Here is a 72,089-nt window from a genome sequence, read left to right as displayed (position 1 = left end):
GGGTTATTTTAGAGAATTCAGAGAGGATCTAGGAGTGTGGTATTATGCAATATTTAAGTAGGTATGAAATGGTTATTTATATGATTGTTTCTTTAAGGCTTATGTATATTGTCCATTATATGCTACAAAATATTTTGAAAGTAAATTTAAGGTATGTTTTACATAGTTTATTTTTTGGAAAAAAATATTGAAATGACTTATGAAATTCAGTATACTCTCAGCATATGTTTTTCTGAAATTTACCTATTGTGTCTTGAACCTATTATATGGCAGATATTACTTCAGACTACACTGGTAAATGAAATACTTGGCTTTGTAGAACGTTTATTTTAATGGGTGAGACAATTAAAAGCTATAAAACTTAATAAAAATTGCATAGTGCATTCAAAAATGATGAGTACAATGGGGAAAAAGAAAAATTAGATCAGGGTGAGAAATATCAAGGTTGCTAGGCAGGGGATGGGGAGTTAAGAATTTTAATAGGAAGATCAGGGTAGTTACAATGAAGCTGACAATTGAACAAAGGTATGGAATGGTGATGAATTTGCCCAGAACTATCAGCAATAAGGTCACTCCAGACAAAGGAATTGGCTATCTTGAAGGCCATAAGGTTGGATCGTGCCTGGCATATCTGAGGAATAGCAAGGAGGCCACTGTGAGGGACTGAAGAGTAGCAGGGAAAGAGGTCACAGAGGTTAAATGAGTGGCTAGATCATGTAAAAGCTTAGAAGTCATTGTAAAACTCTGGCTTTTATATTTGGAAATTTACTGTATGATAGAATTTCTGCTAATAACTGAGAGTACAAATGTCCATAAAATTTCAAAGATTCTTTTACTTGTAAGACAGAATAAAGAAAAAGAGTTCATATTTTCACATGGTGTAACAAATGCTCGGAGATCCAAGTGTAGGAAGCTATGGGAGCACAGAAGAAGGCACTAAAATCACACCAATATATTTGATGACTGTGACTATATATAAATTTGTCTTTTCTAGATTTTTTATAGTCATGGAATCACACAGTATATACTATTCATTGCCTGGCTTTTCTTTTCTCAGCATGATTACTTTGAGAATCTCCAATTGTAAATAGTTCATTTTGATGTTGAACAGTAATCTCTTTAATGAGAGATCATAATTTGTCTTTGCTCTATTGATGGACATTGATGAACATTTCCACAGTTTTCAATTCTTAAAAATAAAGCTGCTATGAAATTCATATACAAGTCTTGTATGAACATAGGGTTTGTTTCTCTTGGTTAAAAGCCTAGAAGTAAAATGGCTATTTGTGTAACTGCAACATATTTTGCATTTAAAAAAATTTTCAAACTATTTTCCAAAGTGGTGGTATCATGATATATGCCAACAACAGTTGAGATTTTTTGTTGCTTCTCAATCTAGCTCAGACGAAGTAAATTAGCCTTGATAATTTTAGCCATTCTAATAGATATGTAAACATGTCTCATTATGATTTTAATTTGTATTTCTTTAATGTCTAAATGTTGAGAAATTTGTCATGTGCTTATAAGCCATCCATATCCTTTTGGTGACATGTCTCTTCAATAAATTTCTTCACATGTAAAATTGGTTACTCTGTTTGGTTATTAGTAAGGTTTTTTATTTTTATTCATTTTTTAATAATCAGAGGAGATGTCCATTATCAGATATATAATTTGCAAATCCCTTTTCCATCTTTACGGTTTCTCAATGGAGCTTTGATAGCTGTGTCTTTCAAGAAATATGCTACTTCTTTCCTGGTACACGGAGGTATGACTAGAACATTATCAATGCTGACCTTTGCAAAGAAAATCATGGCTTAAGATATATGTAGTCTGCGGTTGTTGGGAGTGTTCTGTAATATCAAGCATATCTAATTAGTTGATAATTTTGTTCAAGTCTTACATATCTTACCAATTTGATGACTATTTGTCTATATAATCTTAAAATAAAGGTATTGAAACTTTTTTCCGTTTCTCTTCTAAGGTAGAAGTTATGATTTTTGTTCTTAGTTTTTCCCTATATATATCCCCAAATCTGTTATTAAGTATTAAAAGTCAAGAATTATTATACTCCCTGATAAATTCATCGTTTTAGTCTTCTGTAATTTTGACTTGATCATTATGTCTGATAATGAAATTTGCTTTAAAATCACTTTTCATTATCTTGATATAACCACCAAAGTTATAGTGTGATTAGTGTTAATATAGCATAGTTTTTCTTTTACTTTATAAAGCACTTCTATATTTAATCCTGAAAAAAAAAAAACAGATTTTTAGCTCTGGAAGCATCTTTCTAAATTATCTTTTTTTTTTTTAAATGAAGCAGTAGCAATTTTTGTTAAGGGACCTATTTAGTAAAAGATTTTATTTTGTTTATTGACAGCAAGAGAGAGAGAGAGAGAGAGAGAGAGAGGAAGCGCACAAGCGGGAGGAATCACGTGCAAAGGGAGAGGAAGAAGCAAGCTCCTTGGGGTGCAAGTAGTCCCATGCAGGGCTGGATCCCTGTACACTGGAATCATGACCTCAGCCAAAGGCAAATATCTGCTTAAACAACTGAGTCATCCAGTCACCCCTAGGGAAAAAAAAAAAAAAGACCTTTTAAAAACATTTTGTTTCTTTTTTTTTAATATTTTATTTATTTGACAGACAGAGAGACAGGAAGAGGAAGTATAAGCAGGGCAGAGGGAAAAGGAGAAGCAGGTTTCCCAGTGAGCAGAGAGCCTGATGTGGGGCTCCATCCCAGGACCCTGGGATCATGACCTGAAAGGAAGGGACACTTATGGAGGAAGCCACCCAGACACCTCTTTTCTTTGTTTTTAATATATGGCAACTGATGCTTCCCAGCCACGAGGAGCATATTACCCATTGATTAAATCTTTGATAACAACCTATTTAAAGAGGTGTGTAAATATATACTTACTCAGATTTATACACTTTGTGTTTTCTTCATAGTTTGGGGCTGGACCCCATGGTCACAACACTGCTTCCAGTCTTTGCCTTCCCATCTTTTGATACCAGGTATTTGGTCAGCAAAGCAAATTAGTATCAAAATTAATAAGCCCTTGGCACCATATCTCTGGAGCAGGGGTTGCTCTTAGCCAAGGCCCAGAGCAGTGGACCTCCCCTCTCTAGTGCTATAGCCCCAAGGACTAGGTCCCTGCCACCAGAACTCAGTCTTACATGTTATGCTAAGCAGACAAAACCAAAACAGGAAAGCTCCCACACCTTTCACTGGCATGCCTCATCTCCCACTACCTCGACGTCCAGTCAGTACCAGATGCCAGGGAGGGGTCTTGGTCCAACATATGGGAGGGAAGGAAGTAGCCACGAGCAAGTACCTGCCTCTCTGTGCCTTTCTTTCATGAGCAGGTTGTAAGGAGGAGTAAGAGGAAGGGGAAGAGAGGTGAACTTCAAGGGGTGAAGGCCTCAGGTAGGCAGCTGGCTCCTGCCAGTAGGAAAGGGACAAAGGAGAAGGCAGTGAGTCTTGCAGGGAGGGTGGGGGGTAAGGGTTACAGCTTATGACGGAATCTGGACAGGAGTAATAGGTATACTAGTCATTTGAGTCCACCATTGGCAAGCTGGGCTGGGTGTCAGGGCAGATAGGCCTCCCTGGGCAACGGCACATGAGAGAAGGTGGAATTCTTCTCTGAGGAGCAGGTGGAGCTTTGGGTGTTGGGAAAGCATAGACAGTATTGTTCCAGGGCCAAGGACAGGTCCGGGTACTCGTGGTTGGAGGTCAAGGCCACAGTATGATCCCGGTCTTCTACCAGCAGCTTGAAGGTACCACATGCCAGCCACCCCTCATTATTGTGTAGAACTCTCTGGTGCACTTATTGGCTTATCCATCAAATGACTCCTTCAGCAACTTGAAAACCACCTCCACAGGCACTCCAGGATATGGGAGGCTTCCAGAGTGAAGATTTTGCACAGGATCACCCCAAAAGACCAGAAGTCACTCTGGTGGATGTAGATCTGGTCAAACATGGCCTTAGGGACCATCCACTTCACAGGCAGTCCACTGTTGGTTGTCTTTTTATAGTAACTGATGTGGTGATATCTCTGGCAAGGCTGAAGTCTGAGATCTTCATCATGTTGTCCTTTGTCACCAGCAATTCCCTGGTGGCCAGGTCTTGGTGTATGCAGTTCTTGGAGGCAAGGTACTCCATGCCTCAGGCTACCTGATAGGCACAGGATACCAGGTCCTTGGAGGAGAGTTGCTCTGCTGCATTGTGGCTGATATTGTAACAGTACTCCAGGTCAGGAGGCCTCTGGGCCTGCAGGTACTCCTGTATGTTGTCTTTGGAGGCATATTCCATGAGAGTGTACAAAGGACCGTCCTGTGTGCAGGACCCAGCAGGTTGATGGTGTCCTTGTGCTGTCCAATCATCTTCATCATCTCCATTTCTGAGATTAGGTTTGACAGGTCTTTCTCTGTTGCATCTGACTTTAACATCTTCACAGACACTTTAGTCAAATGGTTGGATTTGTCTTTGTCCAGCCCAATGGCCTCCTCCAACACCACCTGCCCAAAGTAGGCCTGTCTTAGGGGTCTGCCTAAACTGCCTGCAACTAGCCTGTCTCCAGGCAGTTATGAACTCTAGATTATCCTCAAAAAACATTAAACCACAAGCTAAAAGTTCTCTTCTCTAGGTCTCTGTCACAGGTCTAATTTTCTTATCTTTCATCATTTATCTTTTTCCTAATTCTTATTTTCAGTATAGTTTATTTTGCTTCCAGGTGTTTCCCCTGGTTTCTGTATGCTGTTTCATAGGGAAGAATTATCCTGTCATAAAATTATTTCTTGAGCATTCATTACACCTCTCAGTTAAAATGGGTTCTTTTATGGTATTGATTCATTTGGGTTTTCTCAAAATGGGAAGAATTTTCAAAATGGTGTTTTCCTCAAGGTTCAGAGTATGTCTTAGCCTCATCTTTACTCTTTTTGAAATTCACTTTTCAAATTCTTGTCCCTCTTTTTATCTTTTTAAATTAAAATGTTTTATTTTTACTATTCTTTTATTTGAGTATAGTTGATATTCAGTGTTACATTGGTTTCAGGTTTTCAATATCTCCATACATTATTCTATGATCACTACAAATATAGCCACCATCTGTCACCATATAAAACTATTATAATATCATTGACTATATTCTCTACACTGTCCCATATCTCTTTTTAAAATCTCTGATTTTTATGTTTTCTGTTTTTCCAATTTTCCGCCATCATTTTACTTGGTTACTTTAATAAAATATGCCTGATTACACACTCTTTGCTGAAAACCATAGCATTTGATTTATAGTAGTCTTCTTCTTCTTTTTTTTTTTAATTAACATATAATGTATTATTAGCCCCAGGGGTACAGGTCTGTGAATCGCCAGGTTTACACACTTCACAGCACTCACCACAGCACAGACCCTCCCCAATGTTCATAACCCCACCACCCTCTCCCTACCCTCCCCACCCCCCCCGGCAACTCTCAGTTTGTTTTGTGAGATTAACAGTCTCTTATGGTTTGTCTCCCTCCCGATCCCATCTTGTTTCATTTACTCTTTTCCTATTCCCCCAAACCCCCCATATTGCACCTCCATTTCCTCATATCAGGGAGATCATATGATAGTGTCTTTCTCTGGTTGACTTATTTTGCTAAGCATAATACCCTCTAGTTCCATCCATGTCATCGCAAATGGCAAGATTTCATTTCTTTTGATGGCTGCATAGTATTCTATCGTATATATATATATATATACCATTCATTTGTTGATGGACATCTAGGTTCTTTCCATAGTTTGGCTATTGTGGATATTGCTGCTATAAACATTTGGTGCACGTGCCCCTTTGGATCATATAGTAGTCTTCTTTACCTCTATCAGAACCCCAGGAAGCTTTATTTATTTATTTACTCACATAAACAGATGATCCAACACAACGTTTTTTGATGTTCAAATGTATTATAACGTCTTACCGCTTAACATTATGCTTACTGCTCTCTTTCACTGTCTGACTAAATCCTCATCATCACTATGCCATTTAATCAGAAAGAACATTTGAACTCAGAGTTCTCTCCATATCAGGGAATGAAGACTCCACACTTCTGTTTGTGCAGGTAAAATAAATGTTGATATTGTCTGTCCTGCACATACTCCATCCTGTTCACCAGAATATTCACCATCAAAATATATACAAAATAAATACCATACCTCACCACTTCTATTACCACCCAGCATGCTAAAAACACCATCATATGTTCCTGAATTATTGACTTGATTGATAACCCCACTTCCACACATACTGCACTCCTTTCTCCCTGCAAATTTATTTTGGTACAGCAATTTAACCTAAAAATCAAGTCAGATGATTTTATTTTGCTGTCGAAAGTCTTTTGGTATCTTCCCCTTTCATATTAAACAAAAACTGAAGGCGTTTCAATGTACTAGAAGGTCACGCATCAATACGTTCTTCCTCTCTCCACCACTATGAACTCCTCATTGGCCTCCTTGCTTTTCCTCAAAAGTAACAGACCAGCTGTTCACACAAAGTCTATATACTTACTTGCTCTGCCTAGAGCAGTCTTTTCCTTTAATATGTGTATAACACCCTCCTTCACTTCCTGGGTCTTTGTGCAAATAACATCTCATAAATGAGATATAACCACCCAACACAAAATAAAATTAACTTTCCTCCCAGCATTCTCCAATGGCTTTTACCTTTCTTGTATTTCTTTGTAACACTTATCACCATCAACCATCAATCATTATTCTAATACTGGTTATTTTCTTATTGGAGACAGAGAGAGAGAGAATTGGGAGGGGGTGCAGAGGAAGAAGAAAACACCCCACTGCCTAGAAAGCCTGCTGGGGAGTTACATCCCAGGACCCTGAGATCATGACCCAAGCCAAAGGCAGTCACTCAATGGACTGAGCCACCGAGGTGCCCCTCTATTATTGCTGTATTTCACTATTATATTTCAAAAGAATGTAAGCTCTTTGTGGTCAGGTATTTTATATGTTTTATTAATTGAAGTATTCTCAGAAAGGTAGCTGGCAGATTGTAAGGGCTCACTAAACTCTATTTTGTTGTTATTATTGGGCTCCTTTATGGGCTTTACCTCTTACGCTAGAAGTCTATCCTTCAGATGTAAGCAATAAGAATAGAGCCCTGCTGCCTGTTCAAATGAGTAAAAAGCCTGTATTAAGTGGATATTTTAAAAGCTAAATGAATGGCTTAATAGTTGTATATAGTGGGAAAGGGAACATATTTTCCACGGTTTAGAAGTGGAGTTCTTTTATAGAGTTCTTGTACAAGCCGACACTATTGAACGATAATGGGCAGTTGTACATTACAATTATACAAACACTTTGGTAATTTATATCCTTTTTTTGTAATTCATGACTGGATCATTTAATTCCTTAGGAGCATTATAGCATTTCAACATTTCCTGTTCAATAAACTTATTGGGGTTGCTACCTTTTTTATTCAAATGGAGAAATAGTCATGATGTCATCTAAATAATGTGTTATTGACTGTGTTGTTTTCTAGGAATGAGTCGCACATGCTAGTTTAAAAGTTTTGTTAAATTCCCAAGTCTGTCACCGATAAAAGCCTTTTGTAGATTAGTAACTTGATCAAAACAGAAAAGTTATGTAACACTCAATTGTTATACTATCTTTGTTTCCATCTTGCATTGTAATAACACCCATCTTAACTCTATTTAAGACAAGTCATCGCCAGATGGCTTTCTGGCATTGATTGCATGATATGAAATCTAATATAACTAAAAGTTTTTGGTTTTAGTAGCATATAAATCAATTTAGAAAAATATATGTATTTGATATAAGATAAAGTTTTAAATTATTTGGCAATAGTAAACTAAACTTTTTTTTGTAAATTTTTATTTTCTATAATTTCATTGAGCTCTATTGCAATAAGAAACAAGTTACAAAAAATTAAGGTTTATTTACCCCAATTCAAAATTATTAGGAATATAATCATAGAGGTTGAAGTATTTAAAATATTGAACCCAAAACATTTTATTACTGAAATTCATGAATGCTGAGCATTCACTGTTAAAATATACTAACACTATTGATAGACTGGTAGAAGCCTAAAATCATATATTTATTAAATATTTATATCCATATCTTTTCATGGTGTGGAAATTCATTTCTCTAGCATTAAATAATATTCCATTGTTTGCATGTACTACACTTTATTTGACCTTTCACCTATGGAAGGATATCTTGGTTGCTTCCAAGCTTTTGTCAGTTATGAATAAAACTGCTATAGACATCTTTGTGGGTATAGATTTCATCTTCTTTGGATAAATACCAGGAACTGCTACTGCTGAATCATCTGGAAGAATATGTTTAGTTTTGTAAGAAACTGCCAAGTTGTTTTCCATTCTTTATTCTCAATAGACATGGAAGAACATTCCTGTTGCTCCACATCCTCACCAACATTTCATGTTCTGTTGTCAGTGTTCTGGATTCTGGGTATGTACTGGTGTCTCTTTTTTGTTTTAATTTGCATCTTCCTGATGACATATGATGTGAAGCATCTTTTTATATGCTTATTTGCCATCTGTAATATTTTCTTTTGTGAGGTATCTGCTAATGTCTTTGGCTCATTTTTAATCAGGTTTTCCCCCATTGTTGAGTTTTAAGGGGTCTTTGTGTATTTTTGATTAACAGTCCTTTGCCAGATGTGTATTTTGCAAATTTTTTCTTAGTCTGTGCTTTGCCTTTTCATTCTCTTGGCATTGTTTCACAGAGTAGACATTTTTAAATTCAGTGCTTGTGCTTTTGTAGCTAAAGTTATTTCCAAAACCAAGGTCATTTAAATTTTCTTCTATATTACCTTCTACATGTTTCATGTTTAGGTTTATAATCCAATCTGAGTTAATTTTTGTGAGGAGTGTCTGATATCTGCCTGGATTTATTTTATTTTATTATTTTATTTTATTTTTATTTTATATTTTTACATTTAGCTTCACCATTACTCCAGAACCATTTGTTTAAAAGATTGTATTTTGCTCTCTTGTATTGCTTTTGCTTTTATATTAAATATAAAATATAATTGATAATATATATTCTGTTCCTTTATTCTAGTCTTTCTGTGATATTACAATATCTTGTTTACAATTATCGTTATGGTATACTTTTTTTAAAAGATTTTATTTATTTATTTGACAGAGAGAGAGATCACAAATAGGCAGAGAGACAGACAGAGAGAGAGATGAGGAGAAGCAGGCTCTCTGCTGAGCAGAGAGCCCTATGCGGGACTCAATCCCAGGCCCCTGGGATCATGACCTGAGCCAAAGGTAGAGGCTTAGCCCACTGAGCCACCCAGGCGCCCTATCGTTATGGTAAACTTTGAAGTCAGTCCTCAGTCTTTGTTCTCCTTCAACACTATGTTGAATATTGTGAGTCTTTGCCTCTCCATATAAACTTTAAAATAAGTTTGTTAATATTAAGCAAAATGAGACCTCAAGGATCTGAGAGATGTCTAAGAAGTACTTGATACATCCCTTGGGTATGGTTTATTGAAGTGTCCACCTGTCTGAAAGCTGGGGAATCTAGATAAGGGAGGGAAAATTAGTTATGATAAAACATATCAACAAACATGAATAAATTTTGTAAAACTTATTGTCATGGCTCATATACAATATGACCAACAGAGGGACTATCAAAAGGAAAGCATTAGTTATGTTTATTGTGAAATTTTTTATTCAAAATAAAGCAATGAGAGGGGAAGACACAATGAGAAAATTACCATTTTTTAAACGGTAAACTTCTTACCAACTGGAATAGGTTTTATATTCTAAGTAGTATATTGAAAAGTAAAACATTGGGGCGCCTGGGTGGCTCAGTGGTTTGGGCTGCTGCCTTTGGCTCGGGTCATGATCTCAGGGTCCTGGGATCGAGCCCTGAATCGGGCTCCCTGCTCCGCAGGAAGCCTGCTTCCCTCTCTCTCTCTCTCTCTCTCTCTCTCTGCCTGCCTCTCTGTTTACTTGTGATCTCTGTCTGTCAAATAAATAAATAAAACCTTTAAAAAAAAGAAAAGAAAAGTAAAACATTAAAAAATAAAATTTTAATTTAAAAAAGTTATGTAATTTTTTAAAAAGGTTAAAAATAGCAGAACCAATTTTCTTATAACTGGAATATACATTGTATATATATCTATCAAAAATAACTTGTCATGGGGGCGCAGGGTGGCTCAGTGGGTTAAAGCCTCTGCCTTCGGCTCAGGTCATGATCCCAGGATCCTTGTATCAAGTCCCACATCGGGCTCTCAGCTCAACAGGGAGCCTGATTCCTCCTCTCTCTCTGCCTGACTCTGCCTACTTGTGATCTCTGTCAAATAAATAAATAAAATCTTTTATAACAAAAATTTTAAAAAATAACTTTCATGTCTGGAATCAGGAGCATATGGAAAAAAATAATATCTGAGGACAGTACTTCTGCCATGTTTTGTGCCTTGTTAATATTTTTAAACAGTCAGGCAACTTTTAGCTTTATTGAAATACCTGCGAAGATACTAGCAGTGCCTTTTCGAGCCCTATGACTATAAAAATTAATTGCAAATATTCAAAATGTTTACTATGGTGTCACTATTTAGGGCAACCACCAAGTATGTTTCAGAAGTAAGCATAACTGTTCCTCTTCCATAAGGCAAAAGGGCATATTTTCAGGAGTTCCATTTGCTGTACCAGGAGGTGAATCAAGTAATGATTTTTGTCTATAAAATAATTCACTTTTCAACCTAACATTCCTCATTCTACATTAAAATAATAAAAACTAGGAGGAGACTAAAACAAACAAACAACTACAACTACAACAACCAGCTTTTCCTTCAGTGGAAAAGTAAATATAACCTTATGAGTACCCAGAAATTTATTTTTAAATATTTTTAAGATAAGCGTTTTTGTTAGAAAACCATATATTTTATATTGCTAAGAAATAACAGGCAAAGTTTTATTAACTTCTAAAAAGTCTAGTTACTTTTATTTATCTATTAACTCATCTCTTTATGAAGTAGAACATGATCACACCTATTGTATCTACCCAAGTTTGTATGCTTTGGTTATTTCATGTTTGCTACTTCCTTGCTTAATTTTTACAATATTTGATACATAATAGTATCTTTAAGTCCATCTACGGTTTCACAGAATTTGTTTGAACTTCATAAAAATGTACCATACTTTTTGCACTGTCCTTGTTTAAATTCTCTATTAACTTTCCAAGATTTATTCACTTTAGAGGGTGTAGCTATCATTTATTTTTATTCCTCCATAATGCTATGTTTACAAATTTGTATTTATCTGTACCTTTAAAAATATCTTAATTATATACCATTTCTCATCTCACGTAACACTCATGTTACTTCTACACTTATCAGATATTATGTAACTGAAAACCACAACTCAGCAACAATATAGAACCATTTTTCAAAATTCAATGGCTTACCAGAATTCTTTAATTCTATCCTTTATTTGTATTAGATGACCCTTTATTCTGGTATTTGGCATTGTTCATATGGAGGAAAGCTTATAAGTTGATATTTCATAAATAGAAGGATTTATTATGATTGATTAATTATTTTCATTTAGAATGCATAGAATATGGTTGATTTAATATTTGTTTCTTACTCTCTGCCTGGAACATAGTGCTATCTATGTAATAGCCACTAAAATATTAAGTTAATTACCTAGACTTTAAACTTCATATGAATAGGAATAACATACAGAACTCTTCACAGATTGGGACACCTGGGTGGCTCAGTCAGTTAAACGCCTGAGCCTTTAGCTCTGGTCATGTTCTTAGGGTCCTGGGACTCAGTTCTGCAACAGATTCCCTGCTTAGCCGGGAGTTTGCTTCTCCCTCCCCCTGCTGCTCCCCATGCTTGTGCTCTCTCTCACTCTCTCTATTACAAATAAATAAAATTTAAAAAATGAATTCTTCTCAGATAGCTAATATAGAATATCATCTTTGTATTCATCAAAGGGAAAGTGCCATATAATAATGAAATTCAGACTACTTCAAATTCATTTTTTAACCAGTAAGAAAGTACTGGAAACAAGCCAAAAATGTCTTTAATGAATTAAAGAAATAGATTGATTTTCAATATCCTAATGTTTCTAAAATAAATTGCAAGATTTTTATACTAGATATCAGTGTAAATATTCATTATACAAGGATATTCTAAAAATAAACCTGAGAAAACTATTTGACATACATGATGACAAAAACGAGTTTGACAAAAGTCAGTTTGGGTAAAACTTACAACACCTACCACCTGAAACTCTTGTTCTATAATTTAATTATTTTAATTTACAAAAATACAAAAATAATATATCAGAGTAAGTATATTGATAGCTTTGAAGGTATGCTCTGGTTGTGCACTCTTTACTATTGAAAGGGGAATCAAATATGTGATGCTTATGGTGTGACTATATTAAAATTCAACAAGTTCAGAAGCATACAAGGAATAGAATAAAGATAAAAGATGACCCTTACTTATCCTAAAGATAGACAATGGTATATATGTGCTAGTTGGGGAGACAATCCAGTCAGTAGATGGAGGATGTAGTGTTGGAAAAAAAAAGACACAACGTTTTGGTTAAACGTTTAGCACTATATTTAACAAAGTGAAATTGTGTGTTAATAGCCTTGAATAAAATCCAAAAAATATTTTCAATTCATTGAAGATTATTTAGGAAAAACTTGAAAAATACAACTTGATAAGGATTCCAATAAAAGATTCATAAGCAATACAAGTTTCAGAATTTTTAGTATATTTTCCCTAAAAAGCCATTTGATTTAATTAAAAAGAATTCTATTTACCTGCCACTTAAATAAGAGGAAATTATTTGGTTTTGTAAAAAGTCAATAAAATAAATTAACATATCTTCAGAAAACAGGTATGCACACTAATTTTAAAATAATAGTGCTTAAGCTGTTCAGCAAACTTTTGCAAAATTCCTTGCCATCAGCTGGCTCTGGAGTTCTGCTAGGTGAGTAAGGCCATGTATGTTACTGCTCAGAGTACTGACGCAAAGCAATTGTCCCCTTCACCTCCATTTTTTGCCGTTGATATGTCATGCTATGTTGTTTAGAGATCCATAGATGGCCCTACATGAAAGCCTTTTTTTGTGTGTATAAGGGTGACTGTGATTTAACTTTCAAATCAGATGGCTCCTGATTTACAATGATTCAACTTATGATATATTTGGCAATGATGTGAAAGTGAAAGTGATTCAGTAGAAACTGTACTTTGAATTTTGAATTTGGGTCTTTATAAAAAGGGCCAGTGACATATGGTATGGTGCCGTCTTGTGATGCTGGGCAGGGGCAGTGAGCCACAGCTCCCAGTCAGCAAGAAGATTACAGGGGTGAACACCTGATATTCTTACAACCATTCTATATATAAACATTCTTCTTTTTTTTAGTGTAATATTTAATAAATTGCATGTGATATTTGATACTTTGTTATAAAATAGGCTTTGCTTAAGATGATTTTGCCCAAATGCAGGCAAATGTAAGTGTTCTGAGTATGTTTAAATAAGCTTAAGGTAAGCTATGATATTTGATAGTTTAGGGGTATTAAATGCATTTTCAATTTTTTATGTGTTTCTCTGTACATAGCCCCCTTGTAAGCTGAGGAACATCTCTATATGTATATGTAGCCTTGGTATGGCTTACATATTATTGGCATGAAACATCTAGAACAGTACGTGTGCCATATAATTGTCTACAACATCAAACAAGTTTCTTGAAAACTTGTGCCAAAGGGGTTATGTCTTTAAGGATTCTTATTTCAGAAGGGTTCTCTCAAATGTAAGATTTTTAGAAGTTAAGTGAAAATCTGACCAAACTAAACATTTTTCCATTTTCCCTAGTGAGCAAAGATAGCTAAAATCTATCTGCCATTTTCAACACTGTACTCAACGACTGTAATTCTAATTTAAGAACAGATTATTTATATCAAAACCACATGTTGGCCTAATCTTACACAATATTCATAAATCTCACTCAGAGCCTTGGACACTTTTATTTGTTGAGTCTATATGTTACTATGGACATTCATCTTTTTTGACCTCATAGCTTCGTGTATGTCTATACTTTTGAAAATACATGCATCATAGTTCCATTGTAAAATGTCTGGGTTATAAAATGTGCTATGCTAGCAAAATGGTAATAAGAACATACAAATGACCTGATGTAATGAACTGGACCAGATTGCCAGATATCACTTTTCATACCAGAAAGATTCAGTGGTAAGTTTTAAAATGGCCAGCTATACTTCGACTGAATTATAACTCATTTAACTTCTTTCTTTGTGTACAGTATTATACATTACTCAGTACTATAGTAAATAAGTACTTTGGACAGATGTAAGTATGCTGTAATAAAAAATGTTTTTCTTCTTTCTTTTAGTCCTTTTTACTTGTAAGACTAGCCACAAATACCATGCCTCTCCCAAAATAATTTGCAATCCAAATTTATCTCTAAATGACTTTATTGCACAGAAAAAAAAAAATATATATACACTTACAGTAGACATGTTCAAAAATAGTTACACAACAGCAGGGCCCTAAATGTAAGCAGTATACTTGTTTTGTTTTGTTTAGTTTTGTTTTTTTCTTTAAAAAAAAGAGGTTATGTGAAATATTGGAATTTTATTTCGAGGCGTAGTATTTCAAGACAGTTAACTACACTTATGGTGTCAACAGCCTCTTGTTGGCAGTATGATTTTATTGGCTCCATGGAATAACAGCAAGAATTTACTATTGATTCTTTCTTTTATGACACACACAGAAAAAAAAAAATTGACACATTTGCACAAGACCAACCAGAATCATTTTAACCTATCAAAATTGATGGGAGGCCTTCACTGCCAAAGTCACTGCTGGGTTTTCACAATTCATTGCAGACAATCTGCTACTCCCATTATGATAAAGGAGAGAAGAGTCATAATCAGGGAAGAAAGCTAGATTAATACTTGTAATTATCATTGAATTATTTAGCCTGCTATAGGATTATTATTAGTAGTGTCATTTGATAATTTTCTCTCATTTTAGTAAACACAACTGTGAGTAATTACCCTACCTAATATTTCTCTGTATTGGCTGACTAGCTAGCAAACATTCATGAAAATATCCATTAGCCACACATATAAAATGCTTCATTATGATGCTGTTGAATCAGAACATACCACTACCTGATCCTGTAGCTCTTTGAGGATTTGCAAATCAATTAATTCTATGTTTATTGGATTCTTCCCATACAATTAGAAAATTTATAATAGAGTCCATGAACATTATTAGTTTTACCATTTTAAACCAGCAATCACACTTTGATTTTTACAACAAAAGCAGAAATATAAACACACACATTTGGATCAGTTTTCTGTTAGTCTGTCTGGACTTCAAAATCCTATTCCTCAAGATAATGCACACCAAAGTTCTGGATTAAACAAGAAATTAGATGGCACCTGAACACTTGGTTTAATATTCTCCAAAGGACTATGCAACTTATTTCTTACATTATGACATTGTTTTACAAAGATGCACACTTTTATAATGTTAGTATTTGTAATAATCAGTAAAGTCAATTAATCATGATTAAAAACCAAACATAAAAATTTCTACTTTTTGCTTTTGCCCCCTCCATTTAGAACTTATTTATAGCCTGATAATTCAAAGGTCCCTATGTTTATGAAAATCTGGACAGAAATAGCTCTAAGATCCCATTCAGAACTTGATATTAATCTAAGTCTTTTGGCTCCATTTATCCTGAGGGCAAAGAGTAGGACAAAGGATTTGAGTACTGTTAGTTTATCTGGGAGATTATCCAAGGTAGAAAAGAATGGGAAAGTGATACAGTGAAGAAGCAAATTTGTCAAAGAGGTACGTTGTTGATATAATTGTTGTTGAAAGAAAATGAAGGCTTGCTTTTACTGAAAGGTCCTGAGAAACTTCTTTAATTGTCCTCATGAAGAATTGAAAACTGACAATTTTATCTATGGTTCTTATTTCCACTTCACTGAGAGCTGTCCTCAGAGGACATTTACTCTCCTACACTTTGGGGTTGTGTTGGACAGACACATTCTAAAATGAGAGAGAGAACATGAGATGCTATCAGTGTTAAGTAACTGCAATTTCCCATGGAACTATCCACCACAGGTTTGGCTATAATCAGGTGTTGGGCCTTGATATCAGAGGGATTTGAGGCAGAATCATTAGGTTAATCATTATATCTGAAATTTCCAAAAACTTCAACTGATGAAACTTTGATTATAAATCTATAAATATATCATTAAATCTACAGTATTCAAATTATTTTCATAGAAATACACAGACAACGCATCAATTGATTAATATTTAAATGTTACAAAATACTGAACTGAAAGAATTTGGTCATATAACAACGTGTAAGAAGTAGAACTTAGGTTTAGGTTAAAACTCAGGATGCATTGGAGACTCAGTTAAGAAATTGAATGGAGGGACGCCTGGGTGGCTCAGTGGGTTAAGCCACTGTCTTTGGCTCAGGTCATGATCCCAGGGTCCTGGGAATGAGCCCCAAATCGGGCTCTCTGCTCAGCAGGGAGCCTGCTTCCTCCTCTCTCTCTGCCTGCCTCTCTGCCTGCTTGTCATCTCTCTCTGTCAAATAAATAAATAAAATCTTAAAAAAAAAGAAATTGAATGGATGTCTGACAATCTTATAGGTTTGCTAAAACTCAGTGACTTTGAGTTCACGTGTGGCTATGCAGGAATTTTTAACTTTCTCTAATAAGTTATTAGATTTGATTATCTAATGGCAGTAAACGATGGGCAAAAGCAAAGTACAAACCCCATAAAGACAAAGACACTCAGTATGAGAAAAGAGTAATAGATAAGAAGAATCAATGCATTTGAGGAAAGTGGGAATTGAAATACACAATGATTGTTGATTTTGTTTAGATGGAGAAAACAAAACTAGCTTGCAAGAAGGAAATAACAGAAGACATGTTGTGATGTGAGACAGAATCCTGGAAAAGGCAGTAACGTGGAATAAAGGAGTAGGGAGAGCATATCAGGTAATTTGGATAGGAAGGAGTTAGGAGATAATTGCTTGATAAATTTTATATGGCCCACGTAAATGCACAGATTTCTCTTCTTTAATTTATATGGAGAACAGGGTGTCCTTTCTCTTCCCTTTCAGAGCACCAGAGGTGTACTCTTTCAGACTGAAAACCTGAAAAGCTCAGGACTCAATTGCTTAAGCACAGCTGAGAGGACATATTTCAATTAAGATTCACATTTTGCTGTATGTAGTAGACTTTCAAAAGTGGTTTAACCATATTTTTTTCATTTAACAAGAAGATTACAGAGAGTGTTTTCTGGTGTTGGTTCAGAGTCTTAAGAAAGTCAAGTGAACTATCTTAGAGGTTTTCATGGCTTTTTATTCACAGTTGCAAAAACTGCTGTTGGAGTTCTCACTATTAAGCCCACATTTCTGGCAGAAAGATAGAGGTAAAAGAGCATGATAGCTTGTACGACTGATACTTTGTCATATGGTTACAATATCACTAGAAAAGAGACAATAAAATATTTGATGTTGTTTTAAGTTTCCTTGTTGTCAATCCCTCAGTGCTTTCTGATATTAAAGGAAAAAGTAGATGGATATTGACCTGGCAACTATCAACACCTGTCAGTCTCTCTTGGATAACCAATATCTCTATAATCTCTTCTTCCCAGTAAAAAAAAATATATATATATTCATAACCCACACTGTGCGATCTCAAGTTACTGCACCAAGATAAAATTACAATGATTTTCAGTTGTTCCAAATGGACAGAATACGCTTCCTTATGATATCATGTCTTATAAGATAGATAATTGGCTTGCTACCAATATACCCAGATGTGACTGTGGAAGAGACAGGAAAAAAATAATAATATTTATTTATTCCTTGGGTTGACCCTGTTTACACAGATGCATTACTATTAGAAAAGGTTGGTTTGGGACATTGGAATGAATTTACTTAATGGGTCTGTATGTAATTGGGTGGGAGGAAATTTTTAATTTCTACAAAAATTATTAGAATTCTATCTTATTCTCTTTTGTTAATTTTCACATGTTAACAAAGCCAACGTTTTTTTCTAGCAGACAAGATCTTAAATCCTAACGAAACTCAATTATTTCCTTTTTTTTTTTTTTTAAAAAAAAAAGCCTCATCTTCTCTCATGCTGCTTTAAATACAACTCAAAAAAAAAGGAGCTAAGTGGGGCAGTAAGACCAGACTTTTTATTTTATTTAATTTATCTTATTTTTAATTAAAAAATTAAAGATTGTATTTATTTATTTGAGAGAGAGAGCATGAGTGGGGAAGGGGGAGGTAGCTGCAGAGAGAGACTGTGATGTATACTCCCTAATGAGCAGGAAGCCCGATATGGAGCTCGATCCCAGGGTCCTGACTGAGATCATGACCAGAGACAAAGGCAGATACATGTGCAAAATCCCTTTCTTTCTGGGAAACAATACTTTACAAGAGACGTTTGAAAAAGTACTGGGGAATCAACTTTAATAGGAGGCACAAAAATTTAATTGACTTTTGTAAAGCTACAGGGATTCAAATGATGGGAATCCCAGCCCGTTTAGGTTGTGGACCACAGAGTATTCTTCTCTGTAATATTTTATTTTCTTCCATGTCTACTAACTCCAGTCCAAGTTCACTGATCTCTTTTTAGATAGTGCAAAACATGGCAAAGAATACCAAACGAGTGCCCAATATTCTACATTTATTACATCATTTCTAACATATAGAAGTGTGTTATCAAGGCTGGTTCTGTGAAAGAACATAGTTATGCTAAAGTGTGTTTTGTTCTCCAAGAAATTAAATGCATGATTATCACGCAATTATAAAATACTTGTGTCAAGAATTTTTATTCAAAAATTAATAAAAGAAGCAGATATTAAAACTAGTTCACATGGTTATTTGGGATATAAGCAGAGTTGTGCAGCAGAAGTGCTCTGGGCCCATAATTTGGGATATAGCATTTATGTTTTCTAATGAAATATCACTAATTTGCATTATTGTTAACAAGAATCTTGTGCATTACCATCAGTTTTCTACATTATAACATTATAACTTCTTGCTCTACTGTTTGTAAATAACTTTGTCAATAGCAAGCTAATAAACGGGGTGACTCCAATGGATTGAGATCATCTCCAGAGTTTCTGCTACAAAATGCCCAGGACTCCATTGAAAGGACACCTAAGAATTTATTTTGCCCAAAAATTTGATCATTTTTTTCACTGTCCTTACCTATTATCCAAACCTAGTCCTTTTGCTTCACCTTTCAGTCTATGGACAACCCTGTATCTGAGTGAAAGGGGAGACTGATCACCTCCCATTAGCCAGAGATGCCCAGAAGGGGAGGGTATCCAAACTGTTTGAATCTGAAGAGTGCCTGACTGTGTGAATGTGTCTGTATGGCTCCACCACTTCTGCTACGGAGTCTGAGTGGGCTGCACCTTGAGTCTCGCAGGGCGTCATATGGCATAACGGTCATCTACTCCACGGAGTAGCCTGGTCCGGGGTTTATACGGACAGGCCTTAGCTAAGACGCTCCTAAATTCCCATGAGGGATGGGAACAGGACAGCAGGGGAAAGATCCCCCTCCTTTGTCTGCGACATCATTCATGATGGGAGGGAAACCCAGGAAACTCCTATCTTAAGACTGCACACTTAGAAATAAAATAAAAAAGGGAAAGACACTGGTATAAAAAGCTGGTTTTCTTTCTGTTTAAAAGGGGCAAAGTTTTCTTAGCTAATTGATCTGTTAAAGAGTGTAAATGGTTTTCTCTTTGCCTGCCTGGAAAATTCAGTTCCTATGTTTTGTTTTATCAGGTGTTAAACATCCCTAATTATATTTAGGCATGTGTTTTTAAACTTTCTAAGGTTTTAGCAATTGTTGACAAGATTTAAACCAATGATAAACCTTGGGTTACATTTGGGAAAATACTATAACTATTCTAGAGATTCTATGCACTTCCTAAAGTTTTAATGTTTTGAGAGATCATCGCTTGATATTGTAATTATGGGAATGTTATATGTCACAGAAACTGTAACCTGATTTTCTTGCAGCTAAATTGTAAACTCCCATGTCTCTTTAGCTCTAACCATATCCATTCTGAGTTTTTGTTATTTATAATTGTTTTAATTCTCTTGTAAAATGAGTTTTATCTTCAAGGAGATTCCTATAAAGGACTTTCAGGACAAATACAGATATTTAATATACTTGAAAATCCTAAAACTGAAATGGGTAAGAATTTCCAGAACTAACTAAAGCTGCATTCACCAGATTTAGTAATATGGAACTAAATGAACTAAAAGATTATAATGTTGTGTCTCTTAATGTTTTGTCTTACTTTAAACATTGCTGGTTCTCTCTAATGTTTGCTCTTCCAGACCAGGGATACTTCCTCCTAGTTATCTGTAACTTAGAGAGATGTGAAAGTGCTCAAGGCATTCAAATTTTCTCTCCATATGAACCCTCTGAAACCAAAAGGTCTCAGTAAGTATTCTTTCTTCCATGGCAATCAGTCATTTGCATAAGTTCAATAAGAATCTGTTCTCCTTTAACAGGACACCATTAAGAACTGGTTATTTTACCAAGGCTTTGACTGGAATGTCATATTTGAGAAAGACATGCATAGACTCAGATATGACCAGACAGCTTTAAGGAACTAACGTTGACTTTATGAAACCTGGAGCCATAAAGCCCCTTGGGACTTTTGGCCTGATACCTTGCTTACAGAGTTCCCAGCAGCCTCACCAGGTGAGTAAAGAATGTCACTCTTTGGTAGGTGCGAAAACTCAGAAGAGGAACTCGCCCAAATCAACAGTTATTGCAGGCATGCCTGATGGCAAGTACAGGGCTTGGCTTCTGGCCCGGAGAGGCTACTAAAAGTTCAACCCAGAGATTCCTTATAAGAAGTTCCAGCAAAGCAGATTCTAAAAGATCTATATGATCACACTCAACTGTTCTTGCTGAGCTTATGTAAATAATGGGCCAAGTTTGTTAAAACTGGACTTGTTTCACAAGTGAATTAGTCCTGATTTGGCTATCTTTGTAAATGAGGGTTATTTTAGAGAGAAAAATTATATTTTAGTAACACATCTTTATGGATGTTAAATTCTAGATTTGATTGTCTTTAAATGATTACCTAAGCTAAACAATTTGAGGTAAACTTCAGAGAAGTTACACATTAGCTCATTTAGATGATCTTCTTGCTTTTTTTTTTATTTTGTGGGGATATTAGTAGAACCCCCTCACACATGATTAAACAACTGGAAAATGGGATTAATTCTCGTACAATTGTATAACTTAACTAACACCTTATGTGTGGCTGGGATAATGAAATTGCCTAAAAGCCAGCCTATTGCACTCCATAGGATTAACTATGGACTTGTGGAGACAATGGATGACCCCACTTTGTTTATGAGTGGATTGTATGATGCATGGGGGACTCCCCTTATCTCTTGACAAGTTTTCTCCCACTTGACAATGATCCTCTGTAATCAGGATATTGTTAAGGCTGGACCACTCAAAGGTCTTCTTATGGGTTTCATCCCTTAGTAATATTTATCCTAGAGGCCACCTCTGTTGAGGTGCAATTGCAAACAGATACTTTAGCTAAGCATAGAACAGCCCTCATAAAAGGAGCCTCAAAGTTCACTATGGAACAGTCCCTGATTGTAATGACTTCACATCAGGTCCAGATTTGTCTTAGAAGCCAAAGGCCACCAATGGATGATAGAGGCCAACTAATTAAATATTGGACTATACCTATAGATATGCCAGAAATAATACTTACAATTTGTCAAACTTTAAACGTAGTTACCTGTATGCCTGAACCTGACCACTGTACTTCTTTCTCTGTGGAGCGGAGGTGTTCAAAGGTTGTTGATCTTGCTTATTCTATAATCAATAACCTCTGAACATTTTTGCTCTATAGACAGTCCTACAAAATAGGATGGCCTTAGATGTCCTGACAGCAGCCCAGGATGGCACATGTACAATTATCAAGACAGAATGTTGTGTGTACATCCCAGACTATCACAAAAATGTCACAGGACTAATAAAATATATGAATACGGAGCGCCTGGGTGGCTCAGTGTGTTAAGCCTCCGCCTTCGGCTCAGGTCATGATGCCAGGGGCCTGGGATCGAGTCCCGCATAGGGCTCTCTGCTCAGCAGGGAGCCTGCTTCTCCTCATCTCTCTCTCTGTCTGTCTCTCTGCCTATTTGTGATCTCTCTCTCTGTCAAATAAATAAATAAAACAAAAAAAGTATACCATAAAATATATGAATACCCAAATTAAGGCCCTACAAGATCCTTCTCTCTCCCTCAGTGAATGGTTAAGTTCCTGCTTTGAAGGAGGACTATGGCCAAATCTCCTTCTCGGGCTTTTCATTCTTATCACCTTATTAACCTTAACATGTTGCTTTGTTCAGTGTTTCTCTACTTGGTGCCGAGACTCCATTGCTGCAATGACTTCACCACAACAGACGATCCTTGTCGCGTGAGAGGACGCCTCTTCACTGTCAGCGCTGGATTCAGCTGCCTCCACCTTTCGTAACTCCCTTATACATTCCTACCCTGATCAATATTGACCCCAGTAGGTAGTGACAGCTCTACGCCCCTATTCAGCAGGAAGAGGTTACAGAAGATGAGACCTTCCACCTTCAACCACCTTAAAGCTATAAGGGTCAAAATTGTTCAGGGGGAAATAATGAGGGAGCAGGAGGCTGGCTGAAGATGGAAAAGGGGCTGATGCCTTGCAGCCCCTCTCCACCCACATCCCTTGGTAATATGTGTGACATTCCACAGGCACCCCTGACTGCCTTAAAAGAAGAATGTTGCTTTTATGCAGATCAAACTGGAGTAGTCAGAAAAACTATGGATAAACTCAGAGAAAGACTTGCTCAAAGAAAAATGGATTTTCAGTCCCAGCAGGGATGGTTCGAAAACTGGTTCAACAGATCACCTTGGCTTACTACTTTGTTGTCATCTATAACGGGCCCTCTCATCATTCTGTTATTAATTCTAACTTTTGGTCCTTTGTCTTAAACAGGTTAATACAATTCATTAAAGATCGCCTGTCTGTTGTTCAGACTATGGTCTTGACTCAGCAATACCAACTACTTAAACAAGTAGAGTCCCAAAAGGACTCAATTGAAGAACAAAACAGATGGATATAAGATTATATCCATGATAAAGAAAAAGGGGGGAATGAAGGACCCCAGGTCAGAACTATAGTATAGCCTATAAGTTTTAACATTCTTTTTATAACCAGCTCATGCTAACTAAGAAACTGTGGCCAGCTGACCATAGATAAGGGAGTCAGCAAGCAGCATAATAGGATAACAAATAGCAAAAATCTGTGTTTAACCCAGTTGTTTCTGGTTTCTGTATAATAATGCTTCTAATGCTTTGCTAAGAAATGAAAAATTGCTTAAACCCTCGCTCGCTGTGTAATCAAATAAAGTTATACCCTTCCCCTGTTAAGAATTTCCCCTACTACTAAATAAAATTGATAAGGGTTGTCTCCCGTACCAAGGCCGAGACGAGCGGTTCAGCACGTACGCTAGCTGGAGACGTGCGGTTCAGCACGTATACAGATAAAGGTTAGAAACGTGCAATTCAACACGTACCCTCTACTGTACACTACCTGAACGGTGACAGGCCAGAATGGATGGTTGATTTTAAAGGATTGGCTACCTGTGTGTAGGCCTTACTGTAATGCTTTGAAATTACTGGCTAGAAAAGTGAGAGCTCTGATGTAATGGACTGTAAAATTCTATATTAAGTCACTCCCGAAACAGATCAGAGCTCTCAGACACTGACCCATCCTTCACGGATTTCATGGTCAAGTGTCCCTGGGAGTCCAAGCATGCCCGAATAAAATCCTCTTGCTTATTGCATCCAGAGGTCTCTGAGTGCGTCCTTGGGTGCGGGTCCTCTACGGTCTTTCAGGTAAGGTTGGTCCAGCAACAGGGGTAGAAGGGAAGTACCCATCTCCTGCTAGAAGAGCTAGAGAAGACCCCTTTCGGAGATTACCACCAGGAGAGGAGAGCAGTAGATGCTGATGATGAAGAATATTTTAATCAGCAGAGAAGGTCAAAATGACAAAGTTCCAGGATCAGAGTAAACATATGGGATTAAAAAATAAAAAATAAAAAAAAAAGATTTTTTTGAAAGAACTTTTTTTTAAAGGACTTTAAACAAAAGTCCTTTTAAAGAGACAGTTGGCTATTTAAGCCAAAAGTATAACTCACTGAGAGAATCACCGCATTATTTATTGGGGTAGAAAGGACCTGGAATGTAGAAAGGCCCATTCTGCGAGGAAAAAATAGAATCACTAACAGGACTCATGCCTTGCACAGCCAGTGGCTAGAATCCCTGGCTCATGAGACCCTGTGCTAGAAGGCCGCAAGAACCATCTCAACAATGTTAGTCTTTCTTGGAAGCCAACAAGTGTTTGCCCAGTTAAGAGCAGGGTAATAATCAGTCACGTTATGTTATAATGATTGTCGATATCTTTTTTTTTTTCATTGTATGTTGCTTTTATTATTTTTTTTATTTTTAATTTTTTTAATTTTTTTTAATTTTTTATTTTTTATAAACATATATTTTTATCCCCAGGGGTACAGGTCTGTGAATCACCAGGTTTACACACTTCACAGCACTCACCAAAGCACATACCCTCCCCAATGTCCATAATCCCACCCCCTTCTCCCTAACGCCCTCCCCCCAGCAACCCTCAGTTTGTTTTGTGAGATTAAGAGTCACTTATGGTTTGTCTCCCTCCCAATTCCATCTTCTTTCATTTATTCTTCTCGTTCCCACTTAAGCCCCCATGTTGCATCACCACTTCCTCATATCAGGGAGATCATATGATAGTTGTCTTTCTCTGCTTGACTTATTTCGCTAAGCATGATACGCTCTAGTTCCATCCATGTTGTCGCAAATGGCAAGATTTCATTTCTTTTGATGGCTGCATAGTATTCCATTGTGTATATATACCACATCTTCTTGATCCATTCATCTGTTGACGGACATCTAGGTTCTTTCCATAGTTTGGCTATTGTAGACATTGCTGCTATAAACATTCGGGTGCATGTGCCCCTGTGGATCACTACATTTGTATCTTTAGGGTAAATACCCAATAGTGCAATTGCTGGGTCATAGGGCAGTTCTATTTTCAACATTTTGAGGAACCTCCATGCTGTTTTCCAGAGTGGTTGCACCAGCTTGCATTCCCACCAACAGTGTCGGAGGGTTCCCCTTTCTCCGCATCCTCGCCAGCATCTGTCATTTCCTGACTTGTTGATTTTAGCCATTCTGACTGGTGTGAGGTGATATCGCATTGTGGTTTTGATTTGTATTTCCCTGATGCCGAGTGATATGGAGCACTTTTTCATGTGTCTGTTGGCCATCTGGATGTCTTCTTTGCAGAAATGTCTGTTCATGTCCTCTGCCCATTTCTTGATTGGATTATTTGTTCTTTGGGTGTTGAGTTTGCTAAGTTCTTTATAGATTCTGGACACTAGTCCTTTATCTGATATGTCGTTTGCAAATATCTTCTCCCATTCTGTCAGTTGTCTTTTGATTTTGTTAACTGTTTCCTTTGCTGTGCAAAAGCTTTTGATCTTGATGAAATCCCAATAGTTCATTTTTTCCTTTGCTTCCCTTGCCTTTTGCGTTGTTCCTAGGAAGATGTTGCTGATTGTCGATATCTTTAAAAGCCTTGTCAAGTTCCTTTTGAGTAACCCTCATCCCACACTTAGAGAAATTTATCTGTGGTTCACCTCTTTGAAATACCTCATTGTTGTTCCACTTTACCATAGCCAAAAAAAAAAAAAAAAAGAAAAAAAAGAAAAAAGAAAAAAAAGTTTTTTATTAACAAAGTGTTCAGAAGGGGACGCCACTGTAAACAATGAGAGCTTTCGCTGCCGGGATAAATTTGTGGCAGAAACAGCTGAAAGCAATCAGGTCAGACAGAGCCAAGGGCTGGAATGATTTTTAAAATTACAAAAACCGAACCAAATCAAACCAAAACAAAAATCAAAACCAATGGCCAAGATTTCAAGTTTGCTACTAAAGGTATGACATTCTCCTAAGACATGCGTGTGATTTGATCAATATATTTATATATTTATATTTAAAGAAGGAGGAACTATTTGATGCAGCAAATCCACGTTGATTAAAAATTACCAGATATGGGGCTCCTGGGTGGCTCAGTGGTTTAGGCTTCTGCCTTCGGCTCAGTTCATGATTTCAGCGTCCTGCGATGGATCCCCACATTGGGCTCTCTGCTCAGTGGCGAGCCTGCTTACCCCCTCTCTGTCTGTCTGCCTCTCTACCTACTTGTGATCTGTCTGTCAAATGGGTAAATAAGATCTTTAAAAAAAGAATTACTAGGTGTGAAATGCATCGAGGGTATGGGAAGGAAAATGATTTCACCTGATCTGACTAGGAAGTGGTTGAAACCTGAATTAAAGTGCTATAAAAAGAGTAAAGACCTGGGAAATATATGGGGAAAAAATCCCTAGAAAAACAGCAATAATAACTGGCTGCTCTTTATTGATCCAGATCCTGCGGTAGGCAAAGAAGAGCTGGTTTTAGCCAGAGGATGATCTCCGTTTGTCTTCATGATTTGGCATTTCCTGCAAGCCAGGCATGGGGCTCTGCACTAGAGCTGCAAATGCTGGGGGAACCTCACTGTCCCCTTTCTCTTCTCAGGGGGACAACCGGCATGTCCATGGTGCAGTGTGACAGGCTTTACCACAGGGAGAGAAAAGACTGCCAAGGGTAGGTTGGAGCTGGGAAAAGCCACTTAGGAACAGATTTTCAGGGGAGCTGATAGACAAGGGCAAAGCGAAGAATGAGGATGAGATGTGTCAAGTTTCAAAGTGCCAGGAGGCAGCACAGTGCATTCAGGAAACTACAGCAAGTTCCTGACAACCGACAGCTGATCTGGCAGCATCACCTGAGGATGGAGTCTGAGCCCCGGGGTTAACACTGGGGGTGAGATGGTTTGTACACTATGCCTAGGAGGTGAGGTACTACACTGTGGGGGCACAGGGAGCTACCAGAGGATTTCAAATATCAGAATCGTAACCATAATAGAGGATTTAATTGCATCCTAGCTTTCATCAAGGGTAACATGCACTATAGTTTATGCTCGACTAAGAAAGAGAAATGCTGTCAGTTAAACTAGGATATGTCATCAAGTGCAAGGTGAGTGCCACCTTAAGAGATATTAAAATTGCTGGGGGAGGACAACTCTTAGAACAAGTAAACTGTGGTACTAGAATAATTAAGAAAGGTCGAACACTTGGATCAACAAAAAAAGTGATTATTGCTTACCATGTGCCCCAAACTATATTAAGTCTTAGAACAAGAGACGTTCTCATCTTGATGCCCCGCAGCTGTTAGACCCAAGGTACAGAGGGCAGTAGCCAACGACCAGCAGGCCCCAAGTGCCATGTGCAGACTCTAAGAGCAACTGCCTTTGAGAGAGGAAACGGTTGAGAGTGGGCTTTCTGAGGTAGAGAATTACTAGCTGGGAAAGTAGGAAAACTGACACAGAATCGGAATTGATGCCCCTACATGACAGAGGTGGTGAAACTTCCCTTCTCAGAGATCCTGAGGCTCCTCAGAAATGTATTTTTCATTTTGGATGGAACATTCAGGATAAATATGATCTGTTCGAGTTCCTGGTTCTCTCATCAGGACTGTTTCTTAGGCTTCACTGGCACAAGAAAAGGGTTTTGATAGTCCAGGGTAAATCCTGACAAAAGCAAAGCATGGTATCTATGAAAAACTAACCATTCAGAAGAGAACAACAGATAAAAGAAGGCCAGTCCGACCTGACCCTGCAGGATAGTTAAGGTTGGTCCGGCAACAGGGGTAGAGGGGAAGTGCCCATCTCCTGCTAGAAGACCTAGAGAAGACCCCTTCCCGAGAGACCACCAGGAGAGGAGAGCAGTAGGTGCTGATGTGAAGTGAAGGAGCAGGAGACTGGCTGAGTACAAAGCAAAAGCTGGTGCCTTGCACCGCCCCCTTCACCCGCTCCCCTCCATATGTGTAGCATTCCTCAGGCACCCCTGACTGCCATAAAATGATAAATAGTTAACTTGCAAAAATCACAGTCCTGCAGGGTAGGAATCTTCCTTGGTTTGCAAATGTCCTTGAGATTTACAACAAAGAAGTTACCTTACCTTTGATAGCTGGAATGTAACATTTCACCAGGAGACTCCCAATTGTCTTTATGTTAGTGCCTCATTAGAGGGAAAGTGGCCTTGGCTTGATAGTAACCAGGCCTTCAATATCCTGATAGTGCTTTTTTTTTCGCATGCGTGGGCTAACCGGCCAGTTCTGCTTCTGTAAGATTGCTTTGTCTGCTTTCGCACGCGTGTCCCCTGACCCAATCCACGGACGCCAAGTATGCCTGTTCAAACTATCAATCAATCAGCTCAGCCCCACCCGAAACTTGTTTGTATCTGTCTATAAAAATCCTGCAGTGACCCAGCTCCGGACCTCTCGGCGTTATCGGCAACGAGCGGCGCAGAAGTCCAGGTTCGAACCTGCAATAAACGACCCTTGCTGCTTGGCTTTGACTCATGTCTCTGGTGGTCTTTTAAGGTGGGGGTAATATTCAGTTGGCAATACATTTGGAGGTCCCACCGAGATCTCCCCTTCAAGCCCACCAGACAACTGGTCAATGGGTCACTGCAACCGATCGGTAAGAAAGCGGGCTTTGTCTTTTGTCTCTATGTTTTTCGTATGCTTTGTTCTTATGTATGTCTTGTGTGTCTTGTCCTTTCTGTGATTTTTCCTGGGTTAGAGTCCCAGGACCTGGGTTAGAGTCCCAGGACGGTGGCTGGCAAATACACCCTGGCGGATGCGCTATAGGGTTGCCAGTGGGCCAGTGGGGAGGCGTCCCTCGTGCCCGGCGGGAATGGCTTCTCAGAGATCGTGGGTTCAAGTCCCACCTCAGGGGCCGAGACGGCTTCTCAGAGATCGTGGGTTCGTGTCCCACCTCGGGGGCCAGGAGGGCCTCGCAGAGATCGTGGGTTCGAGCCCCACCTCGGAGGCCAACAATGTATGTCTTCATGTATGTCTCCATGTTATGTCTTTAAATGTGGATATATGTTCCTTGTACTGGTCATGAAGGTTACATTCTGTTTAACGGGAGGGTGTCTAACCCATTTGAATCTGAGGAATGCCTGACTGTATGAATGTGTTTGTGTGGCTCCACCGCCTTCGGCTTCGGAGTCTGAGTGGACAGCACCCTGAGTCTCGTGGAGCGTCATACAGCATAACGGTCATCTACTCCATGGAGTAGCCTGGTCCGGGGTTTATACAGATAGACCTTAGCTAAGACGCTCCTAAGTTCCCGCGAGGGACGCGAGCAGGACAGCACCTGAAAGATCCCTCTCCCCTTGTCTGCAACATCGTACATATCGGGAGGGAATATAAGAGATAGGTATTAAGAGCTAAAACCAGATTCAATGAGTCAGCTAGTAAGTTTCCTCCTGACATATTGGATGATAATTATGTAAATAAGCCTTCTTCTAGTAAACCCAGGTTGCTGGGCCATCCCTAGCAAAGGGGACTCTGGATTTATTTCTCTCTGTTACTCCTAATAGATGTGGGGGCTTCTCCCTCACTCACTTCCCATGTTAATGGCTATAACTGGAGCCAACTGGGGTTGGTCTAACTCGAGACAGAGACTATAAGGAATATTCCCAAGCAGCTGCCGAAACTCTCTTTGTTTCGGGGAAGTTTCCCTGTGTTCTCTGGCCTGACTTGGACTGCCTAACCCCTCCCCCCTGGCTGATGGGAAAGCATGGTGTCTTCTCCTCTGTTGGGCCTTATGAGCTCTAAAACCGGGAATCTTTTCTCTGCCTCCTGGCAGCGCTTTGTTTCTTCTGTTTCCCCCTTACGTGTTTCTGTACCAACGTGTGTGCAGCCTGCATGACTGGCCTCTAGATCATGCACCACAGCTCCTTCTCTCTTCACTGTCAAGGAGCAAGAAGAGCACCCCCTGGACCTAACACGCCCCACTCCAGATCTTCCCACGCATGTCTCAGGTAAACATTCAAAGTGGAGTGGGCCCAGGTGGAAAGTAAATCAGTGTTGGAACTAAGTTAAGTTTGTTGGTTTAATTAAGATAAGACCTGTCTTTTAAGTTATCAGCAGTAAATGTGAAACTTCGAGGTTTACTGAAGGTCAAATAAGCTCATGTTATTTATTAAAATTTGTTAGCAAAGAAATAACTAAACTGAAGGTTAATTGTCTGTCTCAAAGTTCTAAAGGGTAATTGCTGAAGTAGCTTTCAAAGTCTTTGGTAATCTGAAAGTTTTAAAGTTTTGCTTGGATGACAAATGGAATTAAATTGTGGACATCTAGGTCTTTACCAAACAGGATAAAATGCTAAGTCGTTAATTATTGGATGTAGGTTTGTGCTTTTGACTTCTTACTGCAAAGAAACTAAGAGTATTTAAATCTGTTGGTAAACATGTTTGCCACTTAACTGATTCATAAATTTGCCACCTGAAGAATTCTGTTGTGTAACAGTTCACAATTGGTTAATAACTAAAGGTGTTTCTAAGAATACAAATTTCTGCTTAGTGTAACTAAGACTGATGGAAATAAGGGAAACTCTGTATGTAAGAAAGTTGCAGATATGTAAGAAAGATTTAAGGAATGGGAATACATTTTGTTGAAGGTAAGGGAAGGTAATTTTGTCCTAAATGAATGGGTTTTAAAGGTACATTACATTAGTACAAGACTGAAATTCTCTGTTCAAAGGATAAAGTTTTATTAGATTAATTGATCTCCTGTTACGAGAATGTAAGTGATTTTCTCTTTGCCTGCCCAGAAAAAGCAGTTTCTATGTTTTGTTTTATCAGGTGTTTAACATCCCTAATTATATTTAGGCATTTGCTTCAAAACTTTCTAAGATTTTAGCAAATGTTGACAAGATTTAAATTGTAAATCTCTTTAACTCGGGCTTTTCCTTGGTATGTGAAGTTTATCGTGAAATACTACTGAACCAATGATAAACCTTGGATTACATTTGGGAAAATACTATAACTATTCTAGAGATTCTATGCACTTCCTAAAGTTTTAATGTTTAGAGAGATCATCGCTTGATATTGTAATTATGGAAATGTTATGTATCACAGAAATAACCTGATTTACTTGCAGCTAAATTGTAAACTCCCGTGTCTCTTTAGATCTAACCATATCCATTCTGAGTTTTTGTCATTTATAATTGTTTTAATTCTCTTGTAAAATGAGTTTTATCTTCAAGGAGATTCCTATAAAGGACTTTCAGGACAAATACAGATATTTGATATACTTGAAAATCCTAAAACTGAAATGGGTAAGAATTTCCAAAACTAACTAAAGCCGCATTCACCAGATTTAGTAACATGGGACTAAATGAACTAAAAGATTATAATGTTGTGTCTCTTAATGTTTTGTCTTACTTTAAACATTGCTGGTTCTCTCTAATGTTTGCTCTTCCAGACTAGGGATACTTTTTCTTAAGTTATCTGTAACTTATAGAGTTGTAAAAGTGCTCAAGGCATTCAAATTTTCTCTCTATATGAACCCTCTGAAACCAAAAGGTCTCAGTAAGTATTCTTTCTTCCATGGCAATCAGTCATTTGCATAAGTTCAATAAGAATCTGCTCTCCTTTAACAGGACACCATTGAGAACTGGTTATTTTACCAAGGCTTTGACTGGAATGTCATATTTGAGAAAGACATGCATAGACTCAGATATGACCAGACAGCTTTAAGGAACTAACGTTGACTTTATGAAACCTGGAGCCATAAAGCCCCTTGGGACTGTTGGCCTGATACCTTGCTTACAGAGTTCCCAGCAGGCTCACCAGGTGAGTAAAGAATGTCACTCTTTGGTAGGTGCGGAAACTCAGAAGAGGAACTCGCCCAAATCAACAGGTATTGCAGGCATGCCTGATGGCAAGTACAGGGCTTGGCTTCTGGCCCGGAGAGGCTACTAAAAGTTCAACCCAGAGATTCCTTATAAGAAGTTCCAGCAAAGCAGATTCTAAAAGATCTATATGATCACACTCAACTGTTCTTGCGGAGCTTATGTAAATAATGGGCCAAGTTTGTTAAAACTGGACATGTTTCACAAGTGTATTAGTCCTGATTTGGCTATCTCTGTAAATGAGGGTTATTTTAGAGAGAAAAATTGTTTTAGTAACACATCTTTATGGATGTTAAATTCTAGATTTGATTGTCTTTAAATGTTTGTTTACCTAAGCTAAACAATTTGCGGTAAATTTCAGAGAAGTTACACAATAGCTCATTTAGATGATCTTCTTGCTTTTTTATTTTGTGGGGATATTAGTAGAACCCCTTCACACATGATTAAACAACTGGAAAATGGGATTGATTCCCTTACAATTGTATAACTTAACTAACACCTTATGTGTGGCTGGGATAATGAAATTGCCTAAAAGCCAGCCTATTGCACTCCATAGGATTAATTATGGACTTGTGGAGACAATGGATGACCCCACTTTGTTTATGAGTGGATTGTATGATGCATGGGGGACTCCCCTTATCTCTTGACAAGTATTCTCACTTGCCAGTGATCCTCTGTAATCAGGATATTGTTAAGGCTGGACCACTCAAAGGTCTTCTTATTGGTTTCATCCCTTAGTCATATTTATCCTAGAGGCCACCTCTGTTGAGGTGCGATTGCAAACAGATGCTTTAGCTAAGCATAGAACAGCCCTCATAAAAGGCACCTCAAAGCTCACTATGGAACAGTCCCTGACTGTAATAACTTCACATCAGGTCCAGATTTGTCTTAGAAGCCAAAGGCCACCAATGGATTATAGAGGCCATCTAATTAAATATTGGACTATGCTTATAGATATGCCAGAAATAATACTTAAAATTTGTCAAACTTTAAACCTAGTTACCTGTATGCCTGAACTTGACCATTGTACTTCTTTCTCTATAGAGCAAAAATGTTCAGAGGTTATTGATCTTACTTACTCTATTTGTCCAGATTTAAGATGCCCCTGTTAAAAATACGAATGACAGTTGGTTTTCTGATGACAGTAGTTTTCATAGAAAGAATAAGAAAAGCTAGGTGTGCCATAGTGCTCACTTGCACTTTGCAATTGCCAAAGCCTAAGAATTAACATTTATACTGATTCCAAATATGCTACATGCCCATGGAGCTATTTGGAAGAAAGGGGATTGCTATCAAGCCATAAATCCCCAATCAAATATGGGCCTAAGTTTCAAAACCCTCCTTATCGCTATACTAAGGATGGCATATACTAAGGATGGCATATACTAAGGATGGCATCTGAGATACATATCTGTGGCTTACACCCACGATTGGACAGCTCAGTCAGAAGGCAGTTTTATGCTGGGAACAAAGGAATCATACGAGTGGTATTGGGCAAATAACACACGATGTCTAGGATGGCTCACTAGAAATGTGTCCCCAAATAATAGTACTTCAGGCTACTGACTGGTTTGCTACTGACTGGGCAAGGCGACCTGGCATCAGATGGCCAGCTCCAAACGGAACCCACTGGATATGTGGAACCAACTTGTGGCCCTGGCTTCCTCCAGGGTAGATAGGTCGCTGTACTTTAGGATTTCCCTGAATTCATGGGTGCATTACTAAAACCATTACAACCCCAGCTAATCTCCCCAACTTGAAATAAAGATGGACGCGATCTGTTTTTAAATGGTATGATCACTTAGCATCCATTTTTGTTCCATCTGCGGGACTAGAGGATGTCATGTGTCATGTAGAAGCCTTTAATAAATATACTACAAAGGCACTCAATGATTCACTAAATGGCATCTCCCTACTTAATACCGAATTGTCACAGATACGCAAGGCAGTCCTACAAAATAGGATGGCCTTAGATGTCCTGAAAGCAGCCCAGGGTGGCACATGTGCAATTATCAAGACAGAATGTTGTTTGTACATCCCAGACTATCACAAAAGTATCACAGGACTAATTAAGGATATGAATGCCCAGATTAAGGCTCTACAAGGTCCCTCTCTCTCTTTTAGTGATTGGTTAAGTTCCTGGCTTGGAGGAGGGCTATGGCCAAATCTCCTTTTCGGGCTTCTTATTCTTATCGCCTTATTAACCTTAATATGTTGCTTTGTTCCATCTTTCTCTACTTGGTGCCGAGACTCCATTGCTGCAATGACTACACCACGACAGACGATCCTTATTGCACGCGAGGACGCCTCTTCACTGTCAGCGCTGGATTCAGCTGCCTCCACCTTTCGTAACTCCCTTATACATTCCTACCCTGATCAATATTGACCCCAGTAGGTAGGGACAGCTCTACGCCCCCATTCAGCACGAAGAAGTTACAGAAGATGAGACCTTCAACCTTCAACCCCCTTAAAGATTTAAGGGTCAAAATTGTTCAGGGGGGAATGAAGGAGCAGGAGGCTGGCTGAGGACAAAGCAAAAGCTGGCGCCTTGCACCCCCCCTTCACCCGCTCCCCTCCATATGTGTAGCATTCCTCAGGCACCCCTGACTGCCATAAAATGATAAATAGTTAACTTGCAGAAATCACAGTCCTGCAGGGTAGGAGTCTCCCTAGGTTTGCAAATGTCCTTGAAATTTACAACAAAGAAGTTACCTTACCTTTGATAGCCGGAATGTAACATTTCACCAGGAGACTCCCAATTGTCTTTATGTTAGTGCCTCATTAGAGAGAAAGTGGCCTTGGCTTGATAGTAACCAGGCCTTCAATATCCTGATAGTGCTTTTTTTTCCGCATGCGTGGGCTAACCGGCCAGTTCTGCTTCTGTAAGATTGCTTTGTCTGCTTTCGCACGCGTGTCCCCTGACCCAATCCACGGACGCCAAGTATGCCTGTTCAAACTATCAATCAATCAGCTCAGCCCCACCCGAAACTTGTTTGTATCTGTCTATAAAAATTCTGCACCGACCCAGCTCCGGACCTCTCGGCGTTATTGGCAACGAGCAGCGCAGAGGTCAGGTTCGAACCTGCAATAAACGACACTTGTTGCTTGGCTTTGACTCACGTCTCTGGTGGTCTTTTAAATGGGGGTAATATTCAGTTGGCATTACACCCCCTCTCAAACATTGTTTATTTCTGTGAATGCTTTTCCTAGTTGGTTTCAGGGCAAGAGCACTCTTCATGGGGAAGGGGGGAAGGGCAGGACCCGAAGAGAGACCTAGTGGACTCTGACCTGAACCGAGAGCTAGCCTCAGGGCTCAATCTCAAGAGCCTGAGATCAACCCCTGAGCCAGAACCCAGAGTTGGGCACTTCACTGAAGGTGCCGCCCAGGTGCTCCTCAGCTGTTGTTGACCCATTTCTGGAGACGGGCGCCTGCGTGGCTCGGTTAGTTCATCGACTGCCTTGGGATCAGGTCATGACCCCGGGCAGGCAGGATCTCCTACCACCTCCCGCTCCCAGATCCTTGGGGAGTCGGCTTCTCCCACTGACCATCTCCTCTCTCATGCTCTCTCTCACTCATTCTCTCTCCATGAAAGAAAGACAAGCTTTCCAAAGTGTCTGGAGCCTTGTTGGATGGGCTTGAATGTGGTGGATCTCAGGGAGTTTTCTCATCGCATGCAGACACCTTGAGGATAGCCATGTCTTTCTAAAAGGATCCCTTGTTGTTCTGCAATGGTTTCTTTCTCTGTTCACGGATCGGGTGTCTTTCCATTGTCTCTTCTCAAGACCTCGGAAAAGCAGCCTTTGAGGATTCCTTTGGGTACATACGGACTAGCCCTTTTCATCCTTTCTCTTTCCACAAAATCTATACTAGCCTCTGCATCCCCCTATGTAGAGTTTATTTTTCACTGCCCTATCCAGGTCTTTTCTTTCAATAGAATTTCAGTCGTTCATTCTGAAGGTCATTGTTGAAAAGTTAAAGATGAAGTCTACTAACTCGCTAGGCGTATTTTCTTTTTCCCATCTATTCCTTCCTCCCTTTCTATCTATACACATAGATATATATAGGAATACATATACACACACACACGTGTGTGTGTGTGTGTGTGTGTGTGTGTGTGTATGTGTTTATGCATATGAAGTATCCCAGTCCTAAACCCCAGCACCTGGGAGCATGACCTTATTTGGAAATAGGGTCCCTGGAGATGTCACTAGCTAGGATGAGGTCATATTTTTGTAGACTGGGCCTCCAATTCGGGAGGACTTGTGCACTTCTAAGAAGGGAGAGTGCGGATACACAGATATGCACTGAGGGAGAAGGCCCGGTGAAGAAGTCCAAAGCCAGAGCAACGCTTCAAGCTGGAAAAGGGGCCTGGAGTAGATCCATCCACAATACCTACAAAAGGAGCATGTTCTACCAACACTGTAGCCTCTAGAAATGTGACACTGTCCACTTCTGTGGTTTCAGCCTCCAGGCTTCTGGTATCTTGAAATAGCAACCCTAGAAAACTTATATATATATATGTATATATATACATATATATATACATTTATTTATTCATTCTTTTACCTAATAAAATATTTTTTCAGAATCTCAGTCTTCCTTCCTTTCAATAGAATGTTATTCACATTCTTTTGGTGCCTCCTGAACAATTCGACCACGTCTACCTCTTCAATTTGCATGAAAGTTATTCATACCTAACGTCGTGTGCCATTTCTTTAAAAACAGTTGGCACCTTTTTTCAGTTTCCAGTGTTTTTGGTTTGAGTATCTGTTTATAGGCTGATAAAGGTAACTTTCATCCTACTCTTTCCTTCTGTGTTTATTTCTTTCTAGGAAAGTATATTTTCTACTCTTTAAAAAGAAGGACCTAGAAAAGCAAAATGGTTCTTCTTTGTATGTCTACATTCCCTTTCCCCATTTTTTCTTACCTCTCTTTAATGTCTCCCCCTGCTCTGAGGTACTGCATGTTCTAAGCAGCCTCAGGCAGGCATATCTCTTTCTGAACGTCAGACTGACGCTGAGTACACATACGGAATAAGGCATATTTTGAGTCTTTGTATAGAATCGTTCCTCTATTGCTTTGCAATGAATTACCCCCAAACTTAGCAGCCCAACCTATATATTTAAGTACTTATGATCTCACACCGTTTCTGAAGGTCAGGCACCTGGAAGCTGTCGAGCTATGTGTTTCTGCCTTGAGGTATCTCATGAGATTGCCATCAAATAGCCGGCTGCAGCTGTTTGAAGGACATGTGATGATGGACAGACCTCAATTCTGTGCAGGTGGCAGGTGTGGAGGGCTTCAGTTCCTTGCCACCCGGGTATCTACAGGGATACCTGCGTTTCCACAAGAGCTAATGATAAATGAGAAAGAGAGAGAAAGGGTGGGAGTGAGAGGGAAGGAAAGGGGGAATAGAAGAAGAAAGGAGAGAGAGAGAGAGAGAAAAGAAAGAGAGGAAAAGAGAGAGAGAACAAAACAGAAGCCTCAGTGTCTTTCATAACCTAATTCTGTAACTGATTTACCCCCAATTCTGCTATATCCTGTTAGTCACACCAGATGTGGGAGGGTACAACACACATGCAGATACTGGGATGTGGAAATCTTCGTGGTCCTCCCCGAGGCTGGCTAGCACACTGACTTGTGCTTTTCCCCCCACACAATCTAACATCTTTGAAATTGGGATACATCTTACAATCAAAGGTATAGCATGGTTTGAAAGGCAAAATTCCCATTTAACAGCATTTAAATCGTCGTAAGCCTTATCATCATGATTTGAGAATATGCTATCCTGGGATATTCGGGTTTTCAGGAGGCTTCCTGGCTCCTGGCAGCTTGCCTTGACCCCAGTTTCTCACGGCCCCACCGTGACAGTCCACTTGCCACCTGCCAGATGTGCTCGGCTCCTGTCCTGTGCCCTTGCTCACCACACCACCCCTTCTGATGTGCCCTTTTCACGACTAAATGATCACACCAGGTACTGAAGCCTCCAGAAGATTTCCTGGACCATCCGGAAGCATCACAGTCTTCTCTTGCTATAGGATTGTCTATAGTCCTAGCTACTGCTTCCATCCATTCATCAGTACTTATGCTTCTGGTCTTGTAGACTTGCTGCACTTTCTGTGTAATAAATGTGGCTGTATGCATTTAGCCTTAAAAGCAGAATTTCTGGACTCTTCATAAAACATAAAGTCTTCCTTCCTCAGGTGAAACTGTAAAACTAATCCGGCACACATCAGTAATGGACAGCTATCCAAGAATGCACAAGCTCACTGTTATAAACCGAAGCTGCAAAGACCACTGTTTCCAACGTTCATCAAACTGATGAACATTCTGTTCCCTACAATTTCAACATTCTAAGATTTGCTTAGACAAGGCTTTGAAGTGCACCATCGCATAGGATGGGGAAGGGGTGCCTGCTCTTTTTTACTCGCAAAAATAGGGGTTCTGTCCAGTCACTGTGTTAAGAATAAAAGGTCAGTACTTCGTGACACTCTTGTAAGTGGCTTAATTTGTTGCCCTTTTTTTTTTTTTCAGGTTTAATTCCAACAGGTTAATTGATGTTCTCTATAGAAAGCAGGTTGAAAAGGGGGAGTGGATAAAATGCATGAACTTCCATTGAAACCCAGTAGACAAGATTGTTAAATTTGAGGATTTTCTTTCAGTTATTTGACTGCTCTGAAGGAAAGCTGTGCTGGACCATTGCCAGGAAACAGTAGGAAAGACCCAGGCCCATTCTTTTTGGCGGCAGGCTGGAAAGCATTTCTATCATTGCATGTATGTATGGGAAAACAAATCATCACTCTTGCCTCACATTATATCCAAAAATTAACTGGAAATAGATTGTAGACTTAAATGTAAAGGCTAAAACCATAAAACTTTCAAAAGAAAATGCAGGCGGAAATCTTCATATTCTTGGGGTAAGCATGGCTGGATCGGGCCAGGTACACTATTCCCTGAGCACCATTTTTCAATTCAGGGCACAGGAAGATTCAAGACTCTTTTGGTCTTGAATCTAAGCCATGCTGACTCATCTAGCCCTCAATACCTATCACATTTGATTGAACTCGGTTCTTATCTGTTGTCAGTCTAGGTTAGAACCCAGAAGGATGATTCATTGACACCTTCCCTGATCTCTAAGAGCACAGAGTCTAATATTCTTCAGTTTTCCCAGACTTGGGAATAAGTGCCTTGCGGGGACATTGCAAAAAGGTGGATGAGAGGTTGTCTACAAAACACCCAGGTCTCTAGGAGGAAGACACCTCAGATTCACAAGGGTCCACTAGCATACCTCTTTTTCCCAAGAATATGTTCTGACCTGTTGCCAAGAACCTGTCTTTGATCTGTCTCAGGATGTCTGTGTTTAAACGCCCAGAGTTAATGATTGGGTTGGTGGTTGACATGAGGGGATGGTCACTGAACAAAGGCACCCCACCTATCTTCTGCTCTCTGACTTCCTCCCTCTTCTCCAGGTCCCCTATAGCATGTGACAAGCAGAATTAGCTCACATAAAGCTATCAAAGAACTCTCTCATTAACTTAGCCCCCAGGTGTCAAAAGAAACAGCTTAAGTCCCTGAAACATGAAATGAAGATGTGTCCCCACCTTAACGATGTAACACCCCTTCCCTCACATGATGCACACCGTGGGAAGCTCTAATCACATCCATTAGGGACCAAGTTGCTGAGCATATATCAAAGGAATAGGACAGAAGTGAGGAAAGATAATTATGTTTAACAAATGAATTAAAACAATTATACAACCACCCACTGAGTACAGAGCTTTTTGAGCTCTGCTTCAAATAGGATATGAAAAGAATCAGCTGAGAAATCGTATTGCAATCAAAACTGGTCAGCACTTTCAGAGAACTTTTTTCTGCAGGATCAGAATGCAGATATTATTGGTTAGAGAAATCTAAAAGGTGCTCTCTTATCAGATATCTTGTGAACCTACAGTAAATGATTCCCAGTAACATTAAAACCCAATAATAACTGTTTCAAGACATTAAAACCCCACTTCTGATGGTCAGTGGTATCGTTTGTCCTGTTTGTTGTAATTTGAAACAGCCAGCATCCTTTGGACACTCTTCCTACCTCTGAGGAATTTTCCCATGTTGACTTTCTACCCCAAGAGAAGCCAGAAATTACGTTGCAAATGATACAAGGTCTGCCCATCAGATGCACCCACATGAGGCTCTGATGGGAGAAGAAGAAGCAAGCACCAAGTAGGTAGGATCTGTTTCTAAGGATGGATGCAAAAGACTGGAGTTCTCTGAGCAGCCATGCCCACGGTTCCATCCAGGGTCAACTGTTGGGGTATCACTGCACTATCTCCCCTGGGCAGTCCTGCGGTGGTACAGCCCCAGAACCTGGCATTGGCCCTCCGGGCATTCTTCAAGGCCCTTGATAATGTTCAATAAAGTTCTTTTCTGTTCAAACTAATTACATCATTGGCTGATACACATTTTGCTTTTCAGAAGTAAAGAATAGGGGAAGAACTCATAAGTGCTTTGAAAACTGTAAAAGACTGTACCGATCTACGGGAGCAACTACAGTGCTTGGCTTTTAAAGGCAAGAAGCAGCAACCTAAGCTTGCAAATAAATAGACCACTCACAAGCTTGTTGAATGTTTTGAATTCTACAAAGTAAAACATGGGTCATGGGATTAATGTTGTAGATGTCCCTTCATAGCCAGATGGATGATGAGTTGGGTTTTCAGAAGTTTCCAAAGCTACTCTTCGTGTAGGAACTAACTGAGGCTATTTCTGTCCCCATGCTCTGACACTGGACATTGTCCTTTGGGGGGCAGATAGCAGGAAACCCCAAGTTGGTGGGACGATGCAGGTTTTCAGTCCGGGCCTGGCTTAGGTCCCAGCCAAGAGCCAGCATGGCCCACCAGGGACATCACCCACACTCCTTCCTTTGTTAAGCTGAATAATCTTCCATTGTAATTTATTTATTTATTGCATTGCAATTTTATTTATTTATTTATTGCATTTCATTTATTGATATAATAATATAGCATTATAATAATATTTCATATATTATATGTAATATATCATATCATTGGCTCTCTCCCGTCTCTTCTCATAAGGGCACTAATCCCATTGTTAGGGCCCCACCACCATGACCTAATAATCTCTTAAAGGCCTTATCTGTAAATGTCATTACACTTGGCACTTGGATTAGGGTTCCAACATATGACTTTTTTTTTTAAGATTTTATTTATTTATTTGACAGATAGAGATCACAAGTAGGGAGAGAGGCAGGCAGAGAGAGGGAGGGAAGCGGGCTCCCTGCTGAGCAAAAAGCTCGATGCAGGGCTCGATCCCAGGACCCTGGGATCATGACCTGAGCCAAAGGCAGAGGCTTAGCCCACTGAGCCACCCAGGCGTCCCTCCAATATATGACTTTTGAGAGGGGACACAAACATTTGGACTACAGAAGAGCTATATTTTTTTAAATTATTATTTTTTTTAATTTTTTATTTTTTATAAACATATATTTTTATCCCCAGGGGTACAGGTCTGTGAATCACCAGGTTTACACACTTCACAGCACTCACCAAATCACATACCCTCCCCAATTTCCATAATCCCACCCCCTTCTCCCAAACCCCCTCCCCCCGGCTACCCTCAGTTTGTTTTGTGAGATTAAGAGTCACTTATGGTTTGTCTCCCTCCCAATCCCATCTTGTTTCATTTTTAAATTATTTTTTAAGAAACAGGAATAATTAACCAAAAACCATTAATGTAAAAAAAAATGATAAAAGTACATTGTATTACTGTAGACTTATTTTGTAACTGCTAATATTCACTTAATATAATCAATCACCTGGGATGATTAAAAAATGTGGACTCAACAGCCCTGGCTGACAATTTGAGTCGGCATCTAAACTGTATCTGTGTTTTATTTTGTGTGTACGTGTATTTTGTGTCTTGAGAAAAATCTGATTACAGAGATAAGTAACTGTAGATAAAGGCTGACTCGTGACAATTTGCCTTAAAATCTCAGAGCACCCCTTAATTTAACCCAAAGTCTTGAAGAAAAGATATCTTCTCTTTGTACTCAGGGGTATTTCCTATCTGAACCCAGTTCAAGTACAAATCCCCCAAAAGGCCAGAAGTTGGGAGATCACAAGAGATGTTGGAACACAGGAAAATAAATGAGCTAACCAGACAAGCTGCAGGTAATTAAGAACCATTAACCATGAGAGAAGCAGTGACATCACTCAAAATTAAAACCAAGTAGAGTTTAAAAGTTTAGCTACTTTACTAACTAGCTGCAATCAGGGATGGCAAACAAAGACTAATTCAAAGTAACCTGGGAATTAATCATTTAAAACTTACCAATAATCTGAAATTAGTAGCTTTAATGCTATGAAAATTACATGGAATTTGGAAAGATTGAAGTTCTCTAAGCTGCCAAGAAGTAAAACACTCCTTCCCAGATACATGGACTTATAAAATCACTATATACTATCTCCACGAGAAGCAGAATCCCCCAGAACCATCACTCTGTAATGATGAGAAGTACTAAGAGGGCATATGAAATTTATGAGCTCTGCCCTGAAACATGTCCCATTTCATCGAGACAAAAAACCAAAATAGTTAAGCACTAATCTGCACACTACATAGGGGTTGAAAGACATAGAAAGTTTGTGCGAGCTCACGTATGTGTGTGTTTCCAACCATTCTTGAAAAACAATGGACAACAGAGATGAATAAATGTCCCTGTATATCCCATAAATATTCCTCAAATATTTATCATGCAACTCCAGCTCTGCTCTAAGACCTGGGGACACAGTCATGAAAAGAAAAGACAAGGTCTCTGCTTTTAAGGAGCAGATATTCTAATGCAGAAATGAGAAAATAAATATGTAAACAAACATTATATTAATGAACAGTGATCAAATAGTGATTAATGAATAGTGATCACAGCTAAAAAGAAAACAGGACATAGTAAAGGTCTGAGTGACAAATGGGATGTATTTTAACTTGGATGAACCAGGAAATATAGAACAATGAGTTGAATCCAAATGACACAAAGGAGCTAGCCACAGGAAGTGTGGGAAGAGTGTTCCCGCCCAAGGTATCAGCATGTATACAAAAATGTCCTTGGAGCTCATCCCTCCAGCCCCTGCTCTCAAATCTCTGACCCAGCTAGGTGGGGACATAATCTAGGACTTGTGTCTTCCAAAACTCATTCTAAATCTTTGTTCGGTGACTAAATTATTCAAGCTTGAGAAATTAAAAACATATGCTAACAAGATCTTCCCACCATCTACAGAGAGATCATCTTAAAAGCATCATGAAATAGTAACACTGAAATTCTAAAAAACTTCTGTTCTAACATTTTAATCAATTGTATATCAAACTCCTTTGTTGAATTTATATACCCATTTGACATATTTATGAAGAGACAAAAAAAAAAAAACCCTACATTCCATAAATGTATTTATCCATCTAACAAATATTTGAGTACCTAATTACACTCTGTTCCAGCTGATGTCTTCTCTTTATCTCTTTTTTCCCCTCAATTTAACACCAATCATAATCTATGTAGGCTTTTAGTTCGCTTTTCAAAATTAATTTCTTGAGCTATTTAAAGGAATTATCCAGTGCTAGAGTTCTCGACACTGGTCACACATTAGAATCACTTAAGGAACTTTTTTTTTTTAAGATATTATTTATTTATTTGACACACAGAGAGATCACAAGTAGGCAGAGAGGGAGGGAATCATGCTCCATGCTGAGCAGAGTGTCCCATGCAGGGCTCGATCCCAGGACCCTGAGACCATGACCTGAGCTGAAGACAGAAGCTTAACCCTCTGAGCCACTAAGGCAGCCCCTCACCTGAGGAACTTAAAAACAAAAAGCCCAAAGGGCACCTGGCTCATTCAGTCACTGGAGCGTGCAGGTCTTGATCTCAGGGTTGTGAGTTCAAGTCCCATGTTGGGTATAGAGATTACTTAAAAAAAAAAGAAAGAAAGAGCGAGCCCAAGCCCCAGTTTGTGATTAATTTGTTTAAATGTTTCAAGAAATTTGATGCTAAATGTTGTAAGACTAGTTAAATAACAAAAAGATGTATTTACATAATACTTCTTGCTCTCAAATTTTGAACAAAGAACTTACTAATAATCAATAACTTAGTAGGCCAACATTTTATTTAAATAAGTTTTATGGTACTACAAAGACTGAATTAGAAAATCAAAAGCAAGGATAAATGGGCATGGTGTGAACACGGGGAAGCAAGAGAAAGCAAGAAAGTATGTGACCGGGAAGCGAATGCTTAGCTCTGAGATCCTTCTCTGAGAGAAAGACAGATTAAAACCTAAAAAGAAAGAAAAGAAGGATCCCATGCACTCAAGGAAAGAGAAGTCCCCCAACATCCCTCCTGCTTTTTCCAATATAAACACACAGCTGGGCCAACTTACCACATCCTGGTTGGTACTGACTTTATCAACTTTTCTATTTAAGCCAAACTTGACCGGTCAATGATGGACGGGCTGTGTGCCAAGTGTACCAGTTGTACAACTGACTGTGTAATGGCTGAAACTGAGAAACCGGGGTGAAAGTATCAAGAGGCTCTAAGGATTGAGAAAGAGCCAATATTCAAATGATTACCACGTACACACAAGACAAACTATGCAGATGACTGCTCAGTATGGAAGAAATTCAGAGTGTTACACTTTGGCATCAGCTGACCCAGACCCAGAAGATTGCTGGAGTTCCCATCATGGACATCTCTAACCATATAGACGACACTGAGCAAATGCCAGATGAGGATGGAGCCCCTCACTCCTATATCTTAATAGAGTTCCTCAGCTCTCCGTTACCAACTTTTCCTGTTGCCAGTTCATACAAGCAATTCTCCTTACCCAGTTCCTCTGTTCTGAGCTATGGCTAAAGACACTCATTTTTTTATGTTTTGAAACTGATTATCTTGTACCATTTTACTTTTTGTTGCATCTTTTTATAAATCAGATGACCGCTCACAAAAAAAAAAAAAAAAAAAAAAAAAAAAGGAATGGAAAGGAAAGATCAAACGGGAGGACAACAACAACAAAAAAACAGTTCTTTTTTGCCGGGAACCCTTCTTACAAGTGCCAATCAGATAAACTATATCTGATGTTACATCGTCACAACCCCTCTATCATCAGGGAAAGTAGTTCACATAAGAAAATTTCTCTATAAAATGAGTTCCACGCTTACATTCCATATTTGGCTAATTAGAATTTCATTACGATGTCTGTCTCAAACTGATGCAGGAGAGAATGGAATCTTGTCATCAAGACGTGACATCAAACTAAGAACCCACAGGGTAAGCACTCAGCTCCTGTGATACGAAGACAGCTCCTGGGGATGGGCGGCCCTGGGCAACAGTAGCTGACATGCGGGCCTGCGGCTATCTGCTGTCTGTTACTCTTCCCTCTTCCTCCTCTGTCAGCTGCTAGTCAGCTGCTATCTCCAGCCGCCGTCAACAAAGTCCACCTCAAACAGCCATCACTTCCCTCTGGTCCCATTTACCGTAGCTAAGCTCCAGGCCAGGCATCCAGATCACCAGCCCTGTGGGAACTTCTTCTAAGGTAAGAGGTGGCCCTATTGGTGAAATGCAGGTGCCAAGGCATGCGGACATTGTGCCATCTTCTGCGCTATTCTTAATGTTTTGATTGTCCCACTTCCCTCAGTTCCCACCTGTGGCCTCTGGATAGGAACATATTACAGTAGGATTTCCAAGGACTGATGTGTGGGGGGTCAGGAGATATGGCCTGTGATTGGCCCCAAGTAGCTGTGTGGCTTTAAAGGAAGTCATCACACCTCAGGCCTCAGTTTCCTTATCTGCAAGCCAGGATGGACTGGAGTCTTTTCAGAGGAGCCGGCAAAGATCACATAGATAAGCACCACCTCATTATACTAACAAGCAAACAGAAGGCCGGAGGCGAGTGATTTGCCCCAAGTCAGACATAAGCAGGCAGAGAGCAGAGCCGAGGATGGGACCCACATCTGCAGGTCACAGCTAATCAGCCAGCACAGTACAAACAGATCTGAGCAGCTGCTCATTCTTCCCCTTTTCCGTTTTGTCCATCAGAATGCATGCTCCCTGCAAACAAGGACACACAGGACCTGCTGCCTGTCTCAAAATTCCCAGTTCACCCAATTAGAACACAGAGGAGCCTCAAGGACTTACCCCCCAACCCCCACACACGGTTCTTTTACCTATGGAACATGAGGGTACATACATTCACCGTCCAGAGGGCTCCTGCCTTCACTTCACATGGAAAAGGTCTTCATGTGCCTACCCGGGGTGCCAACGAAGCCACAGGTTCCAGAGAGGAACTGACACAGAGAAGTTCAAAGGAGGCAGACTGGCTCAGCACAGAAACAAACTGTCTACCAAGGAAAACTACCCCATGGGGGACTGATTCTCTTTGAAATACGTTCGAGTGCGTGGGAAAATGGTTTTTCAAGAGCTGGTGGACTGACCAGTCACCTGGTACATACAAGATCACATCCGCATTCTGACAAGAGTGGCTTGCCTGCAGTGTAGACTAGGGGCCAGGAAGACAAGGAAGGTGCATGGAGACTGGGTGAGAAGCTTCTACGGTGTGATGGCAAGGGCGCACTGCAAAGGTACAAGAAGAGATGGAAAGAAGTATATGGACTCAAGAGGTTTAGGAAGCGAAATCCACAGGACTTGGTGTGACAGACTAGATTTTGGAAAGGTGACAGAGTAGGAGTTGACTTCTGGTTTCCCGACTCCAGGCTAAACGGATGAAGTGTTTACTGAGAGAGGCAATAGAATAAGAAAGGTGGTTTTCAGTGGAGGAGGTGCTCATGAATTCCTTCTTGAACCTGATGAGTCTGAGGGGCCACAGACACATCCGAGAAGAAAGGTCAGCAAGTCCGATACACAGAACTGGTGCTCAGGAGGCGTGTGGGCCAGAGACAGGAATCTGCCTTACCTGCTGATAGGTGGTCATGAAGCTGCACAAAAGGTCATCTAGGGAAAGAAAGGAACACGGGGCTGAGCCCATAATTAGCATTCAGTGGCTACCAGGAGCATGACTTTGCACAGGAGACACATCAGACAGGTAGAAGAAAGACAGGAAGCAATGCAGAGCATTTGGTCTACTGCGATGTCGAGTAAGGAGACAGAGAAAGGTCGGGTGTGCTGACTTAGAAACAGTTTTGGTAAGAACTCTTTAGTGGAATGACAGGGCCTGAATGGTGGAAGGTGGGAAAGTCAAGTCAACCCCTGAGCACTGGCTGTGATGCACGACAGTGACAGGGCAATACCTAGAGGTGGGGCAGTCAAGTGGGAGAGAAACAAACAGGAGCGCATGATGGGAAGGAGTGCAGGGGAGAGGATCCTCGCAGGCTCCTGGAAGGGTGGGAGGGCATGGACTCCGTGCCAGAGTGGAGACTGAACCCGAGGAGGAAGGAGAGCCCCTCCCCGTACCAGGCGAGGAGGAGAAGGGGACAAATACAAGAATGGGCTCATGATCAGCAGGATGGAGGAGGTCCCATGGGATGGCTGCTAATTTTTCTGTACGACTGGAGATGAAGTCATATGTTGAGATGGAAGAGGAAGGCTACATGTGATGTCAATAGCACACCCATGTAAATGGTCTAATTTATCTGTTATGCCACTTTCTCCCCCTACTACCAATACCTTATGTCCTGCTCATCTATTATTTGGCTGTCAACCCAAAGGATTTTCGTATTTCTAAGCCGACAAAGTATGATGTTGCCAGTGCCTCTGCCCCAGGTGACCCTTCCCCATCTGCCATTCCTGCACTTTGATCACCTACCTCTTTTGCATACCTTTCCCCTTCTATTTCTCATTAGATCTCATAAACATGACTTTTTAAGTAGTCTCTTGCCACCAGTCAGCTCAAACTCAACAGATATGAACATGCAACTTCCTGCTGTAAACCTGACTGCAGCTCTACCATGAAGACTGCATCAACGTGGACCCCTCAATGTATGCAGTGTCCAAGGTGCAACCCGCAGCCCCACCCCATCTCCCTTTCTACCATCCCAGTCTCATTCCAAAATGTGCCAAACAAGACACCTATGTAGAAATACAACCCCGACAGCAAGCTCTTCACTCATTTCTGCCTCGGAACTGTAACTTAACATCTCTCTGACGGAAACACAAATTGCATATAACCTTTATCTCCAGCTCCCACATAGAAGATCAATACCACTTTACACAGAACAGCTGTTCCATGTATTTTCCTTCTATGTATGAAGGGGTCACGTTCATTAACACTACAAATTATACATTATATTCTGAAATGTCAGAGCCTTGAAAGAATATGGAATTGCTGGCATTCTAGCCACTTTCCCAGTTTGCTCTCTTCCTACCTCTAAGTCCTACTTTAGAACTGCTATTTTGAGATTTCTATTTTCAAAGCTGCTTTGACCAAAGGCATTCTGTCAGCTCAGAGTGAGAAAGATGGCGGGGCGAGGAAGTGCGAGAAAATGCTAGTGTTAGGCCCAAAGAAAGCCTGACGAAGTCCAAAGACAGACAAGCTAAAGAGACTTCCGTGCTTTGACATTCTTTAAGTCTGTGTGTGTGCCTTTTCTTCTTCCAATGACCTCTCTCCTCATCACGTGTCCTTCATTAACAAGAGGTTTCTGGATCAGAGAATTCACTCTGTGCTCTCCTTCAGACACTCCATTCAATTTACACCTTTTATTACAGTGGCTTAACATCACCATACAAGAACAAGAGTACAATATACCTTCGTCTAGACATCCCTACATATTAAAAATGATATGGCCACACCGCAGAGGATCCAGACATAAGCACTTTTAAAGCCAGAGTTTGGGAGATGTGATCTGAATGCAAATATCAAAAAGGAACTAGCTGGTTAACCCAAAAAAGAAAAAAACATATTGTGACTTGAAGCCATAAAAAAGTAAGAAATTCAAACTCTTTTCATAATTTTAGGTACCTACAAAGCCAAAACTTTTTAACACTGAAACCAGCTACTAAATCCCAATCCTTAGAAATTAAACATATACGTTTTGATAGTTTAAGTACAGACCCAGAGGGATACAGAAAACAGATAAAGCTCCTCCTGGCTCTAATTCAAACCTTGGGACATTTTCAAGGCTATGTCTGATGAACCTTTCCTGTCAGTAAAGTCTTTTCAGTTTAAATTTCTATTCTGTAAGTTTATGTCCTACAGTTATCTGCTGCCAACTTCAGGCTGACCTCACCAAGAGAAGTAGGGCAACTTTAGAAAAGGAGCTTGGTATGCTTTGTAGTACTGGACCAGAACCAGTAAGGACAGTACAGTCTTTCAGATTTCTCATTCCGGGAGCTTAAGACGAAAGTCAGGCATAAACGTTAGGTTAAGTGCATTTTGACCCAATTCCTGGTAAGTACGTGTGTTCAGAGATGCGTTTTGCCCTGAACTTTCAGGCCTTTTCATTCAATGTGCACGATTTCACAGGAGTGCTTTCTCCAGGCTGCACCTAGCCCACCCGAGGCCAAGAGACTCACTGCGAAGTGCAGTGAGGTCCCCGCCGAGGACCCGTCCGGGGCGGGGACAGCCCAGGAAGCCCGCAGGAGAAGCCCGAGGAGAGGCCCCGGAGGGCCAAGGAGGGCAGGCCACCCACGGCCCGGCTCCGGGGAGTAGAGCCCAGGCGTGCACCTTCATGAACTCGTCCTTGTCGAAGCAGAGCGTGTCCGGCCCCTTGGGCAGGTTCATCTTACTTCTCTCCATCCCGCCGGCCGCCGCCTCTCAGTACCAACACTCGAGCGAGGAGGAAAGGTAGGAGGCTGCGCTCCCGGACGGTACCGGTGAAGCCATGGCGTTTCCACCGCACAGAAGGCACCGCTTGCTCCAACATGGCAGCGCCCCCGCCGGGCCAATGAAAGAGGACGCCGCAGCCTCGCCTCTGCCTGCCTCCGCCTGCCTCCTTGGCCCTCCGGCGCCTCTCCTCCGGCTTCTCCTGCGGGCCGCTGCGGTCGAGCCAGCAGGTGGTCCTGCCCCCGAGCGGCGGAGGGCGACACTACAACCTCGCCTACGTTTCTGCAGGGCAGCCCCGCCGCTGTTGATGCCGGGTGAGCGGGAGAAGGGAGGGCGGGGAGGGTCAGGGGCCCTCCTTCCCCACCTCGCCCTTTCCCTCGGAAAATCGGCCTGCGAACCTCTTCCAGGACCTTCTCCCGAGATTGCTTAGCCGTGGCGGGATGCTGGCCTTTTACTTTTGCGGCCGGTTGTCCAGAGAGGGGGGCGCGTCCGGGTGTCAGGCCTATGGTCCCGGGCGCCGCCGCTGCAGCCACCTGGGCGCGGAGGCCTCTGTGGGAACCCGGCTTCCGCCCTTAGCCCCGGGACCCACCCGCGAGTGTGGCTTCTCCCCCGCTGAGTTTGGCTCCAGCAATCTCTAGGGAGGAAGGTGGTCAGCTGGCAGCCTCGGGTCGTCTGGGCAGCTCCCAGCTCCACTTCAGCTCAGCTGCGGGGCGGCCACAAGTTTGGGTTCTCAGAGCTCTTAAAGAATCACTTCGCTACCGGGCCGGCCGACAAAACGCAGCCGACAAGTAGATGTGCGAGCATGTTTATGTCCAGTCCGCTCTAGACTAATGGGCGGAATCCTGTGTTTGTGGCTAGCGTTGGTTCGATCGCCACTCCGCCCCCAATTTCCGAGACCCTCTCCTCCTCCTGCCATCCACCCCACTTTTATTTTGAGATTTTTCTTTCCTCTTCCCTTGCTCTTTCTCCCACAGTCCTCCTTTTTAGTGGGAATGTCATGGTCAAATGATGATTAATTTCTCTTTTTTTTTCTCCGTGAGACTCGGACAGCTCAAACCACAGATCTCACCCGTGCCCTTCAGGCTGCAGCTTTGCTGTAATGGCCCAGGACTGGGCTGCCCCTCCGAATGCTGTGATCTCCCAGAGATAGCAGGAGCAGTCCTTAGAAAGGGATGGGACACAGCAAGACAATGGCTTACTGTGAGTCTTGCATTCGAGTCACTCCAAACGGGAAACTGGTCACTTTTTTTTTTTAAACGAAAGTACAGGGACGCCTGGGTGGCTCACTTGGTTAAGCAGCTGCCTTCGGCTCAGGTCATGATAACAGGGTCCTCAGATCGAGTCCCACATCAGGCTCCTTGCTCAGCAGGGAGCCTGTTTCTCCCTCTGCCTTTGCCTGCCATTCTGTCTGCCTGTGCTCGCTCTCCCCCCCCCCCTCTGATAAATAAATAAATAAAAATCTTTAAAACCTGAGTACAGAATCTGAAACAATACATTCCCTAGCAGTGGGCCTGGCAAGGCCTTGTTGAGGAAAACGTGCCCAGTCAATATCCAGAGACTATGACAGGTAGGATGAGAGCTGGAATCTTATTTGGAGAATCAGAAAAAATTGCCAGGGGAGCAACTATGAAAGTGCATTCTATGCCCTGTTGTGGTCATTTGGATGTAGAGAATGAAAGCCTCATTATTTGGTCTTTGTTTGTTTACTCTTATTATGAAAATTCTCAAGCATACACCAAAGTGTGTAGAGCAGAAGGATCCCGGCCCTTCCGCGTACTTATCACTCTGCTTCCCCAACTGTTTCATAGGCCCTCCTCCTTCTACTGCCCCCAAAGTGCCTGTATTTTTGTTTTTTGGGGAGAGGGGAGGTCTGGAATATATTTTAAAGTAAATCCCAAACATCACATCATTCCCTGCTCCCCAAATACCTTGGATTACACATCAAAGAAGAAGGAGGAAGAGGTGGAGGAGGGGAAGACTGAGAAGGAGGAGGGATGAAGAAGAGAGATTTCCACACAGGCCCACTATGCCAGAATCAATAGGTCTAATAAGCTATTCCGATTGGCTCTGAGAGGCATGACTTTTAGCCTCTCAGACTTTTAGGGCCACAGTGCTAATAAGCGACAAGGGCAAATTCAGGCAGCACAAACAGCAAGATCCACACTCATCACCAAGGCACCGAGAGGGGGGGCAAGGGTGCCAGACCGATGGAACAAAGTTGTCTGGGAACCCCACCTGCTCTAGAAGTCCAGATGAGCGAGTAGTTGAACTGTTTTTTACCTTCATTGTCATTCCTTTCTGAAATTATTGCTGGCCTTTGGTAAAGACATGAACCTGAGCTTGTGCAGCCTGGGGTACTGATCTTGGGGTTGCTGAAGAGAGTAGATGCCAACAAAGAATGAAAACCCCTGCTGCCTGTTCTCCTTCCGAGAGTCAGGAGGGAACAGTCAAGAGCCCATACAGTGCACTGCCCCTTGGAGCCCTGGCTGTGGCAGTGGCGTGGCCCACAAAAGCCAGGAGCAACAGGCAAGACCCCAGACCCCAAATGCTAATGGAACACCCTGGGGAGGATGAAGGAAAGGCAGAGAGTCAGCGGAAACCTTCCCAAAGGACATTTCTCTCAGTTTCATCTGGGAGCTGACATTCAGCTGGTACACACCCCTTCAGCCACACAAAGTTTGGTGACTAGCCTCTGGCCAGAACCTGCTGTGTGTCTCCCTACCCTGGACCCTACCATGGCCTCGCGATCCAGGCACTGGGCATGTAACACTTGACTCTGCAGGGGTCCCCGGGCTAGCTTTTGGTTAGTTAGTTGTCCGCGCTGTTAAAGATTTGACTACTGTTACATGTTTGACTCTCGTCTTTGGTGATGGTACCTATTTCATAGGAAATAGAAGCTGGAATCCAGGAAAAAGGCTGGAAGATGAAATTAAAAAGTGGATACAAAGCTTCTAATCAGAGCCAGACACAATCGGCGATCAACTATATCCCAGTCTCTCCCCTCTTCTCTGATCTGTACTTTCCTTAATGAGGAATGAGACTTTAAGTTGACTTTTTTTTATCTTGAAGTCTCTCTCTCTCTCTCGATTCCCTAACTTGCCTCTCTTGCCTTCATTTCATCCTAGAGCTTGTGCCCACGACTTCTTTTCTAAGTAAATATTAACCCCCTTTGACTCTGAATCTCTGGAAAATTCTCAGTTCCCTATTTTTGCTGGCACTGTGACAGGTCCTCATTTCTTCTTCCCACTCCTCTCTATTTATAGTTTTCACATTTTTTTTTTGGCAGGTTGGCTACAGAACACTCAAAAATTGCAAAGAGAAATATTGTGTTCTGGAAATTCTTCTGAGCATTTTTTTCCAATATCGTCCTTATGCTCTTCTGATCCTCTCTTGAACTGTTGGACTAAAGCAGCTGACGCTTCCACCAGCAACCAGAGTCATCCTGTCCACTACTGTGGGAACAGAGGGTTTCCATTTGGAACTGCAGACCGAGCCTAAAGTCTGGTGGCCCTTTGGTGCCAGGATAGCAGGTATGGGATGGGTGGGACATGGAGGACAAGCATCATGGTAGAGGTCTCCATTTGACCAGCAAAGCTCACAATGAGCCAACAGGTCCATTTCAACATATTCTGTATTTTCCTTATAACCTGTTTCATTCCAGAGTGGATTTGAGATCATTTAGTTTGATTCTTAAATGTTTCCCATTCCAACCGGAAACAGACTCATTCTAGGGGCTCCCAAATTCTGCCTCATCTTCCTAATCAATTAGTACCCCAAATTGGGTATGATAGTGCCAGAACATTCTTCCATGTGTATTTTATAACAGACTAGTATTTTATTAGTTTTTTTTCAAACTAATAAGAATGATAAGGGTAACTTTTTTTTCTTTTAAAGCATAGGCAAAATCACGAAAGACATTGAAATGAACCTAAAAGATTATAGTGTCTTCCAAGGGAAAACAGGTGTTGTCTCATGTACCCTTCTGGGCTGACCAATTCTATGGGATATTCTGTGCCTTTCTTGTCTTTGAGCTATTTTGCAACTCTATAGATTGTACATAATTGATGTGGATGCAGATGATCTTGTCTAGCTATATGTAAATGAATTTTGTCCACTGGAAGTACAGTTGACCCCCTTTCCTTTGGTAGAAGGCAGTTTTGCATCCATTTGCATTCTATTTGCATATCTATTTGCATCTATCAAAGCAAATTCGTTTAAGTATTACTGATTGTATATGTGTCTGCCTTGAGATTCTTGCTTGAAGTGGTGGTAACATCTTAGTGGTTCCCGAGCTAATGAATGAATTAAACAAAATCCCTTCAGGCATCCATCTCATATTTGTAAAATGGTCCTTATTTAATCTTTTCGAGAAAATGATACACTAGCAAACCATGACAAGATTCTGGTAAATGAAAAGTGCAATGAAATCAAATCGGAATGAATTTTAGAATTACCTTCAATGTGGCCCACGCTATGCCAGAGGCAGAGAATGAATGAATCTCAAAGACATGGCTTCTGGCCCCCAGGAGTTACAGTAATCTGTGTCAACATTGGCATGCCTGAGAAATGCATGTGACATTCCCATCAGGGTCTCCCCGGGGGTTCAGTTAACCTTTCTCTTCCAAGCTACCCTCTCTTGTAGTGATATCAACTGTGCCCTTGGTTTCAGCTCCCATTCCCTAGCCAACATCTCTCCCACTGATATATGACCATCTGTTTCTTTCCTACCCACCAGGCCCATGTAACTGACTACCTACTCATGCTATTTCACTGATGTCCCACCTGTGCCTCAAAACCCAGCATGTTCAAAACTTGATTCATCATCGTTTGTGAAAGAAAGGCTTATCCTCTTTTGCTTTGTTTCTTTAGAAATGATTCTACCAATGCCAGCGGCATGCACCAGAAACCAGGAAGGAATCATACAGCTGAGCCAACCTGCTGTACTTTAAAACACTTGACCACAATTCTCCAGTGGATACTCAACCCTGGCTTCAAATTCCCTTGTCTCTCTGGTGAGTTTGCTTTCCCTCTAATGGATGACCGTTTCACACCTTCAAGACTTGCCTCAACAATTCCTACCCCCACTTCTTCTGAACTATGTCACCTCACTCCCAGCTCCTGTCCTAGGGATGAGGGAGCAGAAGGCAAGCTTAGGACAAAGCAGAAACTGGCACCCTACACCCTCTCCCCATGCCATATGTGTAACATTCCTCATGCACTCCTGGCTGCCCTAAAGGAAAAACGATGCTTAACTGATAGAGATCCCAGTCCTGCAGGACAGGAGTCTCCCTCCATATACGAATGTCCTAGCGACTTACAAGGAAGGAAGAAGCTTTCTCATCAATACCCTGACTTCCAGAGACCCATACCTCAGTTTCTGGAAGCCCTAACATCACCATCACCCTCCCCTCCATAAAATTCTGGGAGGCTAAGGGGGAGGGAAGTGTAATAAAACTGAATTTCTTCTAAGCCCAAAGCCCACTGACAAGGATGTGTGATAGGAGGAATGTAACATATCTCCAGGAAACTCCCGACTGTCTTCATGCTTTCCCTCATTAGAGGCAAAAACAGCCTTGACTTTACAATAACCAGGTCTCCCTTATCCTGAAATTCTTCTTTAGCATATGACAGTCCTTCTGGACACCCCCTCTGTCCTCACCTTCCTCATCTCCCAGGCAACCATGCCTCTGTCTGAGCAGCTCTTTCTGCCCTTGGGTCCTGTCCCTGTGTTTTAATAAAACCACCATTTGCACCTAAGACGTCTCAAGAATCCTTTCTTGGTCATCGGCTCTGGACCTCACCCCACCAAACCTCACCTGTGTTCCAAAACTTCATGACTAGTGTCACACTTCAAGAAAATAAAAGCCCTTTGTGTAGGAATTCCCTTATCTTACCACCACCCAATCAAATCTATACCTACATTTGTATCCATTTTTAATTTGTTTTTAGACATTTACTCAACAAATATTTAGTCAGTGCTACACACTGCCCTGAGTGTTTGTAAATCTGTGGCGAACGACACAGAAAAGTCCCTGGCATCATGGAATTTACATGGTAATTGGAGAAATGTACAAGAAACACAGAAAGAGTTGAAGACAGAGCAGGTTTATTGAGAAGAGCAGACATCCCCAGATTGGGTTTGTTCTTCCTTGTGTCTGGGATTTGTTCCCTCCAGCCCTCTCCAGGACTCCACTCCCAGGGTCAATATCAAGTTCTCGTTCCAATGGATCCTTCCAGTCAGAAGACAAATGACCTTTTTCTTAAAAACAAAAGGAAAAAACCCAAAACAAAAACTTCCTTTAACCTTCTATCTTCCTATAACAACCTCCATATTTCTCTCCCCACCTCATTCCCAGCATAGCTTGTAAAATATTTGTCTACACCTGTGGGTGTAGGGTACCATGTCCCCAAGGGTAGTTGAAAAATCTCTATAAAGAATCCTTATGTGCAGATCATTTTAAGGGAGTCCATTTCCAGATCCAAACTCCATGTGTGCTCTGTAGGATCGATGATATGCCCATTCTTGGGTCTGATATCAGGATACTCCTCTCCTTCCTGGAAGATCAAGACACTCCTCTCAGATCTTATTAGAGTGTAGGACTTGGGCTGATACCAAAGTTGAAATACCAGTTTTGTTTCAAATAATGCCCTTCTGTGGGCAGTCCTGGGGCTCTGCTTTTAGGGCTTCCTCTCCTTATTAGGGTAAAGGTTAACATCGGAAAGGGGATTTGGGCAGATGTTGGAAGTGCTCTGACATCAGAATAACAATCAGTTTTGGTTAGTGACACTCATTCCTTCATATTTAAATTAAACTACATATTTTTAGGGACATAATAGGGAAAGGCACAAGTAAGGATTTTAATGGTTTCATTCCATTCCAGTGTCTTTTGGGAAATAAAATAACAAAAAATGAGACTGTTCTGCTTAAAAAAAAATCAACTTGTAGCAAGCAAATGTTATTCCAATGAAGTCGATCCTTTCCTATCTCATTTTCTTTTTAAAGATTTATTTATTTATTTGGTAGAGAGAGAGAGACACACACACACAAACACACACACACACACACACACACACACAACACAAGTAGGGAGAGCCAGGGAGGGAGAAGCAGGCTTCCTGCTGATCAGGAATGTGGGCCTTCATCCCAGGCCCCTGGGATCATGACTTGAGCCAAAGGCTGCTGCTTAGTGACTGAGCCACCCAGGTGCCCTCTATCTCATTTTTTAAATGTTTAATATTTTCAACACCTAGTTAATAAAATATACATATATTGTGATGAAAAGTTTATGATTAAAAAGTTTCAGATGCCCACTTAAAAATGTGCAAGGTGTATGAATTCTCATAGGCGGTCCATGCACCATACACGCCTATCACTAGCAAACGTGGATGTACTCGGTGTCTCTAGGTTCCCGCTTCCTTAGTGCCCTCTTAATCACTTGGTTTCTCTTCCTACCATCCTGGACCTGTATTCTCAATTTGCTTCTCTATTTCATCTCCGCCCCTTTGAAGAGCTTGATTCTGGGTCTTCTGTAGCTATGCTTTCGCTCTCTCTCTCTCTCTCTCTCTCCCTCGATCAGGCTTTCGCAACCTAGCACTATTGATACCTGGTGGGTGATTCTCTGCTGTGGGGCTGTCCTGTGCCCTGCAGGACAGTTAGCAGCATCTCTGGTCTCTAGCCACTAGATGCCAGCAGCACCCCCCAAGTGGTGACCACCAAAAATGTTGCCAGATATTGTTCAGTCGGCCCTGGGAGCAAAACTCCTTGCCTCCCAGCCCCAGTTTAAAAACCACTGCTTTAACCGATTCCATTCAGCATCATTGATTTAAGTTCTTTGTAGAAGCTGAAGGCTCTGAAGTGAACGTCTTTAATCCTAACCCGCCCTTGGAGCTGAGATTCACATGGCCAGCTGCCTGCAGCATATTTCTCAATGAATATGTAACAGGAGTCTTATTTTCACCATGATTTCTATCCTGCTCCCTCCTCAACCTTCTCCTGTCCCAGTCTCCCCATCTTAGTAAACAGCATCCCCACCTCCTACTGGCTAAAGCCTCAGCCCCTGGGATAAATTCCCCCTTTTCCCTTTTCTCGTATCTAATCCATCAGCAAAACCAACTGATTTGATCTCCAAAACAGAAGTCAGACTTGCTCACTGCTCTTTATATCCACTGCTCCCATTTGAATCCAAACCCTGAAATTTTTTTTGCACTTCAGACACTGTTAACAGTCATTGGTCCCATGACTACACCTACACAGATATTTTCCAAGATCGCTAATCACCACCAAGTTGCCAAATCCAATGATTAACCCTCAGATCCAAATAACTCAAACTGTCAGTCCTATAGACATAGAAGTCCCTCGACTTCTCTGGAAATATTCTATCTTTTTCATCGTGATGTTGGCTCTCCCTTCCTCTTCCACACTGGTCAGTGATGATGGCTCCTTTCCTGCCTGGGTTTTCTTGAGCTTCCTGACCTTTAGACATCAGTCCTGTGCTCTGGGACTCGGAACTTCTGCTTGAGTTTTCTGTTGTGTTAAAATAAAAAATTCAGCTGAGTACATTTTAAAGAACCTATTGGCTTTATTCAATGATTCACGAAATGGGCAGCATCCTGCTTGCAGAGTGAAAGGAACTCGGAGGAGCAGTACAAAATGAAAGACTTTTATAGGCAGGAGAGAGGAGGAGCAAGGAAGTCACGTCAGGCAAACAAAGCAGGTTGTTTATGGCCAGGTGACTTGGCTTCTGAGGATGGCAGGGGTCCGAGGGAGTGGGGATCAGGTGGTGTCTGCTTGCCTGGGCTCAGATTCCATTTCTGGGACAGCTGAAATCATAATTAAGTCTGATTTGGGGGACATGGGGCTTAGCATAAGCAACTCCATTTTGGGCCTCTTGTTTTGTTTTTAATAGTTACTTCATAACAAATAATAACAAGTTTAGTAACTTTAAATAGCTCAGTTTACTATCCTACCATCTCTAGCTGTCAGGAGGCCAGACACAGCTTAACCAGGGTCCTCGGCTCTGGGTCTCACTCAAAGGAGGAGAGAAGGCGCCCACCAAGCTGTGTTCTCACCTGCAGGTTCCACTATGGAAGGCTCTGCTTCCAAACTCACTCGGGTGTTGGCAGAACTCATTTCCTTGTAGCTGTGTGATTTGGGGGGCAGCCCATGCTGGGGCGGGCCAGGGAGATTCTCCAGGCTGTTAACTGGAAACCATCCTCAGCCCCCAGAGTCTGCTTGCAGTTTCCTGCCATATAACTCTCTCCACAGGTGATTCCGAACTTGGCTCTTTGCTTCTTCAAGTCCAGGATAGCCTCTCACTCCAATCCGTAAAACAGTCTGATTTAATATAATGAGATCATAATAGTGACATCTTCTTACCTTGCCAAATTCTACTGGTTAAAAGCAAGTCCTAAGTCCCATACACACTCCCATCCATACTCACGGGACAAACACCGGGGGACAGATATCACGAAGCTGACTTATCATGTTGCCAAACACACCTCTGTCCATACTCACTGTGTAGGTAAGCCCACTTCTTCTCACAGCTTGAACCCTATGTCCTAACGGTGCTCATATTTGTGCCTCCAGCCTGGACCTCACCCATGAATGCCAGACTCGTGTGTTCAGCTGCTGGTTGGGCATCCCCATGTGGATTCAGCCACCATCTCCAGAAACAAACACCTGTTGCCCATCAAACTTGCTTCTCCCGTCGTCTTTCCCATCTTAGCAAGTGGTAATGTCACTGTTCTAGGGCCTCGGGCCCCCCAAATTGTAAAATCATCCCAACTCTTATCTTTTCCGCACACTCCACACTTAATATATTAACAAATCCTGCGTGTTTTGTCTTCAATATACACCCAGAATCTCCCCCCTTCTCCCCACCCCTGCATCTACTGCTCTGGTCTGGGCCAATACCCCCTCTCACCTAGATCAGTGGTCCTCAACCAGGAGAGTTTTGTGCACCTGCTCTCCCCCAGGGGATTTTGACAGGGCCTGGACACACTTTTCGTTGTCACAACTTGGGATTGGGAAAGGCGCTCCTGCGATCTAGTGGTCAGTGCACAGGACAGCTCCCCATAGCAAAAATTAATGTGGCCCCAAATGCCAGCAGTATAGAAATCTCAGTCTACATTAATGCAAGTAGCATCCCCACCCCACAACCCCGCAAGTCTGTTCTGCACACAGCAGCCTGAGTGATTCTTTTCTTTTCTCTTTATGATTTTATATATTTATTTGACAGATCGAGAGAGAGATCCACGTAGGCAGAGAGGCAGGCAGTGGGAAAGGGAGAATAAGGCTCCCTGATGAGCAGAGAGCCCAATGCAGGGCTCGATGCCAGGACCCTGAGACCATGACCTGACTGATGGCAGAGGCTTAACACACTGAGCCACCCAGGCACCCCGATCCTTTTCTAATCTAAATCAAGTCAAGCCTCTTCAAAACCATCCAAGCTCTTCTCATCTGGCACAAAGTTAAAGGCAAATCCCTACAATGGCCTTCAAGACTTTATGTGATCTGACCCCACTACCTTCCTTACCTACCTCCTACCACTTTCTGTCTTGCTCATTTTTGCCCAGCATTATTGGTCGCCGTGTCATTCTTTTAACACACCAGATGTGCTCCCACCTTGGGCTTACTGTTTGCTTTGTGTGGGATGCTCTTCAAACAGCACAACTGCTCGCTCCTTAATTTCCTCCAGGTCTTTCCTCAAATGAGGGAGACTTCCCTGACACAGTCTCATAGAAAATTCCAACCTGCTCCCCTAAACCCTCACACCCCATGTCCACTCACTCAGCTTAGATTCCTTCCTACCCCACATCAACCCCTGATATGTATGTATATTTATTTGCTTCATTTCTCACTCAACAACTAAAATGAAAACTCTAAGAGGACATCAAATTCATTTTGTTTCTTGTTAACTATTCTGTCTTTAGGGTTTAGAACAGTACCTGACACATAGTAGATGTTCCGTAAATATTGGAGAATGATTTGTTTCTATTTTTGCCTTTTCTCTATCCATTTTTTACACAGCGGCCAAAAATGACATTTTAAGAATGCAAAAGGAATCCCACGACCACGCTCCACCCACTAGTGTAAAACCCTTCAACGGCTTTTCGTTGTGCTCAAGCCGCAGCTGACATTCTACAGACCAGGCCAGATTAAGATTTCAGAGTTCTTAATCACTGGAAAGATGATGGTGTTGTCACCACCAGAGATATTTAAATATTTTTGAAGATTAGATCCCAAAGTAAGTGTGCTAAAAGCCTAGCAATCTCCTATTTCACAAACTCAGATTTCATAAAGTCTCATTAGTCTTCTCACCTTGTATACTTTCCTCAGCCCCCTTTTCTCTTCTGTTTCAGGCACTCACCATACTTTGACAGAATGACCATAACGGCCTTCCAACCTGTCATCTCATCTTCAGGAATATGCCCCTTTCCCTCCCATCCTCACACCAATTCATCCTCTAAACTTATTCAAAGATGATCACTCTAAAATGTGCATCTCATTGTGTCCTTCCCCTACAGGAACTTACTCAATAGCTCCTAAGGACGTGTGAATTTCCTTGGTGTGGTATTTTTACAAGACCCTTTGCTTGCAAGTGGCAGCAATCCAAAGAAAACTGGAGGAACCAAAAGGGAAAAGCAAGCAAACAAACAAAAAACAAAGGAATGTCCAGGTTCCTGTAGGGGTGGATACCACAGAAGTTCATAAAAATCCAAAAGAAGACGGGGCACCTGGGTGGCTCAATGGGTTAAGCCTCTGCCTTCGGCTCAGGTCATGATCCCAGGGTCCTGGGATCGAGTCCTACCTGCTCTGCAGGTAGCCTGCTTCCTCCTCTCTCTCTGCCTGCCTCTCTGCCTACTTGTGATCTCTGTCAGATAAATAAAGAAAAAATCTTTTTAAAAAAATCAAAAGAAGAGCTACAGAACTAAAATTTCAGAATCAAGAACTAGGGACTGGAAACCGGCAAAACACTTTTCTCTTTGTCCATGTCTCATGTTTACTTGTCTCCATATGGCTGCTTTCTTCTCTGGTCAGACTCTTCAAGTGTCCAGGAAGATGGCCATTGCCATCTCCTGAATCCCATCCAGCAAGGCCAGTCACTCGCCTAAAGAGAGAACCTTGTCTTCCTGTCATTTACATATCAATCCCAGGGAGACTCTGATTCGTCCTATTGGTGTCAGGTGGACCAATCACTATATGGGTTTATATGTGTGCCCATCCTCCCCCAGACTGCATAAAGCACCGGTGTAATTTTTTTTAAATTACCATATAATGTATTATTTGCCCCAAGGGTGCAGGTCTGTGATTCATCTGTGTTAAACATTTCACAGAACTCACCATATCACATACCCTCCCCAATGTTCATAACCCAGCCACCCTCTCCATACCCCCTCCATCCCCGCAAACCTCAGTTTGTTTTGTGAGATTAAGTCTGTTATGGTTTGTCTCTCTCCCCATCCCATCTTGTTTCATTTTTTCCCTCCCTACCTCCCATGACCCCCTACCCTGCCTTTCAAATTCCTCATATCAGAGAGATCATATGATAATTGCCTTTCTCTGATTGACTTACTTCACTTAGCATAATACCCTCTAGTTCCATCCAAGTCATTTCAAATGGTAAGATTTCATTTTTGATGGCTGCATAGTATTCCTGTGTGTGTGTGTGTGTGTGTGTGTGTGTGTGTTTATTACATCTTCTTTGTCCATTCCTCTGTTGATGAACATCTAGGTTCTTTCCATAGTTTTGCTATTGTGGACATTGCTGCTGTAAACATTCAGGTTCACAGGCCCCTTTGGATCACTACATTTGTATCTTTAGGTAAATACCCAGTAGTGGGATTGCTGGGTCCTAGGGTAACTCTATTTTCCTCTTTGAGGAACCTTCATACTGTGAAGCACAGGGGAAATTATCCAGAGTGAACGGCTTGGTGTACCCAGAAAGAGGAAGATGAGGAAGTACAGCGGTCAGGCACAACACATAGCCCACAGTTTCCACCATTTACATGATCTCTTCGATTCCACTTTTCCCTGCTCCTTCCGCAGGTTCTGTGCTTGAACCACAATGAGCCCCTGTGAATTCGTGGATGGCTTTGGCTTTCTCTTACCTGCATCTGGCCACACCTGCTGCTCTCTGTGCCTAAAACCCTATTTTCTGGCTTGTTATACAAAGATAATACTTCCAGATATTCTTCACACATCGTACACCTCATAAATCACCTCCTCCAGGAAGTCTTTGTTTGGACTTAGGGGTTTTATTGTCATTTAGGGATAGTAAGGCCAACAGACCAGGAGATCACTGCCATTGAAAAGACAATTGGTTACTCACAGATCCCAGAAGGAGGGGGCTGGCGCAGCCACCAGGGAGGGGTGGGGGAGGACAAAGGGGAGCACCGGGTTCCGTCAGGATGGGACTGAGGATAAGAGCCTTTATTGTGGTTTCTGTAGGAAGGAATGGGGGAAGTAGGGATGGTAAGTTGTGACTGGCTGATTTGGACACTTTCAGCAGGAGCTGGGGTATAACGGCTGTCCCTGGTTGTCTGGTACTTGGCCCTGGTGTGATTCGGACCCTGAGTAACAGTTCCACAGAGAAGGTGGTCAGGAATTCAGACTCTAGATTCATTGCTTTGCATTTAAAAACCTCACTCCCAGCTGAGGGGTAACTCTCTCTAGGAGCTGACCAACCCTGGAGGGGCAGTCCTTCCAGCTTCAGCAAGCACTCATGATGGTCAAAGTATCAAAATATAGAAAATAAAGGACGGTTACTCATCTTCCCTGATTTTTTTCTTTTTAAACTTATTTTATTTAAATTCATTTAGTTAATGTAAAGTGTATCAATAGTTTCTAATGCGGAGTTCAATTATTCTTCCCTGATATTTTTTTCACCCTCTTCCCCTAAATCAGGTTTCTGTGATTCTTCCTTCTGATCCCATAATAACCAGTGCATATTTCTGTCCTTGCAAGGTGACAGCGCCAACAATGGCATCCCAAGTGATAGCATAGCAATGTTCAACCTTCAGATTCCTTTGAGGGAAGAGGGTGAGAACTTGAAGCCATTTTAATTTCGATGTAATGGATGTGTGACCTCATTTGATGTGGGTAGCCTGTAAGACTGCACTTCTAGTCTTTACTCACGTGTCTTAAAAATGTTTTTATTCATATTTTTTTATTAAAATGATGACAACAAAACTCGAGGTGTGCTATATATCCTGAATTTCCACCATCACATTCACTTATAGAGCCATTGTTCATTCATCCTCATACTGATTATTGAATACGTTTTTTTCTCTGCATTATTGTGCCTATCTTCGACCTTCCAAATACACAATTAACCAGGAAAATTTAAACTCTGACTGCTCTTTTAAGAAATTGAGGCTTGTAAATATCCGTGCATAGAAAATCAAAACAATATGCCTGATTACACAAGGACCCCTCCCACTGATGAATGTATGGTGCCTTATTATCTTTGTATGGTGCCTGGGTGTGGATTAGGAAAAGAAGCACCATCCTTTGCACGGTTGCAGCTGTGTGCTGTGGAGACTGCTTGGGGAGCAAAGCACAGGTTGGTTTTTAGCCCAAAGTGTCTCCTTCTGGTAACCCTTAAAAGGTCAGGCGAAGATGCTGAATGTGCACTATTTTGCCCCAATGGGTGTAGCTTGATTCATGTTCCTCCCTGGGATTTCCTCCGGGACCTGATAGTGTTATACAATAGCAAGTGAGGGACTAACCCATCACTGTGTAAATTTCTGCTGCCATAATAAAATGTGCATGTTTCTGTTTGGGAATCTGAACACGTATTTGACCTTCTTAGTGATTCAACTTTGAAGCAAAGACTTTTTTCATCTTTTCTTCAAGACTTTGGGTTAAATTAAGGGTTGCTCTGAGATTTTAAGGCAAATTGTCACGAGTCAGCCTTTATCTACAGTTACTTATCTCTGTAATCAGATTTTTCTCAAGACACAAAATACACGTACACACAAAATAAAACACAGATACAGTTTAGATGCCGACTCAAATTGTCAGCCAGGGCTGTTGAGTCCACATTTTTTAATCATCCCAGGTGATTGATTATATTAAGTGAATATTAGCAGTTACAAAATAAGTCTACAGTAATACAATGTACTTTTATCATTTTTTTACATTAATGGTTTTTGGTTAATTATTCCTGTTTCTTAAAAAATAATTTAAAAAAATATAGCTCTTCTGTAGTCCGAATGTTTGTGTCCCCTCTCAAAAGTCATATGTTGGAGGGACGCCTGGGTGGCTCAGTGGGCTAAGCCTCTGCCTTTGGCTCAGGTCATGATCCCAGGGTCCTGGGATCGAGCCCTGCATCGAGCTTTTTGCTCAGCAGGGAGCCCGCTTCCCTCCCTCTCTCTGCCTGACACTCTCCCTACTTGTGATCTCTATCTGTCAAATAAATAAATAAAATCTTAAAAAAAAAAGTCATATGTTGGAACCCTAATCCAAGTGCCAAGTGTAATGACATTTACAGATAAGGCCTTTAAGAGATTATTAGGTCATGGTGGTGGGGCCCTAACAATGGGATTAGTGCCCTTATGAGAAGAGATGGGAGAGAGCCAATGATATGATATATTACATATAATATATGAAATATTATTATAATGCTATATTATTATATCAATAAATGAAATGCAATAAATAAATAAATAAATAAATAAATAAAATTGCAATGCAATAAATAAATAAATTACAATGGAAGATTATTCAGCTTAACAAAGGTAGGAGTGTGGGTGATGTCCCTGGTGGGCCATGCTGGCTCTTGGCTGGGACCTAAGCCAGGCCCGGACTGAAAACCTGCATCGTCCCACCAACTTGGGGTTTCCTGCTATCTGCCCCCCAAAGGACAATGTCCAGTGTCAGAGCATGGGGACAGAAATAGCCTCAGTTAGTTCCTACACGAAGAGTAGCTTTGGAAACTTCTGAAAACCCAACTCATCATCCATCTGGCTATGAAGGGACATCTACAACATTAATCCCATGACCCATGTTTTACTTTGTAGAATTCCAAACATTCAACAAGCTTGTGAGTGGTCTATTTATTTGCAAGCTTAGGTTGCTGCTTCTTGCCTTTAAAAGCCAAGCACTGTAGTTGCTCCCGTAGATCGGTACAGTCTTTTACAGTTTTCAAAGCACTTATGAGTTCTTCCCCTATTCTTTACTTCTGAAAAGCAAAATGTGTATCAGCCAATGATGTAATTAGTTTGAAGAGAAAAGAACTTTATTGAACATTATCAAGGGCCTTGAAGAATTCCCGGAAGGCCAATGCCAGGTTCTGGGGCTGTACCACCACAGGACTGCCCAGGGGAGATAGTGCAGTGATACCCCAACAGTTGACCCTGGATGGAACCGTGGGCATGGCTGCTCAGAGAACTCCAGTCTTTTGCATCCATCCTTAGAAACAGATCCTACCTACTTGGTGCTTGCTTCTTCTTCTCCCATCAGAGCCTCATGTGGGTGCATCTGATGGGCAGACCTTGTATCATTTGCAAAGTAATTTCTGGCTTCTCTTGGGGTAGAAAGTCAACATGGGAAAATTCCTCAGAGGTAGGAAGAGTGTCCAAAGGATGCTGGCTGTTTCAAATTACAACAAACAGGACAAACGATACCACTGACCATCAGAAGTGGGGTTTTAATGTCTTGAAACAGTTATTATTGGGTTTTAATGTTACTGGGAATCATTTACTGTAGGTTCACAAGATATCTGATAAGAGAGCACCTTTTAGATTTCTCTAACCAATAATATCTGCATTCTGATCCTGCAGAAAAAAGTTCTCTGAAAGTGCTGACCAGTTTTGATTGCAATACGATTTCTCAGCTGATTCTTTTCATATCCTATTTGAAGCAGAGCTCAAAAAGCTCTGTACTCAGTGGGTGGTTGTATAATTGTTTTAATTCATTTGTTAAACATAATTATCTTTCCTCACTTCTGTCCTATTCCTTTGACATATGCTCAGCAACTTGGTCCCTAATGGATGTGATTAGAGCTTCCCACGGTGTGCATCATGTGAGGGAAGGGGTGTTACATCGTTAAGGTGGGGACACATCTTCATTTCATGTTTCAGGGACTTAAGCTGTTTCTTTTGACACCTGGGGGCTAAGTTAATGAGAGAGTTCTTTGATAGCTTTATGTGAGCTAATTCTGCTTGTCACATGCTATATGGGACCTGGAGAAGAGGGAGGAAGTCAGAGAGTAGAAGATAGGTGGGGTGCCTTTGTTCAGTGACCATCCCCTCATGTCAACCACCAACCCAATCATTAACTCTGGGCGTTTAAACACAGACAACTAAACACAGACATCCTGAGACAGATCAAAGACAGGTTCTTGGCAACAGGTCAGAACATATTCTTGGGAAAAAGAGTTATGCTAGTGGACCCTTGTGAATCTGAGGTGTCTTCCTCCTAGAGACCTGGGTGTTTTGTAGACAACCTCTCATCCACCTTTTTGCAATGTCCCCGCAAGGCACTTATTCCCAAGTCTGGGAAAACTGAAGAATATTAGACTCTGTGCTCTTAGAGATCAGGGAAGGTGTCAATGAATCATCCTTCTGGGTTCTAACCTAGACTGACAACAGATAAGAACCGAGTTCAATCAAATGTGATAGGTATTGAGGGCTAGATGAGTCAGCATGGCTTAGATTCAAGACCAAAAGAGTCTTGAATCTTCCTGTGCCCTGAATTGAAAAATGGTGCTCAGGGAATAGTGTACCTGGCCCGATCCAGCCATGCTTACCCCAAGAATATGAAGATTTCCGCCTGCATTTTCTTTTGAAAGTTTTATGGTTTTAGCCTTTACATTTAAGTCTACAATCTATTTCCAGTTAATTTTTGGATATAATGTGAGGCAAGAGTGATGATTTGTTTTCCCATACATACATGCAATGATAGAAATGCTTTCCAGCCTGCCGCCAAAAAGAATGGGCCTGGGTCTTTCCTACTGTTTCCTGGCAATGGTCCAGCACAGCTTTCCTTCAGAGCAGTCAAATAACTGAAAGAAAATCCTCAAATTTAACAATCTTGTCTACTGGGTTTCAATGGAAGTTCATGCATTTTATCCACTCCCCCTTTTCAACCTGCTTTCTATAGAGAACATCAATTAACCTGTTGGAATTAAACCTGAAAAAAAAAAAGGGCAACAAATTAAGCCACTTACAAGAGTGTCACGAAGTACTGACCTTTTATTCTTAACACAGTGACTGGACAGAACCCCTATTTTTGCGAGTAAAAAAGAGCAGGCACCCCTTCCCCATCCTATGCGATGGTGCACTTCAAAGCCTTGTCTAAGCAAATCTTAGAATGTTGAAGTTGTAGGGAACAGAATGTTCATCAGTTTGATGAACGTTGGAAACAGTTATCTTTGCAGCTTCGATTTATAACAGTGAGCTTGTGCATTCTTGGATAGCTGTCCATTACTGATGTGTGCCGGATTAGTTTTACAGTTTCACCTGAGGAAGGAAGACTTTATGTTTTATGAAGAGTCCAGAAATTCTGCTTTTAAGGCTAAATGCATACAGCCACATTTATTACACAGAAAGTGCAGCAAGTCTACAAGACCAGAAGCATAAGTACTGATGAATGGATGGAAGCAGTAGCTAGGACTATAGACAATCCTATAGCAAGAGAAGACTGTGATGCTTCCGGATGGTCCAGGAAATCTTCTGGAGGCTTCAGTACCTGGTGTGATCATTTAGTCGTGAAAAGGGCACATCAGAAGGGGTGGTGTGGTGAGCAAGGGCACAGGACAGGAGCCGAGCACATCTGGCAGGTGGCAAGTGGACTGTCACGGTGGGGCCGTGAGAGACTGGGGTCAAGGCAAGCTGCCAGGAGCCAGGAAGCCTCCTGAAAACCCGAATATCCCAGGATAGCATATTCTCAAATCATGATGATAAGGCTTACGACGATTTAAATGCTGTTAAATGGGAATTTTGCCTTTCAAACCATGCTATACCTTTGATTGTAAGATGTATCCCAATTTCAAAGATGTTAGATTGTGTGGGGGGAAAAGCACAAGTCAGTGTGCTAGCCAGCCTCGGGGAGGACCATGAAGATTTCCACATCCCAGTATCTGCATGTGTGTTGTACCCTCCCACATCTGGTGTGACTAACAGGATATAGCAGAATTGGGGGTAAATCAGTTACAGAATTAGGTTATGAAAGACACTGAGGCTTCTGTTTTGTTCTCTCTCTCTTTTCCTCTCTTTCTTTTCTCTCTCTCTCTCTCTCCTTTCTTCTTCTATTCCCCCTTTCCTTCCCTCTCACTCCCTCCCTTTCTCTCTCTTTCTCATTTATCATTAGCTCTTGTGGAAACGCAGGTATCCCTGTAGATACCCGGGTGGCAAGGAACTGAAGCCCTCCACACCTGCCACCTGCACAGAATTGAGGTCTGTCCATCATCACATGTCCTTCAAACAGCTGCAGCCGGCTATTTGATGGCAATCTCATGAGATACCTCAAGGCAGAAACACATAGCTCGACAGCTTCCAGGTGCCTGACCTTCAGAAATGGTGTGAGATCATAAGTACTTAAATATATAGGTTGGGCTGCTAAGTTTGGGGGTAATTCATTGCAAAGCAATAGAGGAACGATTCTATACAAAGACTCAAAATATGCCTTATTCCGTATGTGTACTCAGCGTCAGTCTGACGTTCAGAAAGAGATATGCCTGCCTGAGGCTGCTTAGAACATGCAGTGCCTCAGAGCAGGGGGAGACATTAAAGAGAGGTAACAAAAAATGGGGAAAGGGAATGTAGACATACAAAGAAGAACCATTTTGCTTTTCTAGGTCCTTCTTTTTAAAGAGTAGAAAATATACTTTCCTAGAAAGAAATAAACACAGAAGGAAAGAGTAGGATGAAAGTTACCTTTATCAGCCTATAAACAGATACTCAAACCAAAAACACTGGAAACTGCAAAAAGATGCCAACTGTTTTTAAAGAAATGGCACACGACGTTAGGTATGAATAACTTTCATGCAAATTGAAGAGGTAGACGTGGTCGAATTGTTCAGGAGGCACCAAAAGAATGTGAATAACATTCTATTGAAAGGAAGGAAGACTGAGATTCTGAAAAAATATTTTATTAGGTAAAAGAATGAATAAATAAATGTATATATATATATATGTATATATATACATATATATATAAGTTTTCTAGGGTTGCTATTTCAAGATACCAGAAGCCTGGAGGCTGAAACCACAGAAGTGGACAGTGTCACATTTCTAGAGGCTACAGTGTTGGTAGAACATGCTCCTTTTGTAGGTATTGTGGATGGATCTACTCCAGGCCCCTTTTCCAGCTTGAAGCATTGCTCTGGCTTTGGACTTCTTCACCGGGCCTTCTCCCTCAGTGCATATCTGTGTATCCGCACTCTCCCTTCTTAGAAGCGCACAAGTCCTCCCGAATTGGGTGCCCAGTCTACTCAAATATGACCTCATCCTAGCTAGTGACATCTCCAGGAACCCTATTTCCAAATAAGGTCATGCTCCCAGGTGCTGGGGTTTAGGACTGGGATACTTCATATGCATAAACACATACACACACACACACACACACACACACACACGTGTGTGTGCATATGTATTCCTATATATATCTATGTGTATAGATAGAAAGGGAGGAAGGAATAGATGGGAAAAAGAAAATACGCCTAGCGAGTTAGTCGACTTCATCTTTAACTTTTCAACAATGACCTTCAGAATGAACGACTGAAATTCTATTGAAAGAAAAGACCTGGATAGGTCAGTGAAAAATAAACTCTACATAGGGGGATGCAGAGGCTAGTATAGATTTTGTGGAAAGAGAAAGGATGAAAAGGGCTAGTCCGTATGTACCCAAAGGAATCCTCAAAGGCTGCTTTTCCGAGGTCTTGAGAAGAGACAATGGAAAGACACCCGATCCGTGAACAGAGAAAGAAACCATTGCAGAACAACAAGGGATCCTTTTAGAAAGACATGGCTATCCTCAAGGTGTCTGCATGCGATGAGAAAACTCCCTGAGATCCACCACATTCAAGCCCATCCAACAAGGCTCCAGACACTTTGGAAAGCTTGTCTTTCTTTCATGGAGAGAGAATGAGTGAGAGAGAGCATGAGAGAGGAGATGGTCAGTGGGAGAAGCCGACTCCCCAAGGATCTGGGAGCGGGAGGTGGTAGGAGATCCTGCCTGCCCGGGGTCATGACCTGATCCCAAGGCAGTCGCTGAACTAACCGAGCCACGCAGGCGCCCGTCTCCAGAAATGGGTCAACAAGAGCTGAGGAGCACCTGGGCGGCACCTTCAGTGAAGTGCCCAACTCTGGGTTCTGGCTCAGGGGTTGATCTCAGGCTCTTGAGATTGAGCCCTGAGGCTAGCTCTCGGTTCAGGTCAGAGTCCACTAGGTCTCTCTTCGGGTCCTGCCCTTCCCCCCTTCCCCATGAAGAGTGCTCTTGCCCTGAAACCAACTAGGAAAAGCATTCACAGAAATAAACAATGTTTGAGAGGGGGTGTAATGCCAACTGAATATTACCCCCATTTAAAAGACCACCAGAGACGTGAGTCAAAGCCAAGCAACAAGTGTCGTTTATTGCAGGTTCGAACCTGACCTCTGCGCTGCTCCTTGCCAATAACGCCGAGAGGTCCAGAGCTGGGTCGGTGCAGGATTTTTATAGACAGATACAAACAAGTTTCGGGTGGGGCTGAGCTGATTGATTGATAGTTTGAACAGGCATACTTGGCGTCAGTGGATTGGGTCAGGGGACCCGCACGCGAAAGCAGACAAAGCAATCTTACAGAAGCAGAACCGGCCGGTTAGCCCACGCATGCGAAAAAAAAAGCACTATCAGGATATTGAAGGCCTGGTTACTATCAAGCCAAAGCCACTTTCCCTCTAATGAGGCACTAACATAAAGACAATTGGGAGTCTCCTGGTGAAATGTTACATTCCGGCTATCAAAGGTAAGGTAACTTCTTTGTTGTAAATTTCAAGGACATTTGCAAACCTAGGGAGACTCCTACCCTGCAGGACTGTGATTTCTGCAAGTTAACTATTTATCATTTTATGGCAGTCAGGGGTGCCTGAAGAATGCTACACATATGGAGGGGAGCAGGTGAAGGGGGGGGTGCAAGGCACCAGCTTTTGCTTTGTCCTCAGCCAGCCTCCTGCTCCTTCATTCCCCCCTGAACAATTTTGACCCTTAAATCTTTAAGGGGGTTGAAGGTGGAAGGTCTCATCTTCTGTAACTTCTTCGTGCTGAATGGGGGCGTAGAGCTGTCCCTACCTACTGGGGTCAATATTGATCAGGGTAGGAAT

At 41.2% G+C, this 72,089-nt stretch overlaps 1 long non-coding RNA gene and 1 pseudogene across 1 annotated transcript; both read left to right on the top strand.

The window, feature by feature from the left end:
- Positions 1-28,772: 28,772 nt before the first annotated feature.
- LOC131827878 (rRNA-processing protein FCF1 homolog) lies at positions 28,773-45,402 on the top strand (annotated as a pseudogene).
- A 4,602-nt stretch (positions 45,403-50,004) lies between these two features.
- On the top strand, positions 50,005-55,333 carry LOC131826863 (uncharacterized). Its single transcript, XR_009351785.1, has 3 exons — positions 50,005-50,098; positions 53,071-53,314; positions 54,654-55,333. It is a non-coding gene; the product is annotated as an uncharacterized LOC131826863 (long non-coding RNA).
- The last annotated feature ends 16,756 nt before the right edge of the window (positions 55,334-72,089 follow it).

The sequence above is a fragment of the Mustela lutreola genome, chromosome 3, assembly GCF_030435805.1.
Source record: "Mustela lutreola isolate mMusLut2 chromosome 3, mMusLut2.pri, whole genome shotgun sequence".
In the NCBI taxonomy this organism is placed as follows: Eukaryota; Metazoa; Chordata; class Mammalia; order Carnivora; family Mustelidae; genus Mustela; species Mustela lutreola.
Note: the sequence above shows the minus strand (reverse complement) of the source record. Positions and strands in the feature narration are given on the sequence as shown.